The 69786-nt window shown below is 54.8% G+C and overlaps 1 protein-coding gene and 1 long non-coding RNA gene across 2 annotated transcripts; one reads left to right on the top strand and one right to left on the bottom strand.

Moving 5' to 3' along the window:
- Positions 1-32878: 32878 nt before the first annotated feature.
- Positions 32879-49067, bottom strand: PROM2 (prominin 2). Its single transcript, XM_087426150.1, has 24 exons — positions 48700-49067; positions 48013-48062; positions 47422-47624; positions 47206-47326; positions 46856-46919; positions 46478-46567; positions 45953-46152; positions 45493-45567; positions 44639-44702; positions 44234-44393; positions 43731-43883; positions 42615-42738; positions 41981-42072; positions 41769-41853; positions 39455-39601; positions 38896-38967; positions 38000-38092; positions 37806-37859; positions 37398-37478; positions 37104-37172; positions 36219-36308; positions 35869-35975; positions 35446-35520; positions 32879-35251 (listed from the first exon to the last, which is right to left on the bottom strand). Exons 1-23 carry the CDS (start codon positions 48947-48949, stop codon positions 35457-35459), a joined length of 2508 nt encoding a protein of 835 aa, XP_087282276.1. The 5' UTR covers positions 48950-49067; the 3' UTR covers positions 32879-35251; positions 35446-35456.
- Positions 49068-51470: 2403 nt separating this feature from the next.
- On the top strand, positions 51471-56510 carry LOC147912060 (uncharacterized). The gene is made up of 3 exons (XR_015550313.1): positions 51471-52843; positions 53036-53249; positions 55304-56510. It is a non-coding gene; the product is annotated as an uncharacterized LOC147912060 (long non-coding RNA).
- Positions 56511-69786: the final 13276 nt, after the last annotated feature.

The following is a 69786-nucleotide window of genomic DNA, read 5'->3' as shown; positions in this document are numbered from 1 at the left end:
TAAGCTTTGTGCCTGTTGCTGAGTACGCCACTCAGAAAATTTACCAGAACACCTGATGACATCACCAGAGACATTCAAACTACAAACATCTAGGAACCCAACATCTAGAAATCTTCTCAACTGGCTCCCCTCTGGCCTCAGAAACTGATTCAGAGTCTGCTCTAAACATTACCCTTTGTTTTTCTTTTGTTCCATAGAAATGCCTCTTCTTAAATACATGATTGCTTGCACCAGATAGGCCTAGTGGGAACCCACTTGCAACACCTCCTCCTGAAACGAGACACAGCTATTTAACTGAACTGACCTATTCTCAGGACTAAGAGATAGGTACAATGAGATAGAGCAATCTACCAACTCGAATTCTAGACTGTGAAACTTCTTGGAGAGATTTCAAAGGTGGGGAACAAAGGGTAGCAAAATATCTCTTTTTGGCATAGGGATTATTTTGAGCTGATAGAGTGGTTTCAGATAATAGAATTGCTTTAGATTACTTGTGGGCTGAACAAGGAGTCTGGACCATAGCAACTACCTCCAGCCGTACCTGAATCAACACCTCTGGTAGAGTAGAAACTCACATACAAGAAATTAACAAACAGGCTATTTGGCTAAAACAGGTTGATGCCTCTTCAGGTACATTCTTTGATTTATTTGATACCATTGGTTTGGTTCTGGGGGGCCCTGGCTAAGGAGCATACTTCAGTCTCTTGGATTAGCCCCCTGACAGTCATCACTGTAGTCTCCCTGGTGTGCTGTGTTCTCTGAAGCATCTTAAACACATGTTTGAAGCCATCAGCAGTACATCAGATGGTCTCACCGTGCTTGGAGAAACAGAAACAGGACAAATGGCAAAAAGAATTCTTCTACAGCCTGACATAATAACCTACGAATTTCACGATGAGACAAGAACAACTTAACCCCGAGGGTGACAGAGTGGCAGTCACATCCAATTTTTGTTCAGTCTCTCCCATATGAGAGGATGACCAGAGAGGGGGAATTGTTACCGTAATTAACAAGGAGTCCATTAGACTGAAGCCCTAAAGCCTTGGTAGCCTCTGCAAGCAATTGAAACCCAAGCCAGGGTCAGTGTACTTGAAGAAAATGAAACTTACGAACAACCAGTCACAAACAGCCAATGAGCCTTTCCTCAAGAAGAAAACTGCTTAAGCTGTGGCCAATCAATTTTCTTGCTTTGCTTCCGCATCTTTTCTTCCCCAGCTGCCGTCAGTGGAGCACTCCTAACCACCTTCAATTTGGCTCTGCCCAATCCAAATTGAGGTATGCTCCAAATAAACTCTTGAAATTTTTAATGTGCCTCAGTTTACCTTTTACCAGCTATGAGTGGCGGGGCTAAGATTCTTTGTTGTTTAAAATTGTTTTTAAATTGTGGAAATAAAGCCCAAAGAGCGTTGTGTGACCTATCAGTCCTGCTGGGGCCTTGTCTAACGCCTGCCCAGGGCATCCGGCTCTCCAGGGGAGCAGAACTGAGCAGAACAACCGATTAGGACCCAGACGTTTTACAAGCCTGTAAAACTGATAAGATGCGATGATTTCCTCTTCTCTCTGGCAGAGAAGATAACCCCACTGTGGTGGTTTCACTGCCGTGGATCTTTCTTAGTTTCACATCTAACCGAGCCGTCATATCTCAGCGTTCCTTCTCTTTCCACCCTCTCTCACTGAATCAGCTTTGTCATTCTGCTGGTTCCCACACTAAGGACTTCAATAGAACCTTGACACACACTCACTGTCTATTTGTAGGAGAATGATATTTTTAACACACGGAGAATGATGCTTTGACAATTCAAGCCAGTTGTGCGCAAGTTTGTCTGTAACCTTGGGTCTCTGTTGCCTCCATCTGAAGCCCTCTTTCCTGGCTCCTGGCCCCTCCCTGTCTCTGCCCCATGCCTGCCTTGTCCCTGGGAGCCTGGGGCCTAGGCATCTGCTACAGGGTGGGTGAGTGGCCCAGAAGATGGCTCTCTCCTGTCTGGATGTGGACTCCATGTCTGGTATCCAGGTGTTAAAATGACTTTTCCTGTAGAGTTTTGGCAGAGGTCCCAACGGCCAAGACCTGCTATGCAGGCCACTCTAAGGGACTGGGAAACTGGCTCTATGACTCACCCCTCCTCACCCTGCCAGAAGGCAGAGAAGAGAGAGGTTGGTGAGGCAGAGGAAAGGAATGTCTTTGGAAAGGCCTGTCGGTGCGCTGGGGTGTTTTCCCTCCTCCCAACACCAGGGGGGCTTCAGTCCTCCATCCAGTTGAGGCCTTCTGGGAAGCCTGTGGGGGTCTGGGCATGTGTCCCTGGAGTGTGGGGGATGTAGGGCCAGGTGGGTCTGACCCACACCTGTAGGAGGTTAGGGTGATGGCCGTCGCTACACTGGCCAGGGGCAGCCAGGGTGAGGGCAGTGTACTGGACACGCACCCAGCGATGGTCATGGAGGCAGAGGATTGTTTCTGCAGAGCTCCCTCAGACCCTGTGAAGAGAGCTGGGGGAATCCATCTTCAAAGTCCCATCCTGCTCCCAAAAGACTACCTGGGGAGGGGACGTCTCAACAGTTGGGAGATGAGGCTAAAGGGTATTATCGTGAGCGGTCCACAGGAAGCGGCATTGGCATGGCCCCAGAGCCAGTGGGGAGCAAAGCGAAAAGGGAATGGAGTTGCCTAGGACCCTGCCCACACTCTGCCTTCCTTCTCCACCCTTAGGCTTGAGATGAGTCGGGGGAGGGGGATCCCCAAGTGAATGAGGGTCCGGAATTCTGCTATTGAGCCAGAAAGGATACCAGAGTACTCACTCACTAACAACCAAAAGATGACCACAAGATCTGCACCGAATTTCACCCAAAGGGCAGGGGAGATCACTTTCACAGAGCGGACTGGGAGGGTTAGAGGCGACAAGGAATCGCGCGTCCCCCCCCGGCTTGTTCCGTACATTGACATTGAGTGCTTGTGTTTTTAGCAGCCGCCCACATTGTTCTCAGCCGCATCTCGGGGTTCACACCCAGACTGCTCTTGGCCTCGTGGCTCCCGGCACCCAGGCAGCTCCTACCCGCCCCCCACCAGTCTGAGGACCCCAAAACCAGCATCCGCCCAGAGCTGGAAGGAGCTCAGAGGGAGACAAGCAAGCTCTTTGGTTGTGTCGGATGAGGGACCTGAGGCCCAGGAGGTGACGCCCTTAGGTGACACAGACCTGCGGTATCCTCCCTCCCCTTTGAGACAGACTGAGACAGAGACATGCAGAGGGAGCGAGAGAAAGCGCCCGTGAGCCTGCAAGCATATCAGGCAGGTAAAAAGATTTGAAAAAGGTGCATGAAGCTACCAGACAATAGAGAGTCCTGTTATTTGAAACTCCAGTAAGCAAGGGCTCTCACTGACCCTCCCAGCCACCCTATGGAGCAGGACCTATGTTGTATATCTCCACCGAGACAGATGAGGAGCCGAGGCCGAGTGTGGTCAGGAGAGATGCTAGTAGGAGCAGCTAGTAGGGTCACGGCCAGCGGCTTGGTGACTCCAGGCACATCCCTTGCCACTGGACCTGGCCCGCAGATGTCTTTCTTTGAAGAGAAGCAGCCCAGGGCCCACCATGTTCAAAGTTCCATCCTCCCCAACATGACCGCCTGGAAAGGGGCAGTCTCAGCAGCTGGTAGGCAGGGCTAAGGGCATCATGGGCAGAGCTAGGATCTCCCTTTCTTTAGAAAAGCCTGCTGGTGACCCCGGGCTCCCAGGGGAGCCCCCCAGCAACATTGGCCTGAGTCCCCCCTAGATGCGCTTGAGTTTGCACCCCTGCTTTCAACTCCCGCCCCATCTGATCTCCCTCTGCAAATCTTCATTATATCAGAGCACTGTCTTCTTATTCCTAGAGATATATTGTTGCTTTTGAGTATTTTAAACCATTATTATTCGACCGATTTGAGATGATTGATTATATGCTCAATTTTGTGTGTTATTCTTCTTAAATGTTATTCATTAATTTGACAAGTATTTATGCACCAGGCTCCATGCTAGGCACTCAGGACAGGGCAGGGAACAAGATGGGGACAAGGCCTCTGTCTCTGGAGAGGGGGACAAAGGTCAGGCTTTTCCAGCCCAGCCCTGCTCAGCCTTGGCACATTGTCCCTCAGCATCTATGAGCATCTTTGGGCAGCATAAGAGGCTTTTAGCTTTGGCTAGAAAGCCAACATGTCACATGTCTACACTGACTCATCTTTATGTGTCAGGGATTTAATTTGATGTCTCTTTAGGGAGTCACACGATTTCTTTAGCCCACTTCCCTTCACATGCCTCTAACAACAGGATAGAGCAAAAAGGCCCGGAGGCCCCAAGCTGCTGAGGGTCTCTCCTTCCAGAGTCTGAAGCTCCTGACACCTCTTCCCAGGGCATCCTGCCAAGGAGACGCCAGGTCCCAACATGCAGGGGCCCCTCTCCCTATGCCTGCCTCCTGGTCCCCACGGCCTAGCCTCCATCTTGGTCCTTCTCAGCTCTTCAGCAGCTTCCCCAGGAGGGCGGGAGGCAGAGGAGGCAGAGCAGAAGTGGGACCTGGCCTGCTGTGGAGTCGCTGCCACACTGGGACCCTCCCCAGGTCTAAGCCTGAGAGCACAGGCTCCAGCCGAGCCCCCTTGTGTCCCTGACGGAAATTCCAGTTGGTTGGTTTCTACCGATTTTGAAAGATGGCTGTCACTGACTGAGCACGTTGTATACACCAGTCTTTCCTGACAAGTGGTGCCTCGGTGCGCACCTGGGATCCAAACCCGAGCCGCCAACAGGGGAGTGCGCACATTTAACCGCTACACCATGGGCCCGCCCCTACACCGGTCTTTCCTGACACTTGCTCCTTTCGTTTAATCCTCTCTGCAGATTCACATCTGTCTTTGATGGAGGAGAGTGGTCCCCAGTGAGGGAGGGAGGAGGGGAGAGGGCCAGGGCAGTGGAATCAACGTGCACAAGGCTGGTGGGCAGGCCTGAGAGCCTCCTGCTGCCCCCTAGCCTGGGCTGGGCCTGAGTCCATGCACCCTGGAGAAGGAAAGCCCCCCTCACCTCCTTTCCCTCCCCAGGCCCATGAGTGGGGGAGCCCTGGCTTGGCACTCACTGCCCGCAGGTCACAGTGTAGGGTTCCAAGAATGGGGGGCCCTTCCAGGGCCAATGCCCCCCTGGTCATCCCTACCCAATTCAAGATGGGCACTGTTCCGAGCCCCAAACCTGCCCCTTCCTGTCCCCGGTCCTGCTGAAGCAATCCTCACCTCGAGCCAGGTTTCCAGAGATGAAACGGAAGAAGAAGCTGATGATGTCACCCAGGTGTTTCTTGCAGCCATGCTGGCACTCCTGCAGCCTCAGCCCAGGTCCCCGGGCTGGGTGAGGGGCCTCGCCGTGCCCTGCCATCCCTGGGCCTGGCCTGATCCCAGGGGTTCCGGCTCCTGCCCTCGGTTCTGCCCGATCAGCTACAGTGCAGGCCACCGCCCACCTGCTCTGTCCCTCCTCTGCCTGCCTCTCCCCAAGCTGACACTCAGAGCCTTTCTACAAGAACTCTCTTTTTCTCTCTCTCTCACTTCTGGGCTGTGTCTCGTCTCTCAATCTCAGCCTCTCTCCTGTCCCTCAGTGTCTCTGCCTTTGGCCTGTCCTTCCCTTCCCTGTTCTCTGTCCCTGTCTCCTGTTCTCTCTGCCTTTCCTAGGACTGCCTGCCCCTCAGCCCTCAGCCTAGAGCCCCCAGGGGCTGGCCAGTGCCCTGCCAGCCCCACTGCCAGGGCTGGGCCTCCTGGAGCAGCCCCTGCTCCTGCTCCAAGGCGGGCCCCTTCCTCCGGCACCTGGCTCTGGCTCCTCAGGACCCCGGAGCTCACTCTTCCTGGAGGCAGAAGGCTTCCTGCAGCTTCCTGGGCTGGGAGGGTGGGGGTGGGCATTGCTCCTGAGCTCCCAGCACCAACGGAGGAGGTGCCACTGGTGTGATTTTCTGCTGAGGGTGTGATCTCGCTGCAAAGGGGCCTCATCTGTGTCCCGGGGCTTCTCTGCAGCCAGAAAGGGAGCAGCCCTGCTCCCACCCAGCCCCCTGCCTAGGAGGCTCAGGGGCCAGGTGCCCTGGGCAGAGCTGGGGGGTGGGTGGGGCCCTGACCTTTGGCTAGCTCTTGACCCCTGGCCTCTGCTCACTGACCCAGTCCCCCAGCCCTGTTTTGCCTCTATAGAGTGGAGAGCGGGGAGTGAGGGAGGGGTCCCTCTGATGAGGAGCATAAAGGAAAGCCAAGTACACGCCTGGAGCAAGGACTGCTGATCTCTCCCCTGCCCCCATGTTTATACTACACGCTAATGTGTGCCAGGCAGCTTGCTGAGGTCCTTCTGGGCACCAGTGCATTCAGTCACCAAAACAACCTACGAGGTACGTGCGGCAGAGAATGCCACGTCAGTATTCGTTCTCCTCTGCTTTTTCACCTACAGAATTCAGATTTTGTTGGAAATGGAAATGTGCCTAGCTTAAAAAACTGCCATTGCCCTGCCTTCCTTGCAGTCAGGGTGCCTCAGTTCTCGACAATGAAAGGTAGGCGTAAATCTTCTGGAGATTTCTGTGGGAGATACAGGCCCTAGCACTTCCTCTTTTCTCCTGATTTCTCCTTCCTCTTGCCTGGAACAAAACCACGATGGCTGGAGCCAAAGCAACCACCTTGCAACTGTGAGGGAAAGGGCAAAAAACCCAGAGACCTTGACTCTGACATTCCCAAGTTGCTAAACTAGTGCCAGTCACTGCCTAGCCCAGATTTCTCATAGAGGAGATACATACCTGTCTAAATTAAGCCACTGTTATTTGCAGTTTCTGTTATATGCAAGTGCAGTCCAGTCAAAATATTCTCCCCGAAGTGAGAGAACTGTTGCACCTTGCAACCCTGACCAGTAAAAGAAAGTGCAGTGTCTGAGGGGCCTTCCCGTGTACCACAGGTAAGCGCGCTGCTCCAGACGGATTCCTGACCGAAGGCTGTGCAGCAGGTCCAGGCTGACCACAAGCAGCTCTTCCTGATGACTCAGCACATTCAGTGGCCCCCAGTGTGTCTAAGGCAAGTTCGGATGCTCTGCCCAGGACAGGCCCCAGTAGGAGCATTCCATGGTCTCCTCGGGTTTTGAGCAAAGCCATGCGTTCTTTGGCAAAGATCACTTCTTTCGACATACTGGGCTCTCGTGGAGATGGAATGCCTAACTGTAGGATGCCAGGTGGCCCTAGACCCGAGCTGTCCCTCAGGACTGAGTATCAACCTCTCCCCCTCGGCTCTAAAGGCGTGTGTGTGCAGCACTTCATTACCACGTACAGGTGCTGTGTATGAGCTCACAGTTGGGGGTCTAGAAGGCTCAGGTAGGTCTACAAGCTGGTGGCTCAGGCCCCCATGATAAGTTGCTTTGCCACCTTCCCCTCAAGCCACACCTGTGGCCCTGTGGGGCGTCCCCAAGACCTCCTCCTTGAGGAGGAGAAGCGTTCATATGTAATTTACAGACAGAGCTGCAAGAAATCTTGGCACCAACTGTGAGCTAACACGGCAGCCCACCCAGGGGGAAGGGTAGTGGGGAAGGGAAACCTTCCTGGTGGGCAGCACCCAGCACGTTGAGAACGTCTGCTTGCCCATGTTGCCTGGAAGGAGAGATGGCCTGAGGTACAGATTTACACGGACTCATGGGTGGTGGCTAACCATTTGTTCAGGGGAGGTGGAGGGAACAAGACTGGAGGAGTGGTGACTAGGAGGTGTGAGAGTGTCACTGCCCTTTGGGGGTGTTCTCCAAAGGGCACCAGTGCGAGGAGGTGGCCAGTAGTCGGGTGGACAAGACAGCCTGTCTGTGCACGTCAGTCAGCGGTATTCCTGTCCCCTCGGCACTGTCCGTCAACAAAGTGCAGCGGTGGCCTGAGATGACTTAGGGGTCCAACAAAAGAACTTCCCCTCACTGGGCTGATCTGGCTACAGCTGTTGCTGAGTACCCAGCCTGCCAGCAGTGACCAGCCCGCCACCAGGTGGCAGGTCTGCTACGTTGTATTTCTTCCGTCTCTCTGGACTGGACATTCTGGATACGGACCTTCCTCCCTGCTCGCCCTGCTTCTGCCAACACCACCATCCATCACAGTGTCCCACACATCGCTGTTACTGGCCAAGAGGCTCATGTAACAACAAAGAAGTGTGGCCATAGGCCAATGCTTCTAAGACCCACTGGCCTCACCCCGTTCCCCACGCAGAAGCAGCTGGCCTTACAGAACAACGGAAGAGCCTGCAGCAGACTGGCTCCAGCAGCAGCCCCAAGATTTAGAGGCTGTCCTGTCAGCCGCTGGATGTGCCACTGAGTATGCTGCTCCTTGTCCAGCCAGAATAACGGGTCCAGGAACCAAGGAAAGTCGTGGCAGTGGGTCCTCACACCAGCCCCCACCACCCCCTCAGGGCATTTTTGCTTCTCATCTCCAATACTTTGGGCTCCAGATTAGAGGTTTTAGATCCCAAAAGAAGAATGCTTCCCTAAAGGGGAGACACCAGGGGGTCTGCTGACCTGGAATCTGAGACTGCAGCTGGCCATTCTGGGCTCCTCAGACCGCTTAGACCAGCAGACGTAAAAGGGCGTTGGCCTCGGTGAATGATCCTGATTATCCAGGGAAGGAGGTGTTGCAGCTACATGGGGCTGGGGAGGGGGGCACCGTGTCTCAAATCTAGTGAATTCTCCAGGGAATCTATCAATATTGCCAAATACAGCGATAAAAGTGAGTGAGGGGTTATAGGCAAGGTGCCTGAGGGCTCAGATCCCTCAGAACTGAGAGTCTGGATCACTCCACCATGGACTCTTAGCTGAGGCCCCTGCCGTGGATTAAACATGGCCACAGATTTCATATCACAACTCCGTAAAAGGTAGAGTCTATTTCCCCTCCCCTTGAATCTGGGCTGAGCCTATGACTTGTTCTGACCAACAGCGTGCACTGGAAGTGATGCTGTGTGAGTGTGCAGCAGAGGCCTCAAGAGCTTCCTGCCTTTACTTATTGGAAGCCCCCTCTTGGCAGTCAGCCATCTGGTACCCTGAGACCACCATGCTGCAAGGAAGCCCAAGCAGCCCCTGGAGAGAGACCGGCACTAAGGCTCCAGACATGTGAGCGGAACCTTCTTGGACCTTCCACCCCAGCCCCCAGCTAAACAAAGGCACGTGAATAATCACAACTGATGCCACGTGGAATAGAATAACCGTCCAGGGGAGACCTGGCCAAATGCCTGGCCCAGAGCATTGTGAGAAAATAAAATGGCGGTTGTTTGAAGCCACTACAGTTGGGGGTATTTTGTTAGGTAACAAAAGGTAACCGAAGCGTCCCTCTCCCAACTTGGGGGGTTGGACTCAACACGCTCTCTCCAGAGAAATCGCCTTCGCAAATCACCTCCCCCAGACTCCAACCATTCAACTTTCTATACTTTTGATGAGGGTGAAAGCTTCAAGGGCCGTGGGACCAGTGTTCAGATAAATCCCCGAAAATTGGCATCTGATCTGGCATCTCACTTTGAAATAAGATGTCGAGTGCATCTTGGTGCTTCAAACATATTAAAATTCTATTAGCATACATTCATATGTCCTTGTATATTATAGACAAGTTAACTTACCTTTTTGTCCTCAGGTCTTTCTACTACCCCTTTTTATCAGGGTGCTGGTGGTGGTGGTGATTTATGATTTCACATGGGTTGACAGAACCCCAGGAGAAGTGAGTACCCAGAGATGGATGCAGCAGCTGACGGGAATTTGGGGGAGGGGGTGGGAGTGTGGCTGCTGCTCCAGTGTTCCTACTGGAACAGCCTGGGATGCGGGACGTTGCCCATAGCGACAGGCAGGGCCCTGGCTTGTCACCTCCAGGCCTCCTTCTCTGGTCCTCCAGAGTTTCTGTGAACTTCCCAACAGCCTAGAGTAAATGCCTCTCTGCTTAAACCAGCCAGCCTGGATTTAGTTGTCTGCCACCAAGACCCCAGGTTATTCTGTGGGTGACATTATTATCCCGGTTTTACAGTTGAAGAAACCCAGTCCCACAGCCCTCGTGGGGAGCCAGACTTGAGATGCAGGTCTGCGTGGTTGGTGGCTCAGCCATGCCCCTGGAGAGGTGTCCTGGCTTCCTGACAGGAAAGACTTTTAGATGCTGGGGAGACATGCAGAGCAGGTCAGAGTCCAGCCTCCGGGTCACTGAGGATGGACCCCCCCAGTGTTGGGGAGGAATGCATTTCTTCGCTGAGGATGCCTTTTCCTGGGTGGGGTGGGGCCATGCCACCTGCTCTGTGCTCCCCCACTCCTGGGCCCACCTGTCTTAGAGGCCACTGCTGCTGACCAGCTCCTGACTCCGTATTGGAGCCCTTACAACCCAGGAGGGACCACCAGGGCACAGCAGCAGCTGGTCCAGCCCTTGCCCTTGTAACTCCCAGCCCCTAAATTTCACCCACTTCTCGACGAGCTTGCCTGAACCTCGGGGACACCTGTGCATTTTACTGCACGTGGGCCTTGGCTTCTGCTCCCGGTTGTCCCAGAAATCTGTCTCTCTGGCCCGATTCTGCTGAATGGAAAAAACCCCAACAACAAGGGTGCAGTGTCTTGGCCTCCCGCCTGCCGTCCGCAGGCACCCGCTGCTCAGGACACGTGGCTGGGCCTCACTGAGCGCGGGGACAGAGGTGCTCTGAATGGCACCAATTGTTTTCTGCACCCAGAGCCCATGGAGGCTCCTGAAAGAGCAGAGGCACCTTGTCTGCACAGTTTAGCATTTCACGTGCACACAAAGCCCTTAGTGTGACCACGCCAGCAGTGCCATCCTGGAGGGACACACATGGGACGTGTTTGGACTGAGGAAATGAGGCCTGGGAGCTGTGCCCGTGGAGACAAGGGGTGCACTGGGGTCTCGGCTCCTCGGTCTGTGAGGGTGGCTGCTGCCTCCACAGAGGCCAGGTCCCTGGGCTCCGTCTTCCCTCAGCTCCCCGAGAAGACAGACGTCATGGAGGAAGCTCCAGGTCAGAGCCCTCGCTTGGCCCCTGACACCTGTGTGACCTGCTGAGTCATGCCACCTCCCTGAGCTTCAGTCAGCTCTTCAGTAAAACAGAGTGGTCTGCTCTCACCCAACTAGACAGGACCTCGCTCTCCTCTGCTTGACGTATCCTCTGGGGGCCTGTGCACCCAGGGGAGTGCACCAGGCTGGGCCGGAGCCATGGAAGATGTCCTGGGTCCCACTCCTGTCTTCTCCCGCACCCACGACTGCGTGGCCGTGACAAGTCTTCAGCAAATGCATCCTGACGCCTCAGTAGGAGCTGAATGTGAAAACGCCCCGCCCTCTGGGAACCCAGCCTGAGTTCAAGGTGGCACACGTGGGTGTGGTCCCCTGGGCTCCCTCTCCTCGTGACCTTGAACACAGCCTGCCCCCAGCTCGCTTTTCTCCATGTCCACTGACACTCACGTGTGCAAAAACCTCAGCGAGGGAGTGGCACACCATACCCAGCCCCATCCTGAAGCACCACCCTTGCCTAAAAGTTGGAAGTTGGAGCTGAGGCCCAGCAGGAAAGAGGCCGGGGGTGGGGATGGAGAGGGTCACGGAGGGAGAGACAGAGAGAGGCACTGAGGTCAGGCTGAGGGGCTGTGAGATCTATGGGAGGAAGAGGAGGATTGTGCGCTGCTGCCAAGAAAGTCATGGGAGACTAGACGGTAGGAAATTTGAGCCTCAACTGAGGCGAAGCCGTCAGCCAGAGCAGACCCGAGCCCATCGGGCGCCTGGCCGGCCACACCAGAGCGCCAGAGCCCACCTCTGCTCTCGGTTTCTATCTTGATGGAGAATTGAATGTCTTTACCCTGAGGCAGAACAAACAGCACCGGGAAGATGCACACTTCTGTTAAGCTGTGTGCACGCACTATAGTGACTTTACAAGCTTGCTGCCACCTGCAAAACCTGTCCCACCCCCACCTGCCCCGTGAAGTTGGGGAGTGCATGTGGATCCACATATGTATTTGCATGCACTAGCGCTTCTGTGGGAGGCCGCTGAAAGGGAAGGGTCGGGACAAATGTCAGCCAGGGTGACGGAGCAGCACAGACGGCAGGGGCTCTGGGGGAAGCAGAAGGGAGGGGGCTGGAATCGTGCTGGGATCCCCCGGGCTTGTGGGTAAAAGACAAGGACCTGGCCTGCAGCAGCCACTGCTCCTTGCTCACACAGGCTCGCCCGCTGGGGATGGCTGCCAGCCACTGAGTCTGCTGTGGCCTGGGTCCCTCAGGCCATCCCCTCTGTGCCGCACCCCCATCAAGCCTGGGAGGGGCCATGATTGTGCTCTTCTCCAGGTGAGAGGACTGAGGCTCCCTGGAAATCACACAGGGAGTGTCTGAGGGCCCAAGCCTGCACCTTTTCCTTAAAGTCAAAGAGACAGACTCTGGTGCATACCTTGTGTGTGTGATCACATGAGTGTGAGTGTGAGCACGCGAGTGTGTCTGAGCATACAAGTGTGCGTGGTGTGCATGCCTGCATGTAGCATGTACACCTGTGTGTGATGTGATGGGTGTGTGCACTCACTTGTGCATGGGTGTGCATATTTGTGTGTGGTGGGTGTGCACAGGTATGAGTGTGTGGTGTGTATGTGTGTGTGAGACGAGGTCGCCTCTGCATCTCCTGCTGCATCACACTCAGCAAACACCAAACATCGTCCACAGCGAGTGGAGGGCAGCCGTTTCTGCCAGTTCCTCAAGAATATGCAGAATCCCGCCTGAGGTTGAGAGCCAGCACCAGCCCCTGGGGAGCACTGGGCAGGACCAAGGAAGGGCTGCGGCCGGGGCCTCCTCCTCACTAGGCCGCTGTGCACATTATCCCCATCTTCAAATGTACCCTGCAGGTGGGTGTAAGCTGCCCTTTCTACAGAGGACTTAGAAAGGATGGGTGAGCTACCCGAGGTTACTCAGCCAGTGAGGCAGTGGAGCGAGCCCGGCCCGTCAGGCTCTGAAGTCTGGCTCCAGCCTCCCAGCTGGGAAAACCCTCAGTGTGGTCCCAAACCTCTGTCCCCACCCTCCACGGGTCCTGCCTTGAGCACAGTGCCTTGCGGGGAGCAGGTTCTCGGTGACTGGGCAAGGGCGTGAATGAATGGAAACACATCTGCCAACAGAGGCAGTGGCAATGTGGTCCAGGCTGGGTTCCCAGAGTGGTCCCTGACCCTCAGAAAGGACAGAGCTCAGAACAGGTCCCCCTGCCATCCCAGCCCGCCCCACTCCTACCTGAGCCCTGCGGGGCTGCGCTGGACAGGATCCACTTGACCAGACAGCACCGCAGCAGGGCTTGGCGGGTGAGCCGTGGCCTCTGCCACTTGACGCCCTCCTTCTTGCTTAGCGGCGTGTGCCCGGGGTCCCCCAGGAGACTGCCATCCGACACCTTCATCACCTCCTGCAGCAGGAACAGGCAGTGCAGCCCTGAGCTCTTGCAGACCTCCAGACTGTCCCCAGGCTGCCCCCACCCTCCCGGGCAAGGCCGTCCTTAACTCCACCCAGGGTCTTGCCTTCCAGGAGTGCACACCAGGAGCCCCCAGTTCCAGCTGGAGAATTCTCAGGGCTCTGTTGCCCCTTGCAACGGTCATCTCTTGCTCAGTCTCTCAGTAGCCCCACTCTCTCTCCAAGAGCCCTTGGTCACTGCATGGCAAGGGCCACCTTGCAGGCACGGTGTCCACTAGAAAAGCAGCCCCACTGGCCCGGTGGCGTAGTGGTTAAGTTCACACACTCCGCTTTGGTGGCCCGCGGTTTGCAGGTTTGAGTGCTGGGCCCTGTGCATCGCTCATTGGGCCATGCTGTGGTTGCATCCCGTATACAAAATAGAGGAAGATGGGCATGGATGTTAGCTCAGGGCTAATCTTCCTCAGCAAGAAGAGGAAGACTGACAAAGGATGTTAGCTCAGGGCCGATCTTCCTCACCAAGAAAAAAAAAGAAAGAAAAAAGAAAAGCAGCCCCAGTGTTCCAAGATGGAGGAGTGGGTTGACAATAACATTCAAGGCCACTCCAGGGCTCCATGCACCCCATGCCTCCCGCACATAGTCCCCTCCAGCTGCACCATTTCCTCTGTGAACACGCCTCTCTCCCCACGTCTGTGCTCTTCCCCAGGCTGGGAAAGCACCCCCTGCACGGCCCAGTGAGCCCTACTCGTGCTTTTGGATCCAGCCAGCAAGTCACCTCTCCCATGAAGCCTTTCGGCTTCCATGGCTGAGGAAGTTAGGTCTGTCTGTAGTTCCACAACAGCATGGACCATGCAGTGATAACTCATTGAAGGAGCTCCTGACTGAGGGCAGGACCTATGGGTTTCCCCCGTCTGCAGCCTGGTCTGGCACACGACGGAGCCCCTGGAAGGAGGGAGGTGAAGGTCCAGACTTGCTCATCAAACCCCGCACCCTGGCACAGGCCTGGTTGTCAGAGCCGGATGGTCCCTTAGAGATCACAGTCCAAACCCCGCACTTGACTGCAGCCCAGAGAGGGGAGCGGATTCACCTAGGGTCACTCAGCGATGCTGGGCTTCCTCACTTCACTCAGCGCCCTTGATCTTTTTTCACCTCGAGGCGCTGAGGCTGCACGAAAGGCCGGACAACCTCCCCAGAAAGGGATACATTGTTGGAACCCACCACTCTAAGCTGGGCAATGATGGAAAGAAACAACTCCAACTACTGACTGGAGGACTCTGGGAGGAGGGAGCCGTGGGCGGGTTATTAAGAGACGCTGGGGCCTGAGCTCCTGTCAGTGTGGATCGGGAAAGGGCAGCCTGGGTCACAGTGGAGGCCCCAGAGCAGCAAGATTTGTTTTCCTACAACAATATTTTGAGGACCTCCCCATCCTAGCTCCCAAACTGCTCACCGTCCTCAGTGCCCATGCTGGTGGCAGCGTGGCCCCTCAGGGCATCTGCTGAGTCTAGTTTGCTGCCCTTGTGCCATCCCCTCTTGCTCAGGATGGCTGTGCCATAGGCATCACTGCCACAGGCAGCCCCAGGTTCATTCTATCCCCGACTTGGGACCGGAGTTCCAGCTGTGGGAGGAAGCAGCGCCCCCGCGTGGCCACTGGCTCTGAGTGGTTGGGTTGGTCGGCCAGGACAATGGTCACTGGGGTGGCAAGTTGGTGGGTTTCGCATGTGCTATATTTGCACGGTCCTGAAAAGTATCTGATTGTCCGAAGTAAATGACAAACAGATGTGCAATCGGGCGAGTTCTGCAGATCAGAGCCCCAAACGCACCCCCTGCTTTGGTCAGGTTCTCAGGTGCAAGGGGCAGAGACTGACCAGGCTGATGTGAACTGAAAACGAATCAGCTGTGGTGAGCTCAGGCCAGTCACAGCCTGCCCGGGAAGGCCAGAGAGCCAGGCTTGGAAGACAGACCAGAGCAAAGAGCAGGAGGCCGGACAGCCAGACCTCAGCCACGGTCACCCCCCCGTAGAGGCCTGCGAGAGCACCTCTGCTGCTGCTGAATGACACTGGCCCCACTGCCGGCGCTGCTGTCACCCGGGCACTGGACCTGGGCCCCCCACCGGCCCCACTGCCCCTGGAACCTGGAGGCTGCTGCGGCGGCTGCCTGAGTTGAGTCACCAGCTCCAGGTTCAGGATCAAGAGTGGCCGGGTCGGATTGTCCCAGCCCAGGTCTTATGCCTAATCCCTGGCTGCAAGGGAAGCCGGGAAAGCAAGTGTCTGGCCTTTTAGGCTCTTTCATGCCTTTGGTGGGGGCCTTCCTGAACACGTGGAGTAAGAAAAACCCTACAAATGTCCCCTAAATTGTGGAGGTTGTACAAACGCCTGGGTGAGGGGAGGCTGGTCTGTTGCATCCTGCAGGCTCCTGTTAGCCGGGAGACCCCTCCAGGTGCCGAGTTGGCTCACGGCCCCACGAGGCCCGTTCATGTTTAGGGTGGGGCAGTTGGCCTCCTGGTCAGCTTGTGGTGAAATGGCCGTCCAGACAGGGCGAAGTCCAAACCCCTTATCCCGACTTTCGGGGTCTTCACCAGCCAGGTCACACTGCCAGTACCCCCTCTTGTAGTCATCACCCTCCCAGTCACCTCCCCAACACACACCCTCAGCAACACCCCCACATTCCTCCCCTTCTCCAATGATCGCCCTGGCAATGAGGGGGCTCAGTGATGCTCAGACCTGCAGCAAGGGCAGGCACTCACCATCACGATGGGCTGAAAGAGGGGTCAAGCGGGGTGGGGCGGCCAGGGGTCCCAGGGATGCTGAGGGAGGCCCCTACACACACATGCCCACACATATACACGCATGTACACACATGCACACACATACAGACACACGTACACACAAGTCCTGCCCAGGCTGTGTCCTAGAGGCACCTACTCCATTACTAATGATCTTATTCAGGAGAGAATTGGCCTCGATGAATAAAGTCTGTATTTTGGTCCAGGATGGGGTTAGAGGGTAGACAGGCAGCTGGTGCTCCATTATTTCATGAATTCTTTGCTGCAGGCTTCTGCACGTGGGCCTAGTGGAGAGGTCAGAAGGAGACACCGGAGGCAGGCTCAGAGCCCGTGGCGGGAGCTCTCTGCTGGGACCCCTCCATCTCAGGACAGTGCTGGTGCTGGCCGGCACGGGCTGCCCTCCCGGGGCCGGTGGCTGGTCAGGGGGATTCTGTCTTGCAGCCCAGGCTGGGCTGATGTGGGAGAGACCCAGCCTGTGGGCCGGGGTTCTCTTCTCCCGGGAAGGCCGGGAGGGCCCACAGGGTGGGGCTGAGAGCTCCTTCGTGCATTCTATTCTGGGCTTTAATGTCATCTCATCGTCCTGACAACCCCATGAGGTCGGCAACACCACCCCTATTTTAAAGATGAGGAAACTAAGTCCTGGAGAAGTTCTGGGGCAGGCCAGGGCCACACTGCACTAGTGGTCTCCTGGTTCCAAAGGTCTTGGCTACGGGCGGTGCTGCTTGGTTTTCCTGGGCCAGGCCTCTGGAGAGGATTCGGAAGTTGCAGGGGGTTGCCAAGCCCCCTAACCATTTCAGAGTAACAGTTTACAAACGTCTTGATGCCCTCCTGGGCTAAGGAGCCAAAGTATGTGTGTTCTCCCTGGTGGAGAGAGTCGGGGGGAGGGAGGTCCTCCGCCTGGCTGAGGGCCAGGACCCCACCTGTGAGCCCCACAGGCAGGGTCTGTGATGGCCTCACTCTGTAGAGTGGGTGGGGGGTCCTTACAGGGAGGAGAGGAGTGGCCCCCCGTGGCTGAGACAGGGCAGGGCCACACAACCACCAGGCGGCCGAGGCCTATGGACTGGGCCCATCAGACCATGGGGGAGGGCGGGAGGTGGGAGGAGTGACCGCCGGTCATCTCATGAATATTTGACACTTGTCTGTCTGGGAGAGGGTCTGACAGGGCTGTCAGAGAGTGTTAATACTGACTCCAGGCACCCTCCTCCTGACTTGGGAGGCTCCTGGGCACTGAAGGGAGGGAGCCCTGAGACACGATACATCAAACTCTCACGCCACAGTGCCACAGCGCCTCCGTGCTAGGAGGTGACAGAGTAGAGGGGAGCTGGGTCAGTGAGGAGATTCTAGCACAAAATAAATCCCCTCCCACCCCTGCTTTGAATTCCTGGTGGCTTACTGCTGCATTTCCTATAAAACCCCAGGGCTTGGGCTGGCCTGCAAAGCCCCATTCAGTGAAGCCCAGTCCAGCCCTGGTCAGCCTGTCTCCTCTGCCCACTGCCCCTCATGGCTCTTCACACTCCCCCGTCCGCTTGTTCCCACAGCACCACCTTCACATCCGCTGCTCCCTCCTCCTGCACACTCCCCCCTCCCCCTTTCTGCATTCTTCCCCTCCCCTTCTGCATTCTTCCCCTCCCCTTCTGCATTCTTCCCCTCCCCATCCCTCCTGCACATTGCCCCCTCCCTCCTCCTGCACACTTCCCCATCCTCCTCCTGCACACTTCCCCTCCCCTTCTACACACTTCCCCATCCTCCTCCTGCACACTTCCCCTTCCTCCTCCTGCACACTTCCCCTTCCTCCTCCTGCACACTTCCCCTTCCTCCCCTACACACTTCCCTCTCCCTCCTCCTGCACACTTCCCCTTCCTCCTCCTGCACACTTCCCCTTCCTCCCTACACACTTCCCTCTCCCTCCTCCTACACACTTCCCCTCCCTCCTCCTGCACACTTCCCCCTCCTCCTCCTGCACACTTCCTCCTCCCTCCTCCTGCACACTTCCTCCCTGGATGTTCAAGGCCTCATTCAGGTCAGATGCTGGGAGAGCCCCCTGCCCCGACTCTGTCTCACTGCCCTCCTTCATCCGTCTCAGCACCTGCTGTGCCTCACAGCGCTACTGCTTTTGAGCTTATCTTCCTGATTTGTTTTCTGGTGCATTTTCCATCTCTTCCACCCAGAACGTCAGCTCTGAGAGCTGGCCGCGGCGTGTGGTGTGAACTGCTCTTGCCCGTCACAGCGCCTGCACCTGAGGGGCCTTCACTTCCAAAACTCAGCAGTAAAAGAACAAAGATCCAGTTAGAAAATGGACAAAAGACGTGCAGGGACGTTTCACTGAAGAGGATCTACAGATGGCAAACAGGCACAGGAAAAGATGTTCGACATCATTAGCCATCAGGAAAATGCAAATTCAAACTATAATGAGATATCACTGCATGCCTATCTGAGCAGCTACAATAGAAGAGAGTAACAGCACCAAATGCTGGCAATGCCACAGAGAACCCACGTCACTCATACGTCGCTGGTGGGAACACAAAATACTTTGGCCACTCTGGAGACCGGTTTGGCAGCTACTTAAAAAACTAAACATGCAGCCACCATCCACCCCTGGTAATCCCACTCTGGAGCATTTATCCCAACAAACAAACACCAGTGCACGAATGCTCACAGCAGCGTTATTTGTGATGGCACCAAACTGGAAACACCCCAGATGTCCAATAGTGGGTGACTGGTTAAGGAAACTGATATAGCCACACCACAGAATACTACACAGCAGTCAAAAAGAAGGAGCTATTGACACACACAACAAACTGAGTGAATCTCCAGAGAATGATGCTGAAGGAAAGAAGCCAACCTCAAAAAGTCACATACTCTGTGATTCTATATATATAACGTTTCAAAATCACAAAATTTTAGAAATGGAACAGATTAGTGGGCCAAGGGTTAAGGATGGGGGTGGGGAGGAGGAGAGAAAGGTGTGGCTATAAAAGGGCAATCTGAAGGATCCTTGTGTTCTGTATCTTGGCTGTGGTGGTGGATACACAGATCCACACATGTGATAAAATTATACAGCACTAGATAGACAGACGGACACACACACGCACACACGAATACACGTAAAACTGGAGAAATCTGAACAAGATCGTGGACTGTAGCACTGTCGACACCCCAGGTGTGATCTTGTACGATACTTTTGCAAGATGCTGTCATGAGGGAGACTGGGCAAAGCGTACGCAGGATTTCTCTCTGTTATTTCTTACAAGTCTATGTGAATCTACATGATAGCAATCAAGTTTCAATTGAAAAATACCCTCATATGCACAAAAAAGAGTATTTAAAAAATACACACACACAAAGCTCTCAATAAATATTCACAAACAACTGGGAGAAAGTCCCCTGGTGCTCTTCCTAATTCAGCTGAGAATTTCTCTCCTCCTTCTCCTGCTGGCTGCTGGCATCACTTTAACAGGAGATGGAGCCGTCCCTCTGTCCTCCGCGGGCCTCAGGGTGGCCAGCATTGGATGGTAGAGACCAATGAAGCCAGAAGATCTGGGCCCTGGGTTTACAGAGTCCCCAGTGGCACATTTGGCAGTGTGGGTGTTCTGGGCCAGGTCCCAGAAATGGCCCTAGGCTGGTGCCAGGGACCTGCAGCCTCCTCTGAGGTTCACGAAGTTCCCTCAAGGGCAGAGGCTGCAGGCGGGCAGAACCGTTCCCTGCCACTCACCCCAGAGCAGAGCCTTGCAGTTCCCGCCCAGCCAGGCAGGCCAGGGGCAGGTCTCAGCTTCCTTCCAAGGCCCCTGGTCTGTGGAGAGCAGGGGAGGGACAGAAAGGGCGCCACACTGGTGATGCACGTACTACGTGCCAGAGTTAGGTGTTTGGAGAGGTTGTCCTATTTAATGCTCACACCAGCCTTTTGGGGTTCCTTAGACCCTCCTCCAAATGACCCAACTGAAACCCAAATCCTGTAATAGGTTCTTTCTCATGCCCTCTTGCCAAGCTTGTCCAGGGCCTTGTGGCGTGTGTTCTCACTAGCTCAGTGTCAGTGAAGAGTCAACCCTACTTGCTCAACTTCAGGTGTGTCCCGGTGGGCTTTGGTTGGAGGTCATTGGCTCCAGGGAGCGGGGCTGTGCCCCTGGGCGCCTGGGAGACGCTCCTCCCTTACAGGAGAGGACTTAGACTCCGGGTGCCCATAGCGCCCCTCTAACTCCCAGAACCCTCCTCTCTTACAAAGATGGGTGTGGCCTCAGCGCAGAGCCTCAGAGGCAGCACAGTGTGTGGGGGGAGGGTAGGAACCAACGCTGCTGTTCTGTTGTCATGGCTTTGTTATGGTGACCTACCTCAGCGACTGCTACCGGCTTTCCATTTACAGTAACGACTTAAAGATTCCCTCTTGAACTTATTAAAGTTTTAAAACATGAGTGAATTTAAAGAAAAAATAAAAAACAATAGCACAAGTTGCAGTAGATAAGGCAAAATCGGTGAAAACAGAGTACAAACAGCTGGAAAACTTGAAAGCCAAGGGACCCTTGGGGCCTGAGCTGTCCCAGGCAGCAGGCACCTGCCACATGTGGCTCCTGAACACTTGAAATGTGGCTGTCCAAATGAAGACGAGCCATCAGTGCAAAGACACACTGAATTTCAAATCCTCACTTACTAGAACGTAAAATAGCTCATCAATAATTTTTTATATTGATTATACATTGAAATGATAATATTTACATTGGGTTAAATAAAATGTATTATTAAATAAAATATATTATTATTAATTTTTTTTTACTTTCTTAAGTGTGCCCACCTGAACATTTAAAATGACCCCTGTGGAGTGCATTACGTTTCTATTGTCCAGCATCATTCTGGATGGTTCTCAGACCTGCTGGTTGATGGTTTGGGGCAGCCTCCTCCTGCCAGGGCACACCCTGATGCCCAGCTCCTCTCCCACCCAAGTCCCAGCTAGGCTCCGTCAGAGTTGTTTCAGAAAGGTAGGCTGGTGGAGTATGAGGGAGAGTTGGGGGACAATGATGCAGGAGGCCAATTTGGGGGGCTGTCTAACTCCAGGGAAGGAAGCGGGGCTGAGCCAGGCCCAGGCAGTGGAATAGCAGTGGAGATAACAGTGTGATGGGTATTTAGGATCTGCTGTAGACGTGGGTAGTGACAGAGGGGTCGAGGTGACTCCTCGGTAACTGTGACACCTATTGCCAGGAAGATGTAGGAGGCAGAACAACCCCTCATGCCTTTTAGCTCCCCCGGAATACGGTCCAGACTCTCCACTAGCAACACCATCATCTGAGAGTTTTCACCTCACCATAGAGAGAGGCCAGATCGTTTTAGACAAGCCACCAGGACCTGGACTGAGACCTCCCGCCTCACTGTTCCTCACCACCCCCCTGCAGGGCAGCTGCCCCTGCTCACTGCCCCATGCCCAGTGGCCACAGCTTCGTCCTGTGGAGGCCCATCTGGTCAGGCCGTTAGGGGCGCTCTGTGGTGAGGCCTTGGGGCAGCTAGTTCATTCTTGCTGGTTCTCGTCAGCTGGGCTCCAGAGAACCCCAAAGAGCAGCCCAGAGAAGGCTTGGCAGAGGTGACCTGTGGGCACATCAGCCTGTTGGGGTGAGGGTGCATGGCTGGAGGCCATGGAGGGTCCTGGAAAACCTGAGTTAAAGCACCCAAGCTCCCTTCCCCAGAGGCAATGTCACACGAGTAAAGGCACATGCAAAAGGCATAGCTACCTTCTCCCAAATGTTTGCAGACATTTAGGGGTGAGACACAGCATGAAGGGCTTCATAAGGGCCACCAGGACCCACTGGATGCTGGTTCAGAGGACGCACAGCTGGGGGGGAGGGATTTCAGGCAGGTTAATGTTATTTCACGCAGCTGAGTATCGTGGGAAGGGGTCTGTGGTCAGCCAGACAGGGACTTGAATCCTGGGCCCTCACCTCCCGGCTGGGCGACCCTGAACAAAGTACTTGACCACTCTGAGCCTCAGTTTCATCATCTGTAAAATGGGGATAATAATATGCCTTCCCAGGCCTATGGGGAAGGTTAAATGATGTGACATACATGGAACCCCCAGCAGGAGCGATCATCACTATTCTTCGCCCTTCTGGTGCTGAGGGAGGGTCTGGCGTCCAGTGCAAGGGGCAGGGCCCAGCCCACGGCCCAGTGATGTCCGGAGGGGAGACCCAGCTTGCTCTGCTCAGGTCAGCTGGCTGCACATCAGCATCACCTGGGAGAATTCCCTGCATCTGTCTGCCTGGGGGGGGCTGCATTATCTGATTCAGTGGGGCCTGAGCTGCTCTATTTTTCCAAAGCTCCTCAGTAGATTTGAAAGTGCAGCTAAGGTTCAGAGAGCTTATCCCACCAGATAGGAGATTCTGGGCCTTGTCTGTGGGAAGAAGGGGTCTCCAGGGCCAACCTCCCTCCCTCCTAGGAGCGCGGCCTCGAGGCCAGAGCCTGAGCCAACCGGGGACATGCAGGCCTGCTCAGATGTGGGGCTGCCTGTCTGGCCCCCCACCCCCCCAATCCACAGGCACTGCTGCAGCGCAGGCTGGCTCACTGAGCACCCACTCGTCATCACTTGCTCTATTTCCATCACTTGGGACAGATGGCAGGAAGTGGCGGTGGGCGTCATGTCGTGCAGGCCCGAGGATATGGGATGGAAAGGCTCTTGTGAGCTTTGATTCTCCAACCACCCCTGGACACCCACAGATGCGGGCCAGGCAGCTTGCCTTGTGAGGGGGGAGCTGGGACTGTCACGAGTCCCTGCAGACACTTGCACGCGCGCACACACACACACAAAAACACACACAGCACTGGAGCAGGAGAGGGGAGACTGGGCTGTCCCTGCTCTGCATCTGATGGCTGCCACCTCGGCCAGGACACAAGATCCCCACCTGCCCCTTGCTGCCCAGGCAACGAGGGCATCTCATTAACCCAGGGGTGGGCCTGTGCTGCTCACTGACAGCCTTCTCCTGTCAGGATGCCCTTCCCAGGCTCTACTCAGTAATCAGAAAACAATAACATTGACATCCCGCCGTTTATGGAGCTCTCACTATGTGCCAGGGGCTGGGCTAGGCGGGTTGGTGTGGGATCTCATTTGTCTAGGAGGTCTATGATATTCCCCCAGGAAAATAAGGAGACCACCGCACAGAGAAGCTAAATAATTTGTCCGAGGACACACAGCTAACATGTGAAGGGGCTGGGACTGAGCCCAGATCTGCCTGATGCAGAGCCAGGTTAACAGATGAGAAAGTGCAGCCACGTTACCTCCCCAGGCCCCTTCCTGTCCCGGCCTCTCCCTATTAAAGGGCCCCACGTGGCGGAGATGCGGCGCTGTGATAGGCCCTGGGCACGTTCGTGCCTGTGGGGCAGGGCAGAGAATCTGCATGGTGGCACTTTTGGTGGTGGCCCCGACCTCGAGTCCCAGCCCCACTGACCGGCACAGGGCCCCAACCTCAGGTGGGGGACCGACAGAGGCTTATGAGTGTATCAGGCCCAGATGGGGAGACTGAAGCCCGGAGAGGGGATGGGCCCTGCCCAAGCTCACAGAGTCAATGGGGCAGAGATGGGGCTACAACATGGCTCTGGGGTCACTGCCCGGGGTGCCCATCTTGAGAGAGGATCTTAAAACAGGCTGGGCACAGGGGGAGGCACGAGCAGCAGGGGGACTCGGGTTTGCCTCCTGCCTGCCCTGGAGGTGCCCGTCTGCTGGAGGTGGGGGAAGGTAGGAGGTGGGTGCAGAGCTGGAGACAAAGCCAGCCAAGACCAGCATCTGCTTTCCCCAGCTGGGCACGGCATGGGCACGGGCCAGCCTGATGGAGGGGGGTCAGAGTGGGCAGGCTGGGCCACCTGAGAGGTGGCTCAGGCCCCCTCTTGGCTGTCCCGCCCCAGCTCAGCTCAGCTCCCCGCTCTCCAACTCTGGCGCCTGCAGGTCCCTTTGGTTCTCTCCCTGTCACAAGGCCGCTCTGTGGCGTTCTAGGACGCGGGCTGATCACAGCTGACAGATGCACCTGTTCCAGGGAGACATCAGTCAGCTGGGGATGGGGAGCTCAGTGGGGCATGCAGCACAGTGACTCACTCCACACGGCACCTCCTTCCTGCTCCGTCGCCTTCCTGCCCTGGGCCTGGAGGGCCGGCAAGGAAGACTCGCCAAGTTCTCGCCTCTCTTCTTTCTTTGCCTTGGAAACCAACGTTGCCCTTCTCCCTCACAGAGGCCACATTCAGGGCTCTGCAGCTGCTCCTGGGCGTCACCAGAGATGGGTGGGGTGGGGAGGGCAGATGGGCCCCACGCCAGCCCGAGTCAGCAAAACAGCTCCCACTCTTGTGGAAGATTTTGATAAGAAAAAGAGATCCTGAATTCAAAACACCGGAGTCCTTCAATTCTCATCCGCAGCCCAGAAAGGGGCTGTGGCTGGCTCAAGGTCACACGGCTAGTCCGGGGGACGTGGCTGGAGGTGGGGTCTGGCTTGTGTGCACTCACTAAAGGGTTCAGAGGGTGCATTGGGCCCCACGTCCGCGGAACCAGCCCCCAACTGGGACGGGGCACCTCCTCAGCTGCCTGGTTCCAGGCATCCCCTCTCCTCCGAAATCTCCTCCCAGGACTGTGCCGCTTCCATGCCTTGGGGAACTGAGATTTGCAGTAAGACAGAGCAGGGTTCAAATCTCAGCTACTACACTTTCTGGCTTACAATCTAGGGCAGGCCTCAGTTTCCTCATCTGTTAAAGTGGGTACACTACCAATAGCTATCTCGTGGGCTCCCTGGGGTCCGGGGAGATAACGCAGGTGCAGGGCCTGTTGGGAAGTCCAGGGAGGGAGGATTGGCCACCTCAGGGCTCCTGCCCTCAGCTCTGACCTTCTCCCAGACCCTGCCTAGAGAAGAGTCAGAGCCACTTCAGTCCCCGTCTCAATCTGGGCTTTGATTACTATCTCTGGAAACGGGGGAGCAAATTAGGGCCCACCTCCCACAAGTGCCCAGCAAGAAGGCTGGATGCTGGGCAGGTAGAGATTCCTGGTGCACGTGCCAGGCCGTGAAGACCTCACTCCCTGAAGACCCAGGACGGCAGCCCGTGCCCACTGCAGCAGAGCCTGCGGTTCTGTCTGCTCCTTTCTCCTAAGAGCTCGTGGAGCTGGTGCTGAGCTGGAGAAGCCGCAACCGTCTCTGAGCCTGGGGGTCTGCAGAGGGGAAGTGGCAGTGCCTGCCCTCCTTGGATGTTGTGAGGATCCACAAATGACTGGGGAGTGTGTGGAGAAGGCTGAGGGGCTAGACACTCGTGGTGAGTTACTGGGGGCAGCAACTGACCATGACAGTGACAGGCTGCTGAGAGCAGATGAGACAGGCCAACTCCCAGCCTGTGCTCTGAATTGCAGTCCCTGCTGCCACTAGAGAGGAAGGTTATTTTTCATGATTAATCCCTCTGCTGACCTTGGTGAGGGACTCAGTGGTGGCTTCCCTAGGACCACTGTCCCTGCCTGGCCCAGCACCAGAAGGGGTGGGACCCACTCCAGTCTGGCCAGGCCAGCCACAGGAAGGCTGCGGGCAGGCATAAGGCACCGTGAGATCCACTGGGGCCCAGGAGCTGGTTGTGGGGGAGGGTAGAGGGCAGTGTGGGATCACAATGGCCAAGGGAAGGGCCAGATGCTCCTGCAGGACTCAAGCCACTCACTCCACCCACCTGGCAGGGGCAGGGGTGGCCAGGCTCCTATGGTGACCTCCTGGCAGTTAGGGCCAGCAGAGGACAGGCAAGAGAAGAGGAGTGTCCCCTGTCTGGCAGACAGAGCGGGCTGTGTGCACATCTGTATGCAGCCTGACTGTAGAAATACCCACCTCTGTATGCATACAGGTCGCCTGGCACAGGTCAGCTGAGGGCACAGTCATATGGACACCCGGGGATGCACGTGGCCTGTGCTGGCTGTGGCATGTGTGTGCACTGAGCTTGCGACAAGGGGCTAAGTTTCTCTCCTTCTGCCCTGCCGGCCTGGAGGTTGCTGGTGAGACTTGTGACATAAGAGAAAGCACCTTTTCAACATGCCCTGTCGTCATGCTCGAAGGGTTTCATGTGATCACCTCTGTCCATCCTCCTGGCACCTCTGGGAGATGGATCAGACAGGGCAGGGGTGGCCTGGACTCTGGGGCAGTGTGGCCTGAAGCCAGCCACAAGCCTGCTCTGGGTTGCTTGTCCTCATGGATGAAAGAGAGGCAGGAATCCATCTCAGGGGTGGGGGAGGAGACTTCGAGATGCCAGCCCGGTATCCATTCTTCCTTACTCACAGGACCCTGATTTTATTTGGGTCTTTTGCCCTTCCTTCCTTCTCCTTCCTGCTGCCTGCATGTGCTAGCTGGAGCTCCAGCAGCCATGCTGGACCCTAAGGTAACCTCAAGAATGAAGCCAGGGAGACAGATGGAGCCTGGGTCTCTGCTGACCATGAGGCCTCCGTGCCAGCCCTCTATTTCCTCCCTCTGGACTTCTGCACAAGAGAGAAATGCAACCAACCTTGTTGAAACCACTGTTATTTGGGGTGTCCTCTTACGAGTAGCCAGACCTAATCCTGGTGCTCCTTCCAAAGCACAACTGTCCCAAACACGTGAGGAGCTGGCAAGGCATCAGGACAAATTTTCTGAGTGTTCTAGTATTCTGAGGGTTGGCTTATTTTCCTTTCCCTCATTCTTCTTCATTTAGTTACTCTTCATCCTTCCCAACACCTCACCACTATTTCTTGAACTCTACCCCAGGCATTTTCCTTGCATTTTCTCTCTCCAACCTCCCAACAGCCCCACAGAGAGGGAACTATCAGCACGTGTCCTTGTTAGGGGTCTCATAGCCCTTTAGGAAGTGGGCATATATTAATTACTTGAATAATTAAAAGATGCATTCATTGATCAGCCTTCAAGCATAAGACACCTCTCCCAGCACTCAGCCTTCCTGCAACTCCAAGGGCAGAGGGCTCAGGCTCAGGGTCAGCTGCCCTGGCCCCTGCCCCAGGGACCTAACTGAGCAGGACCAGCCATGTGGCTGACCCCAGGCTCCTCCTGTCAGCCTCTGCTCCACTAACACTTAAATCCTCTCCAGTCCAAAGGGAGCCCCAGGAGTCCAGCCTCCCAGCCAGGATACCCCAACACTTACTTTCCCAAAAGCAACAGGGGACAGAAGGGGATGGAGTCAAAGGAGGAGGCACAGTAAGGCTCCCTGGTCCAGGACAACCCCCAGGAGTCCCGTTTCCCACCCGCAGCGAGCCCCCAGCCCACCAGTGCCTACCTTGGCTCGCTGCATCCTGGGCGCTGAAGGAAACTGTTGCCTGCCTCCCCTCTTCGCAGCCCAGCGAGGAGAACAGGACTGCGGGCCAGACTGGCAGCTGCTTCATGTTTGCTTGGACCCAGACGTAATTGTTACCGGCGGCTCCTCTCCCGCCCCCTGCCCACCCCTCCTTCCCTGGCTGCTTCTGCCCGCTCCACCCCTCCTGCTCTGCCTCCGTCCTCCCTCTCACTCTCTCTCTCCGTGTCTGTCTTGTACATTTCTGGCCCCTCTCCCAAGCTCTCTGCCCCACTCTCTCTGTATAAATGGTTCCTAATCCTGTCCTCTCAGCCCGTTGAGTCCTGTGGCTGGCTCTCTGGGTCTCCCCGCTGCCCCCGTCACCAGCCTCTCTCTGTACCTCCCCCAGCTGTCTGTCTCTTTCTCTAACACACACACTCTCTGCTCCCCTACCTTGGTCACGGGGAGGGATGGAGGGTGCGGAGAGCTCAGGCTGGGGGGGAGGGGAGCTCTGGCACAAGTTCCTGCCCTAATAGGAGGAAGGGCAGCAGCGGAGCCAGAGAGCCTCCCGGAGACATTTTTCAGAACAGGCCAGTCCCTCCCTTCCTTACTGCCCCCTCCCTCCTCCTGCTGGGCCCTCCTCATGGACACCAGGTGGAGTGACCCGCAGAGGACCTTGGCTGTTGCCATTAAGATGGGCTGCAGCGAGAGGTCTCCCTGTGTCCCTCCAGCCGCCCTGCAGATGTCCTCCGGCCACCCCCAGTGTCCAGAGCGTCCTCCTGATGGGGACATCACTCTGGGGCCCTGGGTCCGCAATGACCTCACAGATGCGGGCTCACCACCCAGAGACGGTGACAGCTACCAGGACCGCATCACGTGGGTCACGTGCGGGGGTCCTTCCTCCTCTCTCATGTGTCCCTGCACCCTTAACTACCTCCCTTTTATGCCCCATGGGGCCTTGCAGTGTGGGAGCCCTCCCCAAGCCTGAGCTCCTTATACCCCTGATGTAGCCTGACTCTCCAGGGCCTGTCATCTGTCCCCACCGGGGTCTGAGGTTGGGACCACATCAAGGTGGCTGAGGGACCTCTCCAGATCTCCAGCGGGGGTGGGGAGGGAAGGAGGAAGAAAGGGGGGAGGGCCCCTGGGCATCCTCGGGAGGGGGGTCTTTCCTGCCCCTCAGGAGGACAGACTCCTGGGAATTCGCTCAGCTCCCAGGGAAACCACCCGGGAGTCAGGTGCCCAAAACCTCCGCCAAGTTTCCGTTTTTTGCACCCCGAGGAGCCAGCCTGTGCCAGTGGTTCCCATGGAAACAGAGCCCTGAGACACCCCCTCCTTTGCAGCGTGCACGAGAGCACTTGCACGACCTTCTCCTTTTTTTTTTTTTTTTTGAGCCAGCCAATTAGCTCCAACTTTCAGATCCTCAAGGGAAGAAAATAGTCACGAGCTGTTGATCCACCAAGGCAGAGAGGACTCTTTCCAGCGGGAAGTGGACCAGGTGTCTAGCCCAGTTGAACTTCCAGTACAGACCGGGCCTCACGCTGGGCTCTTAGCCCACCGCTGCGCCCTGGGGAGAGGGGAGGGCAAGCCCCTCCTGCAGCTGTCGGGTCAGAGGCAGAGCTCCCTGGAGCCCAGGGCCTTCCCCCTGGCGACCTTCGGCTCTGAGCAAGCTCCTACCGGCAGGGACCCACCGCGCATATTGAGTCTTCACAGTGGCCTTGGGAGGAAAGTGTTGTCATCTCACTCTGCAGATGACAAAAGTGAGACTCAGAAAAGTTAAAGGATTTGCCCAGCCAGGGTCATAGGCTAGAAAGTGACAAAGCTGGTACAAAAAGCCTGTTCCTTTCATCCCAAAGTGAGCACAAGGATAAGATCCCACCCCACTTCCCATGTTCCATACATCAGCTTTGAAACTGACCAATCACACCATCTCGGACAGGCCTGGCCTTGCTTACGGCATGGTCTCATGGTCCTCATGGAGGACCAGAGAAACCCACTCCCTAGACCAGTGCTGCCCTCTGGAGAGTCACCCACCCTCCGAGGCGTGCTCACTGACCTTCCACTGCTCCAGGATGCTTTCTTCTGTGTCAATGAGCTTCAAGATGTGACAAAACAGGGCAACTGCCCTCCCTTGCTGGGCCCCCATGCCCTCAGGCCTTGGGAACCTCCCACTGTAGCTGCCACCAAGGGAGTGTCCCTCATAAACACAGATTTGGGGTGTGTGTGTCCCTGCCATGATCCTTACCCCACCCCCTACCCCTTCCTCCCCTGGAGCCCTCAGAGGCTTTTCCAGAGCCAGGCACTGCCTGCCAGCTAGGCCCAGAGGGAAAGGGGGAATGAGAAAGGGCCCGAGAGAATGGAGGTGGAGGACGCCCAGGAGCAGGGCTCCTCATGAGGGGCTCAGCGGGGCTGAGAGGTGTCCCCCGACAGTGGTGTGGGCCCTTGGGCATGGGCAAACTTTCCCCAAAAGAGAGTCTGGAAGTTCCCGAAGATTCTTTGGCAGTGTATCAGACCCAAAACGGTTGAGGAAAACTCCAAGAGGACCTCACCTTGACGGCAATGAACACTTCAGCCTGAGGGTTTCCGCTGTGGTTCTCTTCACACTGGGAGGTGGGGGGCGGGGAGCCCGAGGGTGGAGGAGTTTGGAAGGGAGAAAGGGAGGAAGGTCCCAAGCCTGAGGAAGGTCGGTTTTCCTCACGTGACAACACTGAGTAGGCCGCACTGGAGCGGAGGCAGTGGTGAGCCCTTTTAGCTGGCTAGGGGCCCTACTCGAATGCCACCTTGGTGAGGGGCTCACACTGCCCCCAATCACAAGTCTTGGGTCTTCTGGAACTTCCACAGTTGTTGCTCACAGTCCTCTTCATTCCAGGCCCAAGTTTAAATCCCTCCTCCTCAGGTACCCCCAAACCTGGCTCCACGGAGCCCCCAGTCTGTGTCTTTTTCCCAGGCTCTTCTTTGAGCCCTGGCTCTGCCCACTCCTCGCCAAGGGGCACAGAGAGAGAGAGAGGGAGAGAGAGAGATACTCAGTACAGTTTCAGGGTTTGGGCCCTTGTCCCTCCAAGAGCCCGTGTCTGCGAGGAAGGCCCCTCTGGGTGGAGGTGGGTCTCACCACGCAAGTTCAGCCCCTCCTCACAGGAACTCAAGAAACGTCTGTTACCCCAAAACAGCCTCCCCTGGATGCCGCAGCACGTGGGGTATCACCACAAGCCAGCACAGCTGTGGAACTGGAAAGCCACCTAATGCAGCCTTATTTGGGTCTCCCACTGACCCTCAAAACCTCTCCTGCTGCCCGCCCTCCCGTGGCTGCACAGACACCTGGGATGCTGCTCGGTAGGCAGCAGTTCTGCACCTCTTCACATCACACAACTCAGTCTCACTCAGGTCCAGGCCCCTGTCATGGCCAGCCCTCCAGCTGTGCAACCCCACGCCAGCGCAGCTCAGGTAGGGGCCTGCAGCCAGCAGGGGCTGTGGTCGGCCTCCCCTCCAGCTGGAGCTGACCTGGAGCTGCGCTCTGGGTTTGGCAGGGGTCCCTCCTGTGGGTGCCTCCACGGGTCCTCAGAGTCTGGCCATCACTGGGCACCACCCTGCTGTCCCCCTGACTAGGTATTTCACACGGGCCTCAGGAGGGGCCAAGGAGCCCCAACACCCCCCCGCAGTTCCATCTTCTCTTGGCTGAGGTCTGTTCATCCTCCAGGCAGCCTCCTGGGACGGCCTGAGGGCCCACGCTGACTCTCCCTCACACGAGGCCCCATCTGGGCCAGCAGCCCTCTCCCTGGCTCCAGCAGCAAAACAGCCAGCCTGTCTCTTGCTCTCTGACTTTGCAGGGGGGGTGGGACATCAGTCCACTGGATTTCTCAACCTGCAGGGGACGCTGTGAAGCCCCCTGAAGGCTCTCTTTAAAACCTCCTTCCTTCTGGCTTAAAGTGAAGGGAAGGCATCCCATCCCTACCCGTGGGCTCAGCTCACCTCCCCCAAATCTCCCTCCTCTAACCTCAACACCTGACTCCTGGGCACCCTCAGTGTAGTGAGGCTTCAGGCAGCCTAAATTCTGCCTCACTCGTGGGCAGAGGTCCGGGGCTGGTGTGGGGTCATCTCTGTGCACCCCCCGCCCTCTCCTCACCCGGTGCTGCAGGCTCAGTCAGTGTTTGCAAGCTGGCTGAATGCTAACTGCTCCAGGAAGTGCAAGGCAGGACTGGGGACCACGGGGAAGGGGCTTCATTCCAGCAGCATGTGGTGTGTGCACCAGGCTGGCCACCAGCCCCCTGGTTCAGTCCCTGGCATTGTGGCCTGGAGAGACCGGGCACTAGGAGCTCAGAGCAGGGAGGCCCCCTCTCTGGGAGGGTGGAGAAGGACGCTGTCCATGACCACCCAGAACAGGGCCTCAGGCCAACCCCAGAGAATTCAGGTATCGCCTGAAATGTCACTGTTAGCAGTTGATTCCTTTGGGTAGGTTGTGCCCTTTCTACTCAGCCACATCCAGTCTCTGTGTCTTAGTTTTCTCGGCGGTAAATATGTGAATAACAGTGACTACCTCTTAGTTAATTCATGTGAGGTGCTTAGCACACTTCCTGGTTTATACTCAGAGCTCAATAAATGTTAATTCTCTTTGTCCCCTCAGGTAGCCCGAGCAGGCTGCTAGCCATGTGGCCCTTCCTTTTCACACCTGGAGCCAGCCAGAACTGCCTTGGCCAGCCACCTGGGACCTCAGATGCCCTGGCCCATGTGGCATTTCTTTGACAGAATCCGCCACTCTTGGCTCACGGGGCCTTTGTTCTGGGATGGCCAGGCTAGAGCACCTGGCAGAACTCCCAGGGCCTCCCATCTGTCATTTCTCCTGCCACAGGGACGGCAAGGACATTTGGATCAAATCTCCTTGGAGACAGGGCCTCCCTCCCACATGCCCACAGGGAACAGGGACTGGCATTGTGCCCAGGAGGAAACCTCCAAGGCCACCAGGACCAGGGGACCTGAATCCAAAGCCTGGATGGATTCAGCTTATGAGACCTTGAATCACCCATGCGGCTTCTCAGAGCTTCAATTACTCAACTGTGAATCAAAGACGATAACGCCATCCCCTTCAGGGACGCCATGACAGGTGAGAATATGAGCACGAAGGACCTTTGTTTCACACATAAAGTAGGATTAGCTTTTTAAGATCCCAGCATTTTAAAATCAGGGAAATATGTAATCTATTTTTCTCTGTGGCTATTTCTGTCTCTCTGTCACCTGCCAAGTGCCATGTCCATTCACAAGTAACGAAAGCTAACATGCATCCTCTCCAAACTCAGCTCCTTTGAAAAGTCAGTGTTCAATTGGCTGGGCCAAGGTTTCTGGATACTAAATTCAAAGAGTGGCAGACTTTTCCCAATTAGTGGGGAAAATCAAAGTTAATTTTTTAGGACTAATACTTCAGATAATGGTGGACTAGGTCATTTGGACTAAATTCCCAACTGAGGATAACTTAAAAGCTGCTCAAAATATATATACATATATTTTAAGTCTGATTGGGGGTATCAGGGGGCAAACAAGCCAGTGAAGAATCACAGGGCCAAGATCTGGGAAAAGAAGGAAAACCAGAGACATGCGCCAGCATCTGGGGCTACTTTCTCCCTAGGGGGTCCACTGATCCTGGAAGATACTGCAGAGATGCTGAGCAGAGCTGTTAACAGCCTCTGGAGCTAAGGAGGTAAAAACTAGGCCCACCAAGAGGAGAAGGGTCCCTCTGAGGGACTACAAATCATCTCAGTCCCTGAAAGTAGATTAAAGTGATCTTGGTTTGCTAGATCCCATCTGTCCGATATAAACATAATCTTCAGGGAGGAAGATAACTTCATCCTACTCCTTGATTTATTTATACAGGTTTACAGATATAATGTGTGGTACTCAATCAAAAATTACCAAGTATGTGAGGAAACAAGACGAAAGTAACAAAAACCAAGAGAAACAACAGACACTAGAAATAGACTCATGGAGGCTCCACATTAGTGAGTTATTGAATTTTAAAAAAACTATGTTTAACGTACTCAAACATATAAAAGATAAGGTAGGCAATTTTGATAGAGAACTGGAAATAATTTTTTAATCATTTCTATTTCTTTTTTTATCCTATCAATTTCATTCTTCAGATGCAGGGTACCACAGTTCCCCTGCACAGGGCAACAGATAAGAAACAAGCAAAAAAACCTCTGGGAAAAGCCAAAAAGAGGCGATTGTGCTATATTCAAGGATGCTCGTTTGAGAGTGTGCTTGTAATAGTGACAATACATTGTGTATGCACCATCCTAATTTCTAATAGCAAATTTGTTGCTGGTTTATGAGATGCAATTAAACATAGACATCTCCTGAAATGCAGCAGACTACAATCTTAAAGCGCCTTTGAACAGGGACCCATCTCCCTCTTCCCTGTACCTGCCCAGACCCAGCTCCGCCCCCAGCCCAGAGCAGTCATGGCAAAAAAATAGCAGCATTCAAGCATTTGTTTGTGCCAGGACACTGCCAAGGGCTTTCTGTGCATTATCACGCTTTTCACAGCCCTATGAGGAGGCTCTGACTATTCTCCTCATTTTATAAATGGAGAAACTGAGGTCCTGGGGACCCACAGAACATGTTCAAGGGGCCCCACCCAATAAGCATCAGAGCGAGGATGTGAACAGAGGTCTGCCTGCTCCCAGACTGGGCTCTCTCCCCATCTGCTGATTGCTGGAGTAATCCCTGGACGCCTGCAGTCAGAGGAGGCCCTGGAGTCTCCTCTCCACAAACACTTACTAAACACCAACCGCACACAGGGCCCTAGCCTGGGAAACCTGGTATCAAGGCCAAGGCTCAGGATAGTGAGAACACTTCAGTGGTTCAAAGGTCCTGTCCATCTCTTCTTCTCTCTCCTCTTCCTCTTTCCTGTTTCTGGAATGCAGGGTCCAGCATGCAGGAAGGGCTCAGGGATGGACTAGGGATGTCCCTATATCACATGCATAGGACGGGAGGAGTAACGGCCACAGTGGAAAATCCTTTTATGTCCACCAGATCCCTCCTGGGAAAGCTGGGTGGGGGCTGTGGAAGATGCCACCCTCTGGGGAGCTCAGGGGAAGCCCCTGCTCTGGACCAGGTCCCAGGTCCCTTCCTAGGGAGCCAGTGCTCAGAGAGGAGCTGAGGGACAGCAGCACTATTTCTAACCTGGGGTGCAGGCAGGGGGCTCAGCCTTGAGACAGGCCTCTCTCACTCCCCGGTGGGGCCAGAAATCCAGGCCAGGGTCTGTGGAGGGCTCGGGAGGTCCTGGCCTGCTTGGTGGCTTTACTGATAAGTTTGGTTGGGCAGGAGGGGTCCCCAGGGGCCGGCAAGGTAGTGGGATAAAGATAAGGTAAAGAGGGAACAAAAGGGAAAAGGGCTTCCCTGGGGGGAGGACGCAAGGGTTGGGGAGGGGACAGAGTGAAGTTGGGGCAAGTGGGGAGGGCAGATGAGGAAGCGGCAAGGAGCTGGAGAGCAGCAGGAGGAGGCATGGGCAGAGGGAGGGGCCGTGGTGACAGAGTGGGGCAGGACAGGGCCTCTGTCCCACCCAAGGGGCTGAGGAAGGGCTTCTAACAGGTGGAGACAGACTTCTCCTGGTGCTGCTATATTGCAGCAAGGAGGATAAGGGATAGACACCTGGAAGGACCTGTTGGCTCTGTAGCTCAACAGAAGTTAAGTGCATTTTTGCGGATGAGTGAAGGGGTCATGAGCAGAAAGAGGGTGGAAAGGGAACAGGTAAGATGGGGTGAGGTAACTGGAGTGGGGGGCAATCTAGGCCTGCATGCGGTCTGGGCTCTGGGGAAAGACTGACAGGAGTCCTCTGGTCCAGGCCAAGTCAAGGGGGCAGGCAGCACCCTGGGCATCACCGTGCAGCCAGCAAACATCCCTGTTACGGAGTAAGAACCAAACAGGTGAGGGAGAGGGAGGGGAGAGCAGGGCTCGGGCCTGTCAGTCCCCTGCTGGACGGGACCAACACCCAGACCGCAAGTCCAGAACCTTCCTGCCCACATCCCAACCCCTTCCAGGTCCTTCCCTCCCTTGTCCCTGGCACCAAGGAATTAAGGGCGTGGGGAAACTCACCCACTGGGGTCCTACAGCTTCAGGGAGGTGACCCGGGGGATGTGGAAGAGTTGAGTCTCCTCAGAGCTGGTGGAGCTATGGCATCGCAGAAAGAGAGCAAGTGAGCCCCCAGGCGCAGAGCCTCAGCTCCGACACAGGGACAAACCCAGAGTCCGGAGTTTCCCACTTCAGAAGCTCTCCAGGATAGAAACAATTCCAAGAAGCTATGTCCGGGTGGATGTGCTGCAGCAAGAAGGCTATTGGGCAGACATATGGAAGAACTTTCTGGCCCTGGAGCTCCTCAGAGTGTGTGACTCTTCAGGGCTGGGCATGAGCCTCCCCTGAGGTCTCAGGAGGGGATGTGGCAAGGGGCTGGGGCCTGGCGGCTGGAAGTCTCCTTCCTGGGTCCCTGCTGCCCCCCCATGGCTCTGGCAGCCTCCTTACTTGAGGCGTTTCCGGATGGGACGGAAGTATTTAGAGGTCTTGACAGCAAAGATGATGCTGGGGATCAGGAAGAAGGTGCACCATGCCAGGCAGAACCAGAAGGCGTTCTGGAACAGAAGATGTGAGGTCAGCTCACCTTGGCTGGGCAGCGACTTCTTCCCACCGTGCTCTACACCCCCAGTCCCCCCACTGACTCAACGAGGGGCATGGGGAAGTATTCTCAGAGCTGAGGGGAAGGGCTGGGGTGCCGGCCTGGGGGCAAGGGCCCTGCCTTCCTCATGTCCTGCTCACGCTGCCCCTCCCATGGGGGCCTCAATGTCCATGAGCCCTGATGAGCTGGGGGCTCTCACCCAGGGGTCAGCTACCATGTCACACAGGATCACACGGCCATTGTCCAGGGCTCCAGAGAAGGGCTGGCAGGTGGCGATGCGCTGAGTAACCTGCAGTGTCGACATGAGGCAGGTACACGCAGAGACACCCAGACCCACAGGTATATACCCCATATTCAGTGAGAGACGTTAACAGGGACACAGTTGGGAGCCACTGCAGCTGTACACAGACACAGATGCAGGAGCACAGAGAGGAGGACACACTGACCTAGGTGCATTGCTCAGCTCCTGCCTTTCCATCCTATTCACTAGTCTGTATTAAGCCCTGTTGTGTGCCCAGTGCTGTGCTTTAAGTCACACTCTCACCGGAGAGGCAACACATGTATGTGTGCATGCACATACATACATACTGCACACACATGTGCATGCACACACACATATGCTCACATAGTTGTGCATACACACACACACACACACACACACACGCAGACACAGTCAGGGTTAAGCAAGACCCCTGCTGGCCTAGTGTGGGAGCCAGAGAGCTTGCTGTGGTCAGCAAGGCCTGCAGGAGGAGGTGGACTTCGAGGACTGGACTGGCCTCAGACAAGCTGGGCGAGGGGCCCAGCATGAGGCAGGGCATGAGGGCAACATGTGGACAGCACGTTCTAGAAGGCCACAGCTAGCCTGGCTCACACTCAGGCCTCAGAGAAGGGCTGGGGCAGAGGTTGGGTGGGCAGAGCCCGGGCAGAGCAGGGGCACGGATGCCAGGCTTGGGAGTTTGGGCTTAATCCTGAAGGCCTAGTGCACCCTCAAGCGGGTCTAGGGGGCAGAGGAGGGGAGAGGAGTGATGAGCTGGTACCGCTGGGAGCTTGCTTGAGGCCAGGAGGGGTCTGAGCCCTGACTCACCTCCTCTCTCACCCAGGCCACGTACTGGGAGAAGTAGCCCATCTCCCGGGTCAGGAAACACTCACTTTCCTGCAGAAAGGAGAGGAGCCCTGGGCTGGCAGGAGTCCCAGGAGCCAGCACCTCCACCCCCGACGCCTGGCACCATCAGGACAGGCCAAGCTGGCTTTCCTGGGAGCCAGGGTGAGCGGACAGGGCTGGAGGAGAAGCCTGGGCTGGGAGCCCCATGTGCCTTAGCCCTGCAACCCACCTCTGGCTCTGAGGCAGCCCCCAGCCCCGTCCCAGCCCTTCGCTCACATTCTTCAGGATATGGGTAGCCCAGATCGGCAGCTCTCCTTTTAGGTAAGTGACTTTGTCCAGGACATCTGAGGTCTCCAGCTGGGGGAGAATGGAGGGGCTCAACTCGGTGCCCTGCTCAGTCAGGGCACAGCCACTCATTCACCCATCCATTCCTTCATTCATCATAGAACATACAACATATTCACCTTGGGGCGGGGTGGGGGGTGTGAGACCCTAAGGACACAGAAGCTGAAGACGGTGGTCCTCGATGATCTGCTCTCCCACCCCCATTTCTTCCCACCCCCACACTCAACATGCAGTGGGACTGGTAGAGCAGGCAAGGCCCTAAGCCAGCTGGGCCCTCACCTCCTTCCTCCCTGTGCTGCCCACCTGCTCCACCCCACCCTCCCGGTCCCCAGCAGCCACCTGGAGACTTGGGGCAGAGGATGCCAGGGCCCTGACACTGAGGTTGAGTGTGGCCTGTGGAGAAGAGATCAAGGCTGGTTAGGGGAAGGGATGCGCAAGGAGGGAGCAGTTCCCGGCGCTTCCCTCCTCTTTCATTCTCCCACCCTGCCTCCCCTCTCTCCCAGGCCCCAGGCTCCCTGGGCCTCCAAACTTACCATGAGGCTCTGCTGGGGGAGGACCTTCCTCTGATAGAGGCTTCTGAGCCCTTGGGCCTCCTCCTGCAACTGCTGTCCCAGCACAGAACTGCCCTGAGGGGAGACAGACCAGAATGACACTCTGCCCAGGACAGAACAGGCTTTGCTAGCATACTATTTACTGAGTTGTTGAACCAGACATACCGAGTAGGGGTGGGGAGTGCTGGGCTCAGAGGCAGAAAACCGAGGCCTCCTTCAGCTCCTGGGCCTGACCTGGGTTTGGGGGCCTAAACCCAAGTTCTAGGTCCACTCCCAGCTTGCTCAGTGCCCCAAAGTCAGCCACAGAACCTGTCTGAGCTGCAGTGGCATCTGCTGAAACTGAGGAATGCTCCTTGCTCTACCCGTCATGCAGAGTTGGTGTGGGGTCTAAGGGATGCCTCGAAGAGAACTTTTTAAACTCTAAATATTTATAAATACAAAATGCTACTTTTTCCAGTGGAGTTTTAGCTCCTAGAGGGCAGCTGTCATGATATCTGCTCCATGGTGCTGTCCTCACACCTGTTGCTGCAGATTCCACAAGCAGTGTGCACTTAGAAATGGTTCTCCCACTATGTGATGTCAGACCAGTTGCTTCTTCTGATCTGAGGTGGAGGATAATCCACTTTACAAGTGAAGAAACCGAGGCTCAGAGATTTTGAATGACTTGCCCAAGGCCACACAGCCGATTGGTGGCAGAGCTTGCGTCAGAACTGACTCTGCAACACCCTTAAACCCAAGCAGGGGATCCAGAGGTTCAGCCCTCAATCCCCTGCCTTTGCCCTTGCCCCGTCCCCAGTCCGAGCACTCCCACCCTCTCCCACCTCCCAGGCCTCTCTGGGACTCCTGCCTGCCCACCAGGGTATCTGTTCCCTTCTCACTTGGGTCTGGGCCAGTCCTTGCAGCTCCTGGGCCAGCTTCTCCATGTCCGTGTTCACCACGGGCTTCTGGATCTGGAGACAGACAGGAAGGGCCAAGAGGGGATGGACCCTGGCTCCCCCAGCCTCCGAATTCCCAGTCTTTTCAAAAGTACTCCACACCAGCTAAGTCTATTGTGACACATCAGTCATGGTGGGTTTGAGCTGAAACTGTGAAATATATCAGACACCTCCCATTAGGACAGGAAAAAAAAAAAAAAACAAAAACGAGGTACCCTCTGGTGTAACCCAACAAAGAGGCGGCTTCCCACCAGCACTCGCCACAGCAGTGGGTTCAGGACCATGAACAGCGACACATGCTGTTGAGTGGGGGCGCATTCATTCCTGCTCAGCCCAGGTGGTGGCACCTGTCTGGGGACACCCTCAACAGGAAGAGGCCCAGGGACATGTGGAGGAGTCCAGGGAAGGTGGAGGGCCAGGACAAGGGGAGACATCTCCCATCCAACTCCTCTGTGGGCCCCTCTGCTCTCCCGCTGTCTGGCCTGAGGTGCCCACTGCTGACCTGAACAAGGAAGCCAGCATAGTGGATGTTCTCGAGCCCACTGCTCTGCAGGGCCTTCAGGTCCTGGCGGGCAGCTGAGCTCAGCAAGTCCAGATTCTTCACTTCCAGTTTGAGGCTCTGTAACTCCTGCTGTAGCTTGGCAGTGTACTGGGAGGGAGGTGACAAGGTGAGGGGCATGCCCAGTCACTGAGCCAGGTCCCCAGAGCTGCTATCATAGGTGAGGGGTCACCAGGCTCTCAGGGCCCTCCTTTTGAATAACTAGGTCCCGCACCCCTGGACACACCAGCCCCAGACAGCTCTCAGCAGGCCTCTGCTTCCCACGCCACCCCCACTCCAACCCACCCCACTAAGACCCAGCTCTCCTTCAGCACCTATCTGGCTGCTGAACAGCAACACAGACCTTCCCTGCCACTCAATTGAAAACAGCTTCCCCAGCCCGGCTTGATCACATCTCCTTGCGTTAAGGCCTTCACAGCACCTGTCGCTCTAATATTATTTATTTGTGTACCTGTTTATTGCCATCAGCTCCATGAGAGCGGTACCTCGTCTGCCCACTCCGTACCCAACCCTCAGTGTCCAGAGTAGAGGCTCACACGTAGTGGGTGCAGTACAAGTTTGTTGAATGTGTAAAAATGAATGAATGAATGGACACAAGCACATTTCCAAGACAGACCACAGTTTAAAAAAGGACTCGGCATTTTCCAACCATCACTGCAGGAGATTTAAAGGGCATGGAAGTCAGCCTCAGTGTTTAACAGATGAGAAACTGAGGCCAGAGAGGAGCGTTCACTTGCCCGAGGGTTCGCAGTAAGTAGAGAATGGAGCCCAATGCTGATCCCCTCTCCCCCTCCCACCATGCTGCCTTCCCCAGGGGAAGAAAAGGCCTAATCCTCTCAGAGATGGGGTTTTATGGCAGCGTTTCAGGCATCAGTAACCAACAGGCACAGGCAGAGCCCTCCTGGCACCCTGGAAAGCACACCTTGTCTTATTCATCTCTGCATCGTGAGCTCGTTACTATCGCCTTGGAGGACAAGTACTCTTAAGGTCACATTTGGTATGTTGCCAGATGGCCCCCAAGGAATGCTCAGTCCCTCTGAATCGGAAGCTCTATCTGTTCAGACTCTTCTGTGAGCTGGACCCCTCTCTTCCCAGGACCAGGGCTGAGACCCCTCCCCCCTGAGATCCATGACTCCCAGTCAGCAGAACAAGGGGTCCCCTCTGCCCGGGCCCCCTGCTGCCGCCCTCCCTGGCCAGCCTCCACCCATGGGGCAGTGTCTGTGGCCAAGCACTGGGATATTGCCTGCTCTCGGACCTCTCGTCTGGTTAGAGACGCTGAAGGACGAGGCAGCTAAGGCATTATGCAAATAGTCCCAGGTTATACAGCGCAAGGCGTGGAGTTGGGACTGAAATCTGGACCATGTGACTATGCTATTCCATAGGCTGAGAGTGGGTGGTGGAGTCAAGAGGCCTTGGAAGAGTTTCTGGAGAGGATGCAGAATCAGAAGTTGGCATGCTAGGAGTCGGGGACGGGCGAAGAGGCAGGTGGGAGAAATGTGGGTTTTCCCAGGATAGGCTTGGGAAAGGCTCCCCGGGGACCCTGGGAGTCAAGGCAGCTCTCCTCCCACCTCACTTAGGCCTGGAGAGAGGAAAGGAGGGAATCTTTTCCAGCTTCTGGGCACCCTTAGGAGAACCACATTCTCAAAGTATGTCCCCTCACGTGAAGTAGCTCTTTCTTTTCTTTGTCCCAGAACTGGCTCCTGCCAGCTGGATAAGTCTCTCCAGTCCTACACACCAAGTTCCGGCAAAGTCCAGTGGTTAAGGGAATGGGCTGGGGGGTCGAATCCTGCCACCACCTACTGGCTGTGAGAGCTCAGCAAGGGGCCTGCGGTGAGCCCTCCCCCAGTGATACCCAACTTCATCCCCATTGTTTTCACTGTCACACACCCTGCCCCCACCACCCCACTTCTGGCTGCGGTATTTCAAGCAATGCCTGTCCTCGGTCAGGACACACGCAGCCACTGTCACCAGCCTTTCCTGCTACAACCTCAGCTATGTTCAGTTTTTCCCAGAGCACAGTGCTCCGGGCTGGCTGTAGCCTCCAGGCACACTCCCTTCCACCCACACACCCTACAGATCTGCTGGGCAATAGCCCTGGGCCAGGCCCTGAGCCGGCACCTGGGAACTCTGCCCCGAGGCACCTCAATCGCTCTTGCAGACTTCTGGGGTTCAAGGAGATGGTCCCACCACAGAGGCAAGACCACAGGAGGGGGGATCTGCAGGAGGGGTCCCCACAGCCTTCCGAAGCTTCCCTCACCTGGCTGATATCCAGATGCTTCTCCAGGTCGAAAGAGTCATTGAGCTGCAGGACCCTCCAGAGAGCGGCCCCTTCCCTGCACTGCCTGGGGAGCAACAGCGGGCATCAAAGATGAGAGAAAGGGATGGCAAGTGGGGGTGATGTCACCCTAACGGGACAGCCACCTTGGCTCCTTCTCACACCCGGTCCCCCAGCCCCGCCTTTCCACTCACTGATAGGCCAGGAGGACGCTGATGTCCTTCTTTAGGCCGAGAAGCTGAGACAAGTTCATGGATGAGGGCAAGTTCCCAGGGGTGTCTGCAAACTGGAGGTGGGAGAAAGGGAGAAAGGCCTGGAGCAGGTGGGGGCAAGGTCGTCCCAGGTCCCAAGGGCCTAGTCCCATGCTGCCCTGGCACAGCGGAGACCGCACCCTGAGACTCCAGCCCAAACCTGCCTCGAACTCAAATCACCCCTGGGCCCTAACTCCTGGCAGGGACTCTTCCCATGAATCTCTGGGAGGGGTGGCCAGCCTGGTCTTCAGCAGAGACTCTGCGCCGGCATCTTGGCTCACCTGCTCAAAGTGCTGGGGAACCAGGATTCCCAGTTCAGACTCAGTGTTAGAACAGAAGGGGTCAGGCCTGGGGGATCCCTGGGGGTCCCTGCCCTGGGCCTGAGCACTATCCCAGGGACTCATGGGCTCTCTCTCTCCTTATCCATTGTGGTTTTCTGTCTTTCCTTGCCTATCTCCATCATTCCTCCTGCCCCTCTCTCCCTCCTGCCCTCTCCGGCTCCCGCTTCCTTCTACCCTCTTGCTCTGCCTACACCTTTCTCCACCTCCCTCAGGGCCCCGGAGCGGCGAAGGCTCACCTCGTAGAGCTCCCCACTCTTCCAGCTCTGGCACACCAGCGTCTGTACATTGCCACCCACCAGGAAGGTGGCGAAGACGAGGAGGATGAGGGGGGCAGCGAAGAGGATGCTGAGGCCCACAGCCCTGGGGAAGGCAGAGGGACACGGTTGAGGTGGGAGAGGAGGCTGGCTGCCCTGGACCACACCCTCTGTCCCCACCCACATCCCAGTGCCAGCATGGTCAGCGAGCTGGCCCCAGGGCAGAGCCCTTTGGGGAGAAGAACTCAAGGACTCAGGCTCCTGGGCAGGAGGGAGAACTCAGAACTACATCCCCACCTCATCCTGCCCCCATCCCCACCCTATCGCCGGTGCCCTGGCTGGCCCTAGCAGCCTAGAGGAGAGGGCAGCTGCTGTGTTCGAAGAGACAGGACTGCCTGCCTCTGGGCCTAGGGCACGTGGAGGTGACCAGTGCCGGAGCTCAGTCCTCAACAGGGCCACCTGGCATGGCCAGCCATGATCCCCCAGAGCAGGGGCTACAACCTAGAGGGTCTGAGTAGGACCAGTGCCGCTGACCCGTAGGGCTTCTTTGTGAAATAAGCACAATGCCAGGGCTTGAGGCTTGGGGAGTGAAACATGGGCTGGATTTCAGCCCCCATTTGCCCCTTTGGCCAGGCACTCTCATGCAGTGACCAGCCTGCACAACTGAATGTGGCAGCCCTGGCCTTAGAGACCATCTAGTCCAGGGATGGCAAACAGATTCTACCTCTGGTGCCACCTCCTATCGGTGGTGCTGCCTGGATGCTGGGTTAAGAAGGATTCTGAGGCTGTGTCTGGGCTCAGTGGGAAAGAGTGCCCATTGATTACTATAGTTGCCACTGGTGTGGGAGAGGGAAGTGCTTCTTATCTGCTATTCCTGCTTTATTCCAACCCTTTACACAGATAAGGACACTGAGACCCAGATGGGTTAGCAATTTGCCCAGGGCCACCCAGCAAGTCGGTGCCAGAGCTAGAAGTAGAGCTCAGTCTCTTGATTCTCAGGACCTGCTCCTGTAGCCACACTGTCCACGGGCGAGAGGGGAATGTGGCCAGACCAATGGGGAGAGACCGCCCAGCCTTCCTCTCCCCAGCCCTTCTTACGCCATGAGGAAGCGGGCTCCAGCCTCGCCCTTGGCTTCTGAGTGGCTTGGGTCTTCCCTGGCGGACAGCCCCCAGATGCCCAGGTTGAGGCCCAGCAGGTTACAGACCACCACAAGCAGGACCATGGAGCACAGCACACAGCCCATAATCCACCTGCCACAGAGAAGGGACGGGTGTCACTGAGACGGGGGCAGCTGGGCACCAGGAAGGGCTAGCGTAGGACCTGGTGGCTGGGTGAGGCCACGAACCCCAAGGCTGAGGCTTTCGAAGTGTAGATGTGGACACTTCCTGAGGTCTCTCTGCCCTAATGGGGTTCTGAGGCTCAGATCCCAAGGGTACACAGCAAAGGCGGGGACATGGAGGCCCAAGGAGTAGGGGGTCTTGGCTTAAATGGAGGCAGAGGCTGAGTATACCCAGGGGTTGATGAGGGCTGGAAATCAGGCCCAGGGTGGTTGAGAGGCTGGGCTGCCCATCCCACCCCACCCCCACGGGTTCCTGGGCACCTGTATTTCTCATATCTCTGCACCTCCTTCAGGTAGGGGCGGCTGCTCTGTTCCACCTCCTCCAGTGCCCGGCTCCAGCGAGAGGCCGCCTCCCAGGCTGGGAACCCTTCAGCCAGTGTTGTCAGCCCTGCAGGCTGCTGGGCCACTGCCTTCTTCAGCTCTGCCCAAAGCAACAGGGACTTACGGGATGGGGAAGGCACCCGGGGCCCAGGGAGGTGACAGGTGGGCAGGGAGAACATCTGGGACCCACAGAGAGGGCCCACTCTCTGTCCAGGCCCAGCCAAGAGGACAGCCTTCACTCTCCCCACTCCCACTGCCCCACTCCTCTCTCAACAAGCCTCTTTGGTAGGGGTGGGGTGGGGTGGCATGCTGGACAGCCAGCCTGGCCCCTGGGCAGGGCCTCACCTCTGACCACGTCAGCCATCTGCAAGGCAGCCAGGAGCGGGAGGGAGTTGAAGGTGTTGTTCTCCTGCCAGAACCAAATGCGGCTGTGCCTCCTGCTCTCTGTCCGGGTGTCCCAGCTTGGGGGACCCCGACGTCACCAGGCTGGGGAGGGCACCCCGCTCCATGCTCCCAGCTCAGGAAATCAGGAAATAGGCTTCCTTTTGCTCTCTTGGTCAATGCCTTCTTCTCCCCTCCCTCAGCCCTGCCTGACTCAACTCCCCAAAACATTGCTCCTCGAAGACCCCTCCTTTCTAGCCCACCCCTCTTGCCTAGACTATTGCAGTAGACTCGTAGCCAACCGCTCATCTCTCCCACCCATCCTGCACATCCCGCCAGGTCTATTTCCCTAAAGTCCAGCTCCAGCCTACTCTTCCAGCCTCTGCTCCCACTTCCTTCCTCCTGGAACCTTCTGCTCCAGCCACCCAGTGCAGCTGACTCACCATTTCCCCAACTCTGGCACTTTCCAGGCCCAGGGTCACAGGGCTGACTCACGCTGCACCCTCCCCCACAGCCCGTCTCCGCCCAGGACAGCCTGCCTGTCCTCTGGGCTCAGCTTGTGTGCTCGCTCCCTTGCCACCCAGCCCCCAGCCCTTGAGGGTCCTAGCTCTTCTTTCTGCGGCCCTCCACCTGCCCCCCACTCCAGACAATGTGCACTCGAGAATGGGCACCATGAGCCTCCAGCCCAGGGCGCCCTGTGGTAGGTGAGGCCCTGATCTGAACCAAGTCTTAGGTTCCCACCCAAAAGGGGGAAACTGAGGCCCCTCACGGAGTTCCCAGGTACGGGAAGGGTCAGGTAGACTAAAGCATGCACTCACCTCCTGGACCATGCTGGAGAAGTTGGCCTTTGGGACATCCTTCAGCCGATGCAGGACATCGTCCACGGGGGGCACCTGAAAAGGGGGAGAGACATGACAAAGACCATGGAGAGGCCCGAGAGGGATCCCCGGGGGAGGGTGGGGAGCAGAGCCCTCTGAACCCTCAGTGTCCTCGTGTGCAAAATGGGGATCACCACAGCCCCTCCTGCCCAGGGCGGCAGCGAGAACTCAAGGGGCTAATACACGTGAAGCGCTTGCACAATGTCCAGGAAAGCTCATCCCATGGCCAGGGTGACCCTCATCAAGCTGGCTGTGTGGAGATAAGAGAGGAGCAGCCCGAGGAGAGGGATCAGGAGTCTGCCTCAGGAAACACCCAGAACACAGGCTGCCCAAGGATCCCTGGGGCAGCAGGCAGCACAGCCCCCCTTCGCTCCAAGAGGCCTCCATCCTGGGACTGCACCTGGCTGAAGTCTGCCCCCAGCTCCAGGGCGCGGGCCTGGCTCAGGGCCTCTGCACAGCCCCGGCAGCCGGGTTCCTGCAGCAGGGCGAGGAGGTGCTCCCGGCGCGCCCGGACAGCCGGCTCCAGGTCCTGCTGCCTCTCCAGCAGCTCCACCGAGGTGGCGTTTAGGGCTCGGAGATGGTCCACGGAGACCTGCAGGGCTGAGAGACCCACATCTGGACTGAGAAGTCTCCACTGCTACTGGCATCCTCAGAGGACTTGCAAGAGGCAGAACATCTTCCTGTCCCCCAAACAAAGGGACCTGTGGTCATTAACCTCTGTAGTTATAATGGAACTGCCCCAGGGCCCGTTAGACCAGCATATGGACAGGGATGCCAGAGGGGATCCTGGGATAAAGCCGGGGGAAAGTCATGGGTGGGGCTTGCTGAGGCGGCATGAGAAATCCAATGCCGAATGAGGGTGGGGCCTGCCCCCAGGAGGACACCTGCTGAGCCCCACCCCCACCCAGGAGCTGGTCCCACTCACCCTGGCCCAGGCTGTGCACTGAGGCCAGTGCCTGGTACACGGTGCTACTGAGCTGGGTGTGGATCGTGCTTCCGATGCTCACGCCGACACCTGGAGAGCAAGGGCCATCTGCAGGACTGGCCCCCAGGAGCCTAGCGGCCCTCTCCACCCATTCATCCAGCCTCCCCAGGCCCCATCACTGGGTTCCGCAGGGTGGGTGCTGGCTTCTTGGTCCTGCAGCAGAATGGCTGCTGTGCTGTCCAGCTGGGCCCGATCCCCTCCTCTGCGAGGGTGATCCCAGGTGGAGCCTGGGATGAGGGGATGAGAGGGACCCCCAAGGCAGGCCTGAGCAGGGGGCCCCTGGGGCTGGCCAGCCTGCCAGGCGGCTGTAACCCTCACCATCCAGCTCCTCCAAGACTCGCTCCTGGGGAAGGGAGAACTGCTGTGCCACGGCCTGCAGCTCCTAGGCAAACACAGGGCCATGAGGCTGCTCTTCCCCTGTCACCCGACAGGCCCCGCTCTGGTCCCTTTCCGCCCGCATGCAGCTGGGCATCCAATCTGAGGACGTACTGGGTGCATTTGTGTATTACAGCAACTCTCCAGCAGGGGGCAGTCAGGTGCGTGTTGGAAGGGGCACCCTTTCTAATTTGCAGGCCATAGGCTAATTTGCGGGACCCACTCTGCTCTGTCCTGCCTGCGCCTGGTGCTCATGGGGGCCGTGTGGGGGTGAGGCGTTACTCGGTACTCACCTGGGGGACATCAGAGACCAGGCCCCGGAGGCTGAGCAGAGTCTCAGGCACAGCCGCGGCACTGGGGCCCATCTGCTCATGCATGCGCTGGTTGGTGACAAAGGCGGAGACCACCCCAATCCTGAGGGGACAGGGGAGGAGGAGGGGGCTTGCTGGGTGCCCGTGGGCGCCTCGGGCCTGGGCCCACGCCTCCCGCCGGACCCGGGCGCCCCTCACAGCAGCACGACGGTGGTCAGCAGCAGGAATGCCACGAGGGTGCCGCGCTCACAGGCCATCGCCTTGTGCTCCGTCTTCACGCGGCCCCCACAGCGCCGGCGGCAGCGGCAGCAACAGAAACAGAGGCCTGCGGTGGGCAGCACCAGGAGGTAGAGGCCCGCGATCACAGCGCACACCAGGTAGCCCGCCTCGTACCGCACCACCTGGACAGGGAGGCTCGGCATGAGGGGCTGCCCTGACCCCCACCTCCCAGCCCGCCCCTGCCTGACTCGAGGGAAACCGAAGGGGCGGGCACTGTGCACGCGTCTTGTTGAAGCCAGACGAGGCGCGGGGTGTCCTTATTGTTATTTACCGTCTGACAAAATTCAGGGAGGTTGGGGCTCGCTGCAAACCCCACAGCCAGTTAATGGCAGAGCTGTGGTTTGAACCGAGGTCTGCCGACTGCAGCGCTCATGCAAGGGGGGAAGGGATGCCCGAGACCCCACCCTGGAGACACCCCGCAAGGTGGGCTGAGCTGAGCAAGGCCTTTCTACTTCTGCCCCTCCTGCTCACCCCCCAACCCCCTCCCGCCGCACCTCCCCCAGGGCTCACCTCATCCACCTTCACCGAGGCCGGCTCATTCAGCAGGGCCTTTACCAGCTCTAGGGGAAAGAGTCACGCTGGGGGTTTGGGGGCAGCGACTGCCCTGCCCCTGTGTCCACCCCCACTGCTAGGCAAAGGTGGGCTCTCCAGAGGGGCTCCGCCCCATCAGGGCACCTCCGAGGAGACAGTGTCTCAGTGCTGCTACAAGAGGGAGTGGCTGAGAGACCCGGCCGACCCCTCCTCCTGGACCCTACAGGTAGGCCCTGCAGCAGGGAAAGCAGAGAAGGGGCCTGACCTGGCACTCGTCCCCTCAAGAGGCACGAGGCAGGCTGGGAAGGGTCCTGCAGCGCCTCCTGATTCTTGCAACCGCTAGCACCACTAGACCCAGAGAAAATCTTAACCAGGTCTTCGGGAACTTCTAACGTAATTTCCTCTACTTTAAGACCACAAACTGAGGTTCAGAGAGGAAAAGGGGCTTGCCCGAGGTCACACGGCGAGGTTCGGGAGCAACTCCTGGGGATGCCCCTGGGCCCCTGGGGCTTCTGGGAAAAAAGATGGGAGTGGGGAATGATGGGGACCCTAACCTCCAAGTGCCTGCCGACAGGGTGGGCGCGCCCCACGGTGGAGGGGGCTGAGGTTGTTGGCTGGGGACCCAGTACCTCCCAAGGTCTGCCAGGGCGGAGGAGGCGCACTCACCGGCGGGGAAGGGGTTGAGCTGCACCACGGAGAGGAAGCTGCGCACGGTACCGTAGAGGGGGTCCAGGGGCCCCGGCGCGCGTACGCGCGGGGCCAGCCACCGCGCCCTGGCCGCCGGCGCGAATGCCAGGCGCTCCGCCGGACCTAGGGTCCCGCAGTCTGCCGCCCCCGGCCCCGGCAGGGTCAGGGCCAGCCCCAGGCCCAGGCCCAGGCCCAGCAGGGGCGCCAGGAGGCCGGGCGCGCGCGTCATGGGGTTGGCCGGTGGGCTGCAGGGCAGGCAGGAGCCGGACTCAGACGGCCGAGAGCGGGCGGAGCACGGGGCAGGCCGTGCATCCTTCGCCAGCCTTCGACCTGCAGCGCTCAAAACCGGCCCGACAGGTTTGGACTCCCGATCTACCTGGGCGCCCGCCCGCCCGGAGCGCTGGAAGGGCAGGGGCGGAGGCCTGGGGTAGGGGGGGCAGGGCCTGGTCCGGACCCGCCCTCATGGCCTGGGGTGGGAGCCTGGCCGCCCTCTCCCCTCCCCAGATCCTCCTGGGAGGGCTGCCTCCGGGCTGGGGAGGGGTGGCACCTCAGTCGCTCTGGATTCTCTAAGGTGGCCCAATTCCAAATATTCTCTTTGCCCAGACTCAGCCGCCCAATCTGGAGGCTGGGAAAACAGCCACCCAGTGAAGCCCTGGCCCAAGGGGTGGCAAGACCCGCACACAGGCCCCGGAACCAGGTTACTCTCCCAGCTTCCTTTGGGGCCTGCTCTGGCCTCTCTGGTCATGCCGGTGCCAGCTGCCAGCCCAATCTGGAAAAGAGAAGCCGCCAGGCTTTGTCCAGAGTGGCTCTCAGAGGGGCCACTTAGGCACAGTCCTTTGAGACAGTGAATCCTAGCAGAGGACTGCCCTCTGGCCCAGCAATGACCTGTCCAGTCTTCAGCTGAAAGAACGAATCAAAGATGGACACGCAGATGTGTCTGCACAGGCCGCTGTTTTGTAAATGGCTGCGTGCCCAGTGCCCAGAGGGTAGCTGAGCAGGTGGTGGGGAGAATTGGTAAATGGGTGGGGCACGTTCCTGGCAGCATTATTCATGATACCAGAAACAGTCCCGACGGCCACCACCACGAAGGAGTTGGTAAAATGAGCAACTCAGACGACACACTGGGCAGTCATTAAAGAAAATGATGTGGAAATGGCTCTTTTGACCTGCAAGATACTCACAGTGCATTAACAAGTGCAAATAGCTAGTTGTGAAACAGTACATGGAGTGAAGGCATGAAACAGTGATCACCTCTGGGTGGACTCAAAGGCAATTTTTAATTCTCTTCTGCTCATCTGCACTTCCTAATTTCTGTGCAGTAAACACGTTAGTTACTTGTGTTCAAAGAATAGAAGTTGGTGAGTTTTCACAGCAGTCCCCCCTTAGTGGGAGCCCTGGAAGGAGAGGCTGGGTCTGTGGCCCCTGTGACCCCCAGGCTCAGCTGTGGTTTGCAGGGTGGGTGAGGGGCACAGGGATTTTGTGCTGCTCATGGATGGGGTCGGGGGCGGGGGTCAACAGTAAAGAAGTCATGTTAGTTTGAGTTAGGGCTGGGCCTTTGGCAGAGTCCTTACCCTTCCCATCGCTGCCCCTGCAGTTGTCTGTGCCCTGTGCAGAGCCAGGGCACAAGAGTACACAGTCGTAGAAGGAAGAGTCCAGTTAATAACGGGGTGCAGACAGGAAACAGAACCTCATCAAAGGGTGACTCAGAGATGAGGATCAGGGCTGTAGAGAGGAATGGGCTGGGGGTGTGTGGTACGTGGAGGGAGGCCCCTGACCATTCTGCTCTGTGACTGTGTCCACCTTTCACCCTTCCCATCTGACTCACCAAGCCCGGCCCCTGCGCTGGGGGCACCTTGGCTCCCTGGAGGCTGCCATCAGGAAGGCAGGTCTCCCCAGGGGCCTGCTCCTCCTCTGTCTCTCTTCCACCACTGTGCACTGTTAGAAAGAATTACTCACCTGGCGATCTGTCACTGTCACACTGTAGTCCTGCCATGAGCGGGATGGAAATAGCCCTTTCCCGGCTTGATATGATCCACATGTGGTGCAATTAGTAATTGCCATTTAGGCTTTTTTGTGCTTTCTGACTCGGGTGCACGGCTGGCAAGGGGGGTTTAGGTCCCAGCTTCCCAGGGAGAACTAGAAACCCCTGGGACTTTGGGAAACAAGCAGCCCAGGCCCCTAGGTCCTGTCTCCCACTCTTTCTCTCTTTTCAACTATTGTAACTAAGCCATTCAGTTGCTACTGCCATTGTTTGCATAAGTGTCTATGATAAAAACACTGTACTTTGAAGGTAACATTTCCACAAGAAAAAAAACAAAACATACCAAGCCTCTTTCTTAGCCTGGAGGTGGGAGGGTGGATGAGGATACTGAAACTGCCTATTTGACAGGTGGGCGAAGTGAGGCACGGAAGAAGGGACTTTCCAGAGTCAGTGGCCAAGCCAGGAGTCTCCTTCCCAAGCAGGATCCTGATGGAACAATCTATCATCAGACTGGCCGGTCGGCCCCAGCCTCCTCCCCTCCCCAGCCCCACCTGGAGAGCAGGCGGGGCTCAGGAGCCAGCCCTGGGCGCTGGGCAGAGGAGGAGAAGAAACTGCTGCTATAATTGGATTCTTGGAGGGGCAGACCAAGCGGGCTGTGTGGGGGCTGGGCCGGCTCAGCAGCAGAGAGGCTCTTGTAGCAGCCTCTAAGGGTGTGGGGCTGGCAGGCAGCAGGCCTGGAGGGCTTCTGGAAGTGGGGAAGGGGGTCCAAGGGTGGTCCTGTCCTGCCCTCTCCTTGTGTTCACACCTTTCTGGGCACACTGCACGTCTCTTCCTCCTGCAACCCTCTGGGACCCTCTGTCCTCCATTGAAATTCTTTGGTTGACCTGGGATAATCTGCCTCTGGTACCTTGGGAACACTTCCTGGGGCCACTTTCCCACCCCTGTCTCACACATCCTCAGAAGTTTGATGGTCCCCAAACCCCACAGCCCTGAGGTTGGGGAAGGAAGTGTGGAGGTGGAGACCTGGGCAAGAGGGGAACTCTGCCCTTCAGAAAGCAGTCGGGCCGAGGGCAGCAGCTGTCGCCCTCTGACTGCCTCGTGGGCCACCCCACTGGGAACAGAGAGGAGGAGAGACCCAGCAGTTCTCAAGAAAACATGGGGGGAGGGCTGGTTCCTCTTCTTTCTGGCCTCAGGCATCCACGCTGGGCCCTGGGAATGGGTTGTAAACCAACCCAAGGAGACAGCTCCCCTCCCCGAGGTGAGAGCACAGCATTGTCTGTCAGCACTCTCTTGATGGCAAGAATCAAAGACCCACTTAGGCCGATGAAGGATTTGAAAAGTGAGAATTTATAGTAGGGCTATGGGGCATTTGAGGAGTCCAAGCATGGGAGGTGGAGCTGGGCCTCAGGAGAGCTCGGAGCCCAGAACAGGAAACCCATCGAGTGCCCACTGCTCTGTCTCAGACGATCTCTCTGGGCTGAGGTCTCCTTTCTGCACTGCATGTTGGCCAGGATCCTCTGTAGACTGGCCTCTGTGTGTCCGACAGGGTAGAGAAGGCCATCCTGCCAATCTGAGTCATCCTGTTCTCCCAGGTCTACTGTCACCAGAGCCCACAGCACCTGAAACCTAGCAGGAAGGGACTGAAAGTGCCAACCTGAGGCAGCATCCCTCAGGCCACCACAGTCCAGCCCTTGGTGACAGCGTTACGTGGTACAGTCATGGCTGCTGGGCCCACCATGGTGGGTCGTGGGTGTGTGGGGACAGTCCTCTGAGCAGGAGGTAACATCCGAAAGATGTTGGTCCCAGTCATGGGAGTAGAACTCTTGTTCCAAAGAAGCACCAGACATGAAGGCCACCCAGTGTATACCATTCTGAAAAGCTTTTGGGTGAGAATTCAATAAGAGAGGAAGACGGGGTAACTTAGTGGGAGTATTTTGGAGAATTTCCACCACCACACCCCAGACCACTAAACCATCCCTGACTTCTTCCATCCCTCATTCCTGCATCAGCCACTCAACTGTGTCCTTCCGGTGCCACCTCCTGAGTGTTTCTCCAGAATGGACCATTGAAAATGCAGATCAGACCATGTGACTCCTTGGCTTCAAACTCTCCAATGGCTCCTGCACCAGCCTCGGGATAAAAGTGAATGCCTTAATTTGTCTCACCAGGCCCTTGGCCACTGGAGCCCTCTCAGTGCCCCTGGCAATTTCCTGTGGTGCTCCCCTCTCACTGCTACACTCCCTTCTGTCTGATTACCCTTCACTACCCGCATCCCCCTCTTTCACCCATTTCTGTTCATCTTTTCCGACATGGCTTGGTTGTCCTCTTCTCTAGGAGGCACCCTGGGCCCCTCCCCCAGGCTGAGTTGGAGGAACCTTCAGGCTGCTTCCATATTACCTGTTCAAGAGTCTGTCTACCCCACATAAACAGGTTGTATTTTATTCATCCTCACACCCTCCTCAGCCTCAAGCACAGAACCCAGCAAACAGAGTATTCTCCGAAAATGTTTCTGTAGACTTGAGGAAAGCGGATTTCAAAACATTTAAAGGTAAGACATTTTCTTGCAGCCATAGAGTCTGAAAGTGAATGTAATTCAAGAATAGATGAGAGAGTCCCCGAACGGAAATTCTGTGCCTGTGGCAGGTGGTGGCGAGTGAAGCTGGAGAGGCAAGGGTGGGGTGGGATGGGACGGGAAAGGGAGGAGGCTCTTTGGTGAGGGACATGTCCCTGGGACCATCTTGATGAGCCTTGCCAAGCAGTAAGGACGGGCGCAGCCCAGAGAGGCCACAGGAAGTGCGTGTGGGTTTCAGCAAAGCGCTCCAGAATCCCGGTGACAGCCAGTGCAGGACAGGTGCGGCTTTCTACATGGCCGCCTGGGCACAGCCTGGAAGGCAGCAGGTGCGTCAGGACCTCAAGCAGGCAGCTTTGTCAGAAGTGGTCAGAGTCAGGAGGGCAGGGGCCCAGACAGACAGAGATGGCTGTGCTCTGGTTTGCTGTGGCAGGTTGAGCTTCTAGAAGAAGCAGCCCAGTAGTGAATAGATCCTCCAGAGAGACTTACTGTAGGAAGGCTTCAGGTCAGCCAAAGACTCCAGTATTTGCAAGCTACCCGAGCCCCCTGGGTAGGCTCTGCACCTCCCGCACGACCAGGTGAATCCCTTTGAGACCAGAAGGTCACCATGTCCTCAAGACTTGTTGGTCTCTGTGTCAACTGAGAGGACAGCAGCTTCTGGCCTGAGCCAGACCTCCTCACAGCTACCCAGCATCCTCTTCCTTGTTTCCCACTGCCTCCTCAGCTGCCCTCTCTCTCCTAATCAGGGGCAAGAGCTTGTCTCAAGGTCAGGGCTCAGGCCACATCTGACATGATGTCAGCTCATGCCTCCGCATGCCTCCTCACCCCGTGGCACTTGTAGTCATGGTTCCTGAGGGAGAAGACAGACGGAAGTCTGGTTTGATGAACCTTAGGGCAGTGTGGGGCCTCATGTTGTCCAGGAGTATCACGGGAGCAGGCTATGCCCCCTCTAGAGCCTGACTTAGAAGGGAAACAGCCACACGCTGGAGATGAGCCACTGACCCTAGTGTAACATCTTCAGTCCAGTCTCTTTCCATCACACTAAGTGCGAGGGAAGATTGTTGATGTTCCCTCTTTGGAGGTGCCATGTGTCCATTTCTTCCTCTTGGGGGCTCATGGCAGCACCACTGATCAGACTCTCAGGAGTTCTGGCTGACCCCTGAGTCTCCTCATGGGCATGTCCTACCCAGATGCCCAGGAGCTCCATGCCAGAAGTCTTCAATAGATGGATCTTCTATTGCAGCTAGGAAAAAGTGGCTCCACCTTCTGTCCCCTTGAGATAGCTCTAGGAGGACACAGGATGTGGGAGCAGAGGATCCTTGTGAGTAGAGGCCTGGAAGAGGGGGCTTAGACCTGAAAGATGAGCCCACCCAACCATAACCAGAAGACTGAGATGGGTGATGCCACAGAGGGTTGAAAAAACCATACCCAGAGTCTACAGGGAAGATTCAGCGTGTCGCCTGCTCTGGATCAGAGCCTGTCTCCTGCTCAACCCCCACTACACAAAGCCAGGAGGAAGGGTGCATGGTCCTGACGACAGAGTGAGGGCTCAAAAGAATCTCAGTCCACTAGAACGGTGGGTTCAAACCCGCAGCATGAAGTGGAGCCAGGAGAAAGGCAATGGCCAATTCACAAACAGATTCCTAGATTCATAACTATTTGTGGAAACAAAAAGACCCTAATAGACTAGCTGACCACAAGTTAGCAGGAAGCCAGATACCTAAGATGTCTTTGTAACGTAGCTGGCCTGAGAGGTCAAAGGTCTCTGCTGCATTGTCCCCTGCAGCGCAACCTTGCTCTGGAGCTAGAACTCCCTCTAGCCACAGCTACGAGCAGATGAGGCAGGGCCGGGGCACCACGCTGTGAGAGGCCACCTGTGCCCAGGACAGGAGCCACCCCGAGAGTCAGGAGGAAGGACAGGAAGGTTAGGGGAGGTCATTGACTTATGGTCTTCCAGGCTGGAGGCAGCCAAGAGACCTGCCCACCCTGTCTCCTCCCACCACTTCTCACCTGCGTTCTCTGCACCTCTACAGACCTGGCCACCCAAGCCTGGCTCACGGCCACTGAAGGACGAGGACAGGCACAAGCCAGTCCTCTCAGGGCTCCACTCCCGGCAGCGTCTCCCCTTTTCATGCTACTGGTGCATTCTCCTGGCTGAGGATGAGGCTGGAAGTGTCAGGATCTCCCTAGACCACGGGAGAGGACATGGCAACCACTCTGAACCCAGGAGGCCACAGGCACTCCTGCACCAGCACCGCGGGCCCCTCAGAAGTATGTCCACAGTGGCATCCAGCCGGGCCGCAGGATGCTAGACGCAGGAAGGAATTGGACAGTTGCTTTTCTGGGTCTCTTTGAAAAGGAAGGTCTTTCCTTTCTAGGTGACCTACAACGCAAACTCTGCCCTCACCCCCATTTCATTAGAGAAGGCCAACTCCAGAATGAGGGTCCCATTGTGACAGGTGTCATGCTGTGCATTTATCCAACACACAGTTACTGCTAATTAAAACCCAGGTATCACAAAATGTAAAATGCGGACATACTCCCCCAGGAGTGACAATGTGGAGATGTGAATTACACATCAGTCTGTGTCCCCACAACATAACAGAGTAACTTAAAACTGTGTGAGGGGCTTCTGAATCCCATGCCCCAAAAAATGCCAGCTTTTGAGGAATGGGGACAATGGCAAAACTATTCATTCCCGTGGGAGACCTTCCGATAAGATAAGATGGAGTCCCCAAACCTTCGGTCTGGAGAACTGGTTTTTTCAGGGCTGTAAGGGAGCTGTCATCTGAGCAGGAAATTTGCTGCTCAGCCAGCCAGAACAGGGCAAGGGCAGAATGAAGGCCTTCCACACAGTGGTGGTGGTGGTGGGGCGCCCAGGGGTCTCCACCTGGCGGCCCACTAGAATCACCTGCAGATGCCTGGGTTGCACCCCACTAAATGTGAATCTCCAGGGGTGGGGTTCAGGCAGATGCAGGTTCTGATGGGCCAGGTAGACTGCCATGGGCAGTCCCGGCCCCTTTCACAGGAGAGCAGCCCTTATTCTGGAGGGCAGGGGGGCCCCCACCTCACACACTCCTAAAGGTTCTTGTCGGGGCACAGGGAGGAGCTGTCAGGATTCCACACCTGACTGCAGCCATCTGCATCCCCACCTTCCCTATCTATGGTAGGGAGGCGCCACTGCACCAGGCTTTGGGGACCAGATCAATACAGATCTGGGGAGTGTACGTGAGAAGGGGTGTGGGGAGAGGGCTGGGTCCTTCAGCTGCTCTCAGGGTATGGGGCAGGAAGCAGCCAGGCGACAGGGAGGAGCCCAGGCTGCAGAGCGGCCCCAGAAGCACCTTTGGGGAAGCCTTCAGTTAGTTGTGGACCAGCTGGGATTTGGGGAGTAACACTCTCCCCGAATGTTTAGAGCTGCAGAGAACTCCCTGCCAAGGTCTGTGCAGCCCGTGGAGTGCCCTGGGGGACTGCTGGGGGCCAGCAAGGCCACAATGGTGCTCTTAGGGATGGACTAATGTGCAGGCAGGGAAACAGATGAGATCAGTGACCAGAGCAGTTCTGCCACAGGGAGGGTCTCCACCTTGCTCCAGCTGGTCCTTCCAAATGCAGAGGACAGTGGGGGAAGGACTTTGAAATCAAGATGACGCTGGGACAGTGACATCCATGTGCAGTGGACAATGGAACAGTGATTTCCAAATGCAGAAGACAGGGGCAGCGCCTCTGAAATGCCAAGGAGAGCAGAAGAGTTCCTCTGAATGCAGAGGGGCGTGAAGGAGTCCCTTCTAGAGGTAGAGGAGAGCGGAACAGTGAGCTCGAAATACAGAGAACATTGGAGCAATTCCTTTCAAAAGCATTGGACTGTGGAGCAGTGACTCCGAAAGCAGAGGACACTGGAGCAGTGACTCCAAATGCAGAGGTGAGAGGAGCAGGGCCTCCACATGCAGAGTAAAATGTTCTAGCGCCTCTTGATGTGGAGGGTGGCAGGGCAGCACCCCTGCCACAGAAGTGAGTGGAGCTGCGCCTTCCAAATGCAGAAGATTGCAGAGCAATGCAGTGCAGTGGACAGCAGAGCCGTGCCTCCCACAGGCAGAGCCGTGCCTCCCACAAGCAGAGCACAGTGGGGCAGTGCCATTGAAATGCAAAGGTAGTGGAGCAGTGCCTCCAAATGCAGAGGGCATTGCAGCTGTGCCTTCGGAATGCACTGGACAGTGGAGCGGGAACTCCCAATGAAGCTATGGGAGCAGCAGTGGTGTCCAAACACAGCAGATAGTGGAGCACTGCCTCCAGACGCAACAGTCTTCCCATGCAGAGGAAAGAGGAATGCTGCCTCCAAACGCACAGGATGTTGGAGCAGTGACGTGCAAAACAGTTGACAGTGGAGCAGGGCCTTCAACAGACTGTAGAGCGGGGCTGTCTCAGTGCAGACGACAGGGGAGCATGGACTTCCAAATTGGGAGGGTGGCGGAGCAGGGCCTCAAACTGCAAAGGCCAGGGCAGCAGTGATTCCACAGCAGAAGACGGGGGGGTCAGGGCCTGCGAATGAAGAGGAGGGTGGAGTGGTGCCTTCCAAATACAGAGGCCAGCAGAGCAGTGCCTCCCAGGCCCCCCGAATAATGGATCAGTGTCTTCCAAGCACAGAGAACATTGCAACTCTTCCTTCCAAATGCAGAGGATGTTGGAGCAGTGTCTCCAGATGAAGATTACGGTGAGCGGTGAGGTCCCAGTGCACTGGGCAGGGGGGCAGTGCTTTTCAAATTCAGAGGACAGCAGAGCAGTGCCTTGCTAATACATGGGGCAGTGGGTCAATGACTTGCAAATGCAGAGGGCACATGACATGCCACCCGAATTCTATAACTAGCCAAACTATCCTTTAAGTGGCAGAAGGATGGCCTAGAAGGGTAGGTAGGGTTTTGCTGATTTTCAATATGATCACTTTTTACACTGTTTATTTTTTAACCATGTGCATGTGTTATTTTGCCAAAAGTTTAATATTTTAAATAAAGGTAATCAGGTCCCTATATTTGTTTTCTGTTGTTGCTGAAACAAGTTACCACAAGCTTAGTGGCTTAAAACAGCACAAACCTATTATCTCCCAGGTCAGTAGGTCAGAAGTCTGGGCGGGCTCTGCTCTTCCTTGGCTCCAGGTCTCTCAAGGCTGAAATCAAGGTGCGGGTTGATTATCTGGTCTCTGATCTGGACACTCAGGGTAGAGAGTCAACTTCCAGGTTCCTTCAGGTTGTTGAAAGTATCCAGTTCCTTGTGGTCACATGACTGGGGTCTCCGTTTCCTTGCTGGCTGTCAGCCGTGGGCCACCCTCAGCTTCCAGAAGCTGCTCTCTGCTCCCTGCACGTGCACCCTGACAGCCCACAGCCAGCAGTGGTGCATCGACTCCTTTTCGCACTTGGAATCCCTGACTTCCCCATCTGTGGTGTTTCTCTTGCCTGTTCCACCCCGTCTCTCTGGCTGACTTCTGCTTGCTCGTCTGTGATTAGGGACTCACACTGGGCCACATGGATGTTCCATGATTGGCTCCCTATCTTAAAGTCAGCTGATTAGTAACCTTAATTACATCTGCAAAGTCCCAACACAGTAGTACCAAAATAGTATTTGATTGAATAGGGGCCAAGGGGCAAGAATCCTCAAGGGACATCTTTAGAATTCTGCCTGTGACAGGTTTCTTTATTTGTAGAGCTTCTCGCTGTCTTTTTGCTCATATGAACCCTGACTCTCCTCGAAGGGAGATTTCCGTGTCAGGTGTATCTGTTAGGATTAGATTGGGTTGACCATGTCAGAATACCCAAAATAACGGTGGGTAAACCAAAACAGAAATGTATTTCCTTTCACATAAAATGAGACTGGAGGTTGGCCATCCATGGCTAACCTGGCATTGTCATGAAGCGACAATGACCAAGGCTCCTTCTCTCTTTTGTTTACTCCGTCATGCTAAAGCAGTTTCTAACCTCGTGATTGCTTCACAGAACAAGATAGGGGCTGGAGGTCCAGTCATCATGTTCACATTCCAAGCTGGGGGATTGCTGGGAGGGGCTGTTAGTCCTCCTGGCTGAGGCAACTTTCTTTAAGCAGCCTTCCCAGACCTTGAATTTACATTTCATTGGCCAGAGCTTGAGCATGAGACCACACGTAGCTACAAGGAGGCTGGAAAACACGGGCTGGGTGCTCTGCTGCCTGGAACAAAGCCAGGGTTCTGTGGCTCAGGAAAAGGTGAGTGTGGACGTTGGGTAGATCCAGCCTTCACTGCCACCCTGGGTGTCCCAGGCATATCTGACTGCAGATGCCTTTGTTCTCAGAGCACAGTTCGGAAAGTGTATCTGTTTTCCTCTAATCTGTGGAATAATGTATAACGTTCTGGCTGCCCAACACATGGATGTTCTACTCTCCTAGTCCCCAAGCAGTGAAAGTATTTTAAGGCTAAGTTATATAGTACTGAGGAAAATATAAACATTCATCCATAAATTGTATCAAAACAGAATCCTGTGCTTGACAAACCTAAACTACATAATTCATGTCTTCCTTTTGCCTTTCACTCATATTTCACTCTGCTGTACCCGAACGTGGTATGGCACGCATGTTACGGCTCCCTGTAGCTCTCAGGGAGCAGGGGAGCTGTGAGGCCCTGCCCTGGGGCCCGTTCCCACCAGCTGTACCCTGGGGCTGGGCGCACGAGCAGGCACAAATGAATAACCCCAGAGACTTCTGCCTGGAGGTCCCCAGGTCCTCCTCTCCTCTCATGTCCAAACCAAGTGGTCAGCTCCCACCCCACATCATCCCTCTCAAGGTCACTTCCTTTCCAGGTCACTTCCTCTGTCAGAGACCTTGGGCCAAAGGCAGATACTCTTCTGTCCCCCTGCTCACCTGGCTGCTGGTCACAACCTGGAATCTGGGGAGCTGAACCCTTTTTCTTTGTCCTTGCGTCACCACTGAGAGATTTATGTAAGGATCTTTGTTACGGTTAGCGGGTGACGGAAGGTAATTGCACAGAGGAAGGAAAACCTTCAAACTGAATGTCGCTCATCATGTAGCTAACAGCCATCTCACAGTTCTGGCCACCGGGAATTTCTCCTGGGCTCCGTCTGTCTGCAGGACTCCCTCCCCCGTGTTATCTTACATCGTCCTCCTGTCTCAGATCCTGGTACTGAACACCCAGACTTGTAAGCGGACGGTGCTGTTGTGTGGGGTTCCGTTTGGGCGGGGTGTGAGCACCCCCCGCAGCACAGCCTTTGCAGGCCATGCTTGGAGGACACGTTACGCTCAGAGAACCACTCTGGGTTCCAGGCCGGCCTCGCACTTCAGACTCATTAACCTTTAAGGATGTCCATCTCCTCAAGTGCAAAATGGGGGTTTGGCTTTGCTGACCTCTGAGATTGACCCCTCACCCCCACAAATTGACTGCTGATTGCCAGGAGGAGAAGTTCTGGCCCAGAGAGCATCCATCTCAAGGACGAGGCAGGGCCTGGGAGGATGGAGGCAAAGGCACCAGGTTCCAGGACTGAAGGGGATCCAGTCGGGCTCTTTCCTCTTGCAGCCAGGGTCTCCCTGGTCCCAGTGGGAGAGAGGATGAAAACCTAAGATTCTGAGACTAGCAAGGCTTTGATGGAGGGGCAACGGGGATGAATGCTGATGCACCAGTGGGGTGACCCACGGGATAAACTACTGCAATCTGGGGAAGCATTCTGCTTGGGGATGGCCAGGCCAGGAGTACACTATAGTGAGGGAGGCAGCGGGCCCAAATGAAGATTGGGCCCTTCAAAGCGGGGAGTGACAAAATCGGGGTTATGGGTGTCAGCAGGATGGAGCCAGGAGGGGAGAGCTAAGGGAATAAGCTGGAACCAAGGATCTGAGCTAAGTCAGGGACCAGGCAGGAAATAGGGAGGCCAGATGCATACTTATTTCAATGTCAGGTGAAGCATCAAGTGGCAAAATGGCAGGTGGATGGAAGTTTGGCGTCAAAGGCTGGCAGCAGGCTGAGCACAGCAGGAACCAGATCCTCAGGTGAGACCCAGGGGAGGGCAGAGACGACAGCAGCTGGCGGGCTGAAGGCAAGTCTCAGCAGGCAGCCAAGGGCAGGGACACAGACGCGGGGCAGCGGGAAGAAGGAGGCCTCGGCTCTGCAGCCCGCCGGGAGCCCAAAGCAGCAGGTCTGGGCATGAACCCTGGAGGCAGAAGCTCCAGAGTGAGCTCAGGGCCTCCGGCTTCCACCGAAGCGAAGCTCTGACATGAAGCCTCAGGGTGAAACGTAGCTCCTCCTGGGTGGATGTCGGGCAACCAGGAGTGTCCCGGAAACCTTCAGAGAGAGATGGCCTTTGCTTTGGGTCAGAGTGGGGGCACAGCTGGAATCCCTCCCTTCTGTCTCTCTCTGGTAGAAAATCTTTGAGATTCAGCAGCACCTGCCGCTCTGCGGAGCAGCCCTGGGCCTCCGCCCCTCCGAGTTGGCTGAAGACAGCGCACTGCCTGGCCCGGAGCCACGCCATCACGAAGAACGGCCCCCAGGTGACCCCAGCTGATCATAACACTCCCCTACTTAAAATACTTCAGGGCTACTCGTGTCCCCTAATAGAGTTCTGTCCCCAGCGTTTGTTGACCACTATGGGCAAAGACTGCTCCACGTTCACCAAGCCCTGTTTTAGCTCCTCTCCCGGATGCTGAGGAAGATTGTGTTTCCTAGCCTCCCTCGTAGTTGGGTTGGGCTATGTGACTACTTCTGGGGAACAGGCCATAAGTAGAAGTAAAGTGACTTCTTTCTTGGCTAAAGCACAGCAAAGCAAGTGTGAGGTCCCACACTCTTCTCTCTGCCATGGGGCCCCTGAAGCCGCAGGTAGAGATGGCGATGTTACAGGATGGTGGCACCTCCAACAGCCTGGATTCCTGAGCCTTGGCAGAGCTGCCAAATCCGACGCTCCCCACCTCCCACCCCCCGGACACACACACCAACGCCGGCCAGCATCAGACATTGACCAGAGTGGAAAAGAAATCCTTGTTGGATTAGGCACTGCGATCTGCAGTTAATCTGTCACTGAAGCATAAGCTACACTATCCTAACTAAATACAGCCACTGTGTGGACCAGGCACTGTCAGGACCATGCTGTCAAACCTCTCACAATCAACTGTCATCTCCAGCGACACCTGCCACACTCCTCTGTTTCCATGACACAGCCACAGTGAAGTTGTCTCTGCCCCCAACGTGCCAGGCTTTCATGCCTCTGTCTCTCTGCCGTTGACCTTGCTGTGTCCTGACCCAAGTGCCTCCGGTAGTTCTCCACAGCTAAGCCTCCAACTGCATCACCCAGGGAGGTCTTCCCCAGCACCCCGGGCTGGGCCCCGGGGTCTGAGTTCCCAGTACCTGGCTCCATGGCCACACCTCTCCTCTGATAGAGTAACTATGTTTCTGTTCATCTCACCACCTGGCTGTGAGCTTCTGAGAAATGTGTCTACGTCCCCGGAAGAACTCAGGGCAGGCTCAGCAGGACTTGGCTCAGAACAGGTTTTCTGTGTGATGGCCTTGCTTAAGACAGAAACACCCCTGTGTTCATTGCAGCGTTATTCACAATAGCCAAGACTTGGAAGCAACCTAAGTGCCCATCAAGGGACGAATGGATAAAGAAGATGTGGTATATATACACAATGGAATACTACTCAGCCATAAGAAACGATGAAATCCAGCCATTTGTGACAACATGGATGGACATTGAGGGTATAATGCAAAGTGAAATAAGTCAGAGGGAGAAGGTCAAATACCGTATGATTTCCTTCATTAAGTAGTAGATAATAACAACAATAAACAAACACATAGGGACAGAGATTGGATTGGTGGTTACCAGAGGGGAAGGGGGGAGGGAGGAGGGTGAAAGGGATAATTCGGTACATGTGTGTGGTGATGGGTTGTAATTAGTATTTTGGTGGTGAACATGATGTAGTCCATGCAGAAATAGAAGTACAATGATGTACATCTGAAATTTTTACAATGTTATAAACCAATGTTACTGCAATAAACAAAAAATTAAAAAAAAAAAAAAAAAAGAAAAAAAAAAGACAGAACCACCTGGAGGGCACATTTCCAGGCATGAGTTCTGAGGTCTCACCTCCACGTGCAGCCAGAGGACCCTCAATTCAAAGCCTCTCCTTTTGGGGGTCCAGTTGATTCTCTCAGCCCCTTCCCAAGGGCACCTTCCTTGAGGCTCTCCTTCCCATCTGAGAAGCCAGGGTCAGAGCTACCTCTCCACCACAGGTCATGACCTGCTCCCCCCATTCTGGTTGTTTCTATGGCAACAACTTTACAGACCTGACTCCATGGGAAACTGGGTGACAAGCCAGGTGCCGGCTGCTGGTCCTGTCCAGGCTGCAAGGGGCACAAGGCAGCAGCAGGCGCCAGCATGGAGCAGCCTGCCCCAAGCTGAGCAAATGTGTGTGTTGCAAAGGAAGAGAAAAACGTGCCCAACATCACCGATCATCAGGGAAATGCAAAACAAAACTACCATGAGATATTGCTTTTAGATTGGCTATTATCTGATAATACACCTGTTAGACTGGTTATTATCAAAAAACAAGAAATAAGTGTTGGTGAGGATGTGGAGAAAAGGTAACCCGTGTGCACTTTTGGTGGGAATGTAATTTGGAAAACAGTATGGAGGTTCCTTGAAAAATTAAAAATAGAACTACCAGAGGCCGGCCCGGTGGCCTAGTGGTTAAGTTCAGTATGTTCCACTTCAGTGGTCTGGGTTCAGTTCCTGGGCGTGGACCTATACCACTCATCAGCGGCCATGCTGTGGTGGCGTCCCGCATGAAAAATAGAGGAAGATTGGCAACAGATGTTAGCTGAGGGCGAATCTTCCTCAGAAAAAAAAAAAAAATAGAACTACCATATGATCTAGCAATTCCATTTCAGGGTATTTATCTGAAGAAAATGAAAATGTTAACTAGAAAAGATCTATGCACCCCTATGTTCATTGCAGCATTATTTACAATAGCCAAGATATGGAAGTAACCTAAGCGTCCCTCGATGAATGAATGGATAAAGAAATTGTGGTATATATATACATACAGTAGAATATTATTCAGTCATTAAAAAGAAGGAGATCTTGCCATTTGTGACAACATGGATGGACCTTGAGGGCATGATCCTAAGTGCAATAACTCAGACAGAGAAAGACAGATACCATATGATCTCACTTACACGTGGAATCTAAAAAACAAGCAAACAAACAAAAACCTGAACTCATAGATACAGAGAACAGACTGGTGGTTGCCAGAGGCGCGGGGGTGGTGAGGGGTGGATGAAATGGGTGAAGGGGTTACAATGTACAAACTTCCAGTTATAAAATAAATAAGTCCTGGGGATCTAATGTACAGCATGGTGACTAGAGTTAACAATACCGAACTGTATATTTGAGAGTTGCTAAGAGAGTAGATCTTAAAATTTCTCATCAGAAGAAAAAGAAATTTGTAACTATGTGAGGGGATGGATGTTAACTAGACTCATTGTGGTGATCATTTTGGAATATATACAAATATTGACTCATGTTGTACTCTTGAAACTAATGTAATGTTATATGTCAATTATATCTCAATTAAAATAGTGAAATGAAAAAATTGGGGCCCTAAAAAAAAAAAAGAAAAGGAAGAAAGAGAAATATTTAAAACGTGTGTGTGTGTGTTTAAAGCTAAAACAGAGAGCCATAATTTGGAGTCTTGATAAGAAACCTTGAGCAAAGGTTTGCTTCCAAAACCTAAAACCAAAGGGCCTGAACGTGACTTGAAGTCATCCCTGGAGAAAGTACATCTTACAAAAACAGTAAGTCCAACAGAGAACAGAACATCCCTCACAATGAGGCAAACTAGAATTAGCTAAAAATAATTTCAGGTGCATTTTGCCAAGAATTCGGAAGGCCATTCAGTCCGCGAACCTTCAGTGAGCACCCATCGTGTATCCACCACATGCTGGAAGCACGGGTGAGTGGAGGAATATTTCTGCACCTCTATCCCCTTAGAAATCAAAAAGGAGCAGCCTGAATTAGGAGGAGCCATTGAAGGGATCGGGTACAACGGTGTGCTAAGTAATGACAAGAAAATGGAATCACTTTCTTGTTCTTGTTTCTCCCTAGACGAGGCTTCTAAAGAGACCACCTGCCTTACCCTCTTTTGAAGCAGACAGACCCGAAGGCCTGGATCAGATGTCAGCAAGCACATGGGTTGTGCTAAGAATGACAAACGCTGAACTGGTGAAGCTACCCCAGAGTTTTGAAGGGATACAAAGCAAAATGCTGTAATGGAAATGTCAGCCGAAATGTGTCTCCTATCGCTTTGCTCAGCCTCTGGACTGGGCGAGTCCTCGGTCCACTTGCCTTGACCGTGGCCCTGGAGCCTGACTGCCAGGGTCAGGCCCGGGTCCCCTCTTCCTAGCCCTGGGACATCACAGAGCCCCTTTTTATCTCTTTCTTCACCTGAAAATTTGGTTTATTAATAGTCCCTCCCTCCTAAAGCAGAAATGATATTATATATATTGAGCACTTAAAACTGTTCCTGCCACGTGGCAAGGGCTCAGCAAATGGTACTAACAATCAATGAAGCCCGGGGCTCTTTAATAAAGTGAAAATCATGAGGGCGTGGCTCCGTGAAGGAGGAAGAGTGGAAGGTAAAGCCTTTAGACTTTTCCAAACCCCTCCACTGGGGACCGTGCCACAAGTCAGCCATTCTGGGAGATTACGTTTCGGTATTTTGGGAAGTTGTCTTTGGCCCAGCTTTCAACAGGCCTTAAGCACATTCTTTTGAATACCTGCAATTGTGACACATTTGCACCCTAGATATAATTTTTGGAAAAAGATAAGTCGTTTTCAGCTAAGGCTGGTGAGTTAAACAGGTAATCGAGATAAGTAATATTGTCTGCTCAAAAGTGGATTATGATGATGACACAAGGGAAACCAGTTCTCTTGAGTGGCTCCAGAGAGCACGGGCGTGTCCTGTGGTCTGACCCCTCCTAGGCCCCTGCTGACTGGTACAACACTGCCACCTGGTGAAGCCTACAGGAACTACAGGGCAGTTCTTAAAAGGCCAATAAATCCTTAAAAATGCAAAACCAAAGGTGAGCTGTGGTACAGCGGCGTCCTGGAGTCCAGCAACTCCACAGAGATCTCGTGTTTTTCCCTTTCGGCAAAGTGTTCCCCTGAAGTTAAATTAATGCGATCTACTTGGCTAACTCTGCGCTTTGGCCTGGCAGTTGATATTTCCTTCCTTCCCTTTTTATTTCTTTTTAAACTCAAAGACATAAATCATATACACACACTCACTTATATTTATACACATTTATATACTGTATGCATAAATCTTAACTGCACAGTTTTGACAAACAGACATACGCTTGTGTAATCCATGCCCCAATGAAGACAAGGAACATTTTCATGACCCTAGAAAGTTCCCTTGTACCCCTACCCAGGCGGTCCTCTCAGAAGCAATGACTCTACTTCTGTCACTTCTGTCACTATAGATCAGTTTTGTCTTTTCTAGAGTTTCGTTTAATGGAATCATTGAGCACATACTGTAGGGTTCTGACTTCTCTCACTCCACATGATGTTTTTGAAATTCCTCCACGCATCAGTAGCTCATTCTTTTTCGTGTTAGGTAGTAGTCCATTGTGTGAACATGTCATAATTTGTTTTTCTACTATACTGTTGATGGACATTTGGGCTGTTTCCAGTTTTGGATACTAAGAATTGCACTACTAGGAACATTCTTGTATAAGTGTTTGTGAACAACTGTTTTCATATCTCTTGGGTAAATATTCAGGAGTCAGATTTCTGAGTCAATGGGTAGGTACATGTTTATCTTTATAAGAAACTGCCAAACCATTTTCAAAAGTGGCAGTAGCATTTTTGCCTTCCCACCAACAGCGTATGAGTTTCCTTTTATTTCTAAGGTTGGGAAGAGTCCAATTCTACACGAGCAACAAAACAAGTAGAAGAAACCTTCATGTAAACTATGACGTCAGCATTAGGTGAGGCAGATGTTCTACAAAACTCCCCACACTTTAAAATGGAAATGCTGGATTAAAACTTAATAAATCTGCTCATAAAAACATAAGAACTGCCTCCAGATGTGAAAACCAAAAAAAGAAAAAAAAATCGTTCCTCGCTGAAAGGAACCAAGGATCCTTGGAGGATGGCTGACTCCAGATTTGCTGCAAGGAAAGAACAAAGTGAGCCTGGAACCTCCAGCCCTGTCAGAAGACAAGGACGTGCTCAAAGGAAAGGATGGGGGAGCCAGCAGGAAGGGCTCCCACTTCCCACATTTCATCATAACAAATGATGGGAGATAAAATTCCCAATACAGATATCTAACAAAGGACTTGTGTCAAGAATATATAAAGAACTTCCACAATGAACAAAAAAGACAGAATTTTTTTAAATGGACAAAAGACTTGAATAGTCACTTTTTAAAAAGTGGATATCCAAATGTTCGATTAACATTTGAAAAGTGATCGATATCGTTAGTTATTATAAAAATGAGAGCTGGCCCACTTGTATAGCGGTTAAGTTCGCCATTCTGCTTTGGCGGCCTGGGGTTCGCCAGTTCAGATCCTGGGTGTGGACTTCTCACTGCTCATGTTGAGGCCATGCTGAGGTGGTGTCCCATATAGAAGAGCTACAGCTCTGCAACTATGATACACAACTATGTACTGGGACTTTGGGGAGAAAAAACGAAAAAGAGGAAGATTGGCAACAGATGTTAGTGCAGGGCCACTATTCCTCAAAAAAAAAAAAAAGTAAATGTGAGACAATCTATTTAAAACAAAAAGAAAAATGAAAATTAAAACCACATAAGAGACCACTACACGTGAACAAGATGGTTAAAATTTAAAAGACTAAAATTACAAAGTGTTGAAAAACTGAAACTCTCATGCTTCGCTGATAGAGGTGTTGTAAATTGGTAAAATCATTTGGAAAATCTTCAGACATTATCTTCTAAAGCTGAATATATGCGTGCTCCATGACCCAGGAATTCTACTCCTAGGTACATATACCCAAGAGAAAAGCATACGCCTACCAGGAATGTTCATAGCAGTTATATTCATAATAGCCAAAAACTGGAAACAACTCGAATATCTATCAACAGTAAATAGATAAGCGAACTGTAGTTTATTCATATAGTGGAAAACCATACCATCAGTGAAAAAGAACAAATTACTGATACACGCAAGATGGTTGAATCACACAAAGTGTGGAGAGAGGAAGCCAGATACAAAAGAGTACTTACTATATGATTTTATTTAAATGATGATCAAGAACAGATAAAACTATTCGAGGATAATAGAAACCACAACATGATTACCTAGGAGGGCAGGGAGGTGAGATGTTGGAAGATGAGGTGGAGGGGGCAAATTGACAGGGAGGGGGCATTGAGGAGCCTTCAGGAATAATGGAAATATTCTGTATCTTGACCTAAAGCTGGTTGGCGGTTACATGTGTTCACGCATATGTAAAAAATCATCAAGCTGTTTACTGAAGATTTATACATGTTAGGAAGATGTTAAACCTCAATTAAAATAAAATTAAAAAAAGAAATCCATGAACCCAAGGTGATACTGAAAAAACCAGGTGAAAGGAGGAGACAGACAGCTCTTCTTTTTTAAGCATGCCAGCTACTAAGGGTAGAAGAAATAGCAGATTTAGAAAAACACTGCTTTGTAAGCACTAATGTAATGATTGATTGAGGCAAGAATCATCAATGGAGTCCAAAAACACTAGGTAAAATGTTGTTGAGAAACAAGATATTCATAGATTACTTATTAAGTTCAAAAGGAGGGATTATTAATTACATTGAGGGGAATTGGACAACATGTGAACAAACTAATCAAACAGTATCAGGAATGATAGAACAAATTGGCATTTGAGTCTCTTGATGTGACTTGAGAATTACACAACATCTATGTAGATTTCTTGCTAAAACTGCTTAATCAGAACCTAAACATGAGAAAATAATCAGAAAATACATATTGTGGGACATTCTAAAAAACAACTAGCCTGGACTCCTCAAAATGTTAATGTCATGAGAGGCAAACGGAGGTGGAATGACCATTCTAGACGGAAGGCGACTAAAGAGGCAGGACAAAAAAATGCAATGTGTCATCATGGATTGGAAATTGGACAGCAGCACTGTAAATGACATTTTGGGATAACTGTGGATAAATTAAAACTGACTATATGTTAGATAATATTTTGTATCAAGGTTAGATTTCTTGGGTTTAATAATGGTGTTGTGGTTATGCTGGAGAATATACTTGCTCATAAAAGATACATGATGATACATATTTTTATAATATATGACATTAGGGGTGAAATGCCATGATATCAGCAATTAGTTTCAAATAGTTCAGCAAAGGAAAAACATACATAGACAAAGATAAAGCAAATGTTGTAGAAGGAAAAGAAAAAGAAAGAGAAAGAAGCGAGGAAGGGAGGGAGGAAGGGAAAGAGGAAAGGAAGGGAGAAGGAGGAAGGAAGGGGGATGA

The sequence above is a fragment of the Ceratotherium simum genome, chromosome 40 (assembly GCF_057802395.1).
Source record: "Ceratotherium simum simum isolate JZ-2026a chromosome 40, ASM5780239v1, whole genome shotgun sequence".
In the NCBI taxonomy this organism is placed as follows: domain Eukaryota; kingdom Metazoa; phylum Chordata; class Mammalia; order Perissodactyla; family Rhinocerotidae; genus Ceratotherium; species Ceratotherium simum.
Note: the sequence above shows the minus strand (reverse complement) of the source record. Positions and strands in the feature narration are given on the sequence as shown.

What these genes read in the sequence shown, in the direction of transcription:
- PROM2 (XM_087426150.1), bottom strand. Translation starts at nt 48,949, where the DNA reads ATGACGCGCGCGCCCGGCCTCCTGGCGCCCCTGCTGGGCCTGGGCCTG. An exon ending in GCTCAACCCCTTCCCCGCCG is followed by an intron (nt 48,063 to 48,699) that starts GTGAGTGCGCCT and finishes TCTTTCCCCTAG; the next exon opens with AGCTGGTAAAGGCCCTGCTG. An exon ending in GGAGCCCGCTTCCTCATGGC is followed by an intron (nt 42,739 to 43,730) that starts GTAAGAAGGGCT and finishes TGCCTTCCCCAG; the next exon opens with GGCTGTGGGCCTCAGCATCC.